Source organism: Mugil cephalus, chromosome 13 (assembly GCF_022458985.1).
Source record: "Mugil cephalus isolate CIBA_MC_2020 chromosome 13, CIBA_Mcephalus_1.1, whole genome shotgun sequence".
NCBI lineage: Eukaryota > Metazoa > Chordata > Actinopteri > Mugiliformes > Mugilidae > Mugil > Mugil cephalus.
In genome coordinates, this window is record NC_061782.1 from 17,168,073 (window position 1) to 17,238,161 (window position 70,089).

Here is a 70,089-nt window from a genome sequence, read left to right on the forward strand (position 1 = left end):
ATGTGTGTGTGCGTCTGTGTGTGTCTGTGTGTGTGTCTATCTGGGCTCCCCGTGGTCATTCTATTGGTCTTCTGAGTGGGTGGTCTGTTCCAAGAGAGGAGCACTGGAAACATTATACCAGCATGCACACGCACACACACACACACACACACACACACACAAAGGGAAACTGGGAATCACACCAACACAGCACAGCAGAGGGTGGAGCAGGCAGGAGCCTTCTTCCAGATGTGTGACATTAATTTAGTTGATCCAAAACATGAACCGGTAGCTCCCACTCACTCATCACCACTGTCTGTGTCTGTGTGCGCGCGCGTGTGTGCGTGTGTGTGGAGGATGTTCATCGTCACTTTTTTAATATTCGCAAACACCTGCACGTCTACTTTTTCATTTACTCCTACAAATTTGAAAACTTGGCAAGAGACGGAGTGGAGAGTTTTTAATAAAGAGCAGAACTGGCTGAAATAAAATGTCTCCTCGCGAGTTTTAAGAGGTAAAGACGGAGAGGAGAGGACGTAGGGGAGAAGAGGTGCGCGATTTAAAAAGGGGGAAAACGATGAGGAGTGGAACAGGTTATGAGAACAGACTCCACTCTGACCCGAGGAGCGGCGCCCCTGGACTTTCATACAATACTCTCCGCCGGGGAGGAGAGGGGGATACGGTGCATGGAAAGACAAAGAGAAAGAGAGAAAAATGAAATTAAATAAGGAGAGCGGAGGAGGAGAAGGAGATGTAGGAGGACGGAAGTGGTTGATTGGGTCTCTCCAGAGATTCTTTTGTTTAGATTGTTCTGCATTTCACTTCTTTCACTCTCTCCCCTCCGCCTCCCTCTTTTTTGACATCTGAGGTAGATTACAACAGAGACCCTGGGTCACATTTATGACTTAAACCAAGAACATATGGTGTGTGTGCATGTTTGTACGTCCACTTCGATGCAGTGGGATTCCCCACCGGTCCCCGAGTGGTGGTCAGATTTATTTTCTTGTCCATTGTCTCTTGCTGGGATATCAAAGGACTATTGTTTGTTGATCAGCAAGGGTGCTGCAGGTTACTCACAGGTCCCGTACAAGAGTGCTTCACCTCTCCTCCACATCTCCCCTCCTCTTATCTCCTTAGGCACAATCTCAAGTTTGAAGGCATGTCGGCTCTACCGCAGAAAAATCCTTAACAGAGGATCAGCGCTCGCACAGAAAACTTGCCTAGATTTTAAGAAAGATTAATTGTGGTTATTGCTCGTTTGTTTTATTTGGGCCTTGATGAGGCTTGTTCTAATGTCCCACGGGCACCACGCTCTCTATCTGCACAGCATGGTATCGCTTTCACGGATCAAACCTCACCGCTACATGTTGTCAGCAGGTAAAAGGGGGAGAAAAAAAACAACCCAGTTGCCCATTAATTTCAACCCAAGAGCACGTTTGTAAAAGTGTCAGTTGACTTTATTAGCATCGGCTTCACTCAGTTGAAGAAAAAACAACTTTTGTCTTTGGAACGTTTACCATGGAAGAAAAAAAAAATAATCTACAAAATAAGTTGTTGGAAGGACAATATATAAAACGATGGCATCAAAATAGTTTTGACAAGAAAACCAAAGGAACAACAACAACAACAAAAAAAAAGGCTCAAATATTTTTGGATGCGGGGCATTTTCCTCTTTTTGCCCTATTGTTTACAAAATCATAACAAAAGAGGAAGAAAAAAAACAACAACAAAAAAAAAACAAAATAAGTATTTACAGTGCATATATTTACATTAAGGCATTTTTGCTGGGGAAAAGACGGCTGATGTGATACAACCCCCACTTCTACACAATCAAATAAATAGTCAGATTTACCATGATACATTACAGTGCTATATTATCTTTACGCTACCTGCAGTGAATGAACAAATACAGTTATAGGTGCAGGCTAAATCACACCATCCACTGGACATTCAGGTGGATATTAAAGGATAGGTTCACACTTTGTTCAAACATACGTTCTGTACATTGGAAGAGTTAGTTGTTCATGAAATCGCTTCTCAGAGAGGTTTCGGCTTTAAATATGGGGGATAAAACATCTAACCAGAAAATTTAATGACAAAATCTTAAATGGACCTTTCAAAGACAAAAACTAATAGAAACCCGGTGCTCGAAGTGTGTGGGAAGCCTTTCATTAGACTCTTTGGTGTCTTCTTGCAAACCAGAACTTCTCACAAGCTGCCAGTCAGTACTCTTTCCACATCAGGTTCTCTGAGGGGACTTCCTGTCCAACAGAGAACATGTTCACTTCCCATTTGGGCCCTAGTTCATCAAGTTCTGGAAACCAAACCTTTGAGCTTCAACCTAAATTTAGCAGCAGGGCTTTGTTAGGACGACCAGGCAAACACACAATTCCTCCAACATACCTAAACCTAGTAAACCTAGGTATCAAATCACCCCTTTTTGTTGGTTGAAATGCCCTGTAAGTGCAAACAACTGGTTTACTGTTGGTCAAAAAGTCCAATGTGTGATTCACAATGGCCCAAAACTAACACAATATTCAAGCAGGACATGGCGCTACTTGGGAATCACCTATGTCCGTGTGCATAACATTAAATGAACCCAACACAAACGCTGGCCTAGTATACAAAATGGCACAGTGAGAACGCAGATGGAGGCAGAAGATGACACGACAGAGCTCCAAAAGTCAAACTCTAGCCAACTTCACACACACACAAAAGGTAGCGTAGGCAGTCCGAGGGACATCTGGATCACCCGCGAGGCAGCTGTATTCTTGAGAGATTCTTGAAATGACAAAAATCCACTAACAATCCGTCTTTGTCAGACTTCAAACTATGTGCTTGATCTACAGAGGTGCACACCTGCCAGCTTGGGTGTTTATGGCGTGATTAAAGCCAAAAAACTGCCTTTCATGGGCAATGAATCAGCTACGGACATAATAACCGCGCTGACCGTATTTAAATCGACATCATGAGCATGAGCATCCAGGGATTTTGCCATAACTGTAATACACCTTGGGCATTGTGGGCTTCATTGCACCAAACATTAAAACTACTGTAAACAGTCAATCATTAATACTATGACAGCTGAAATGGTAATTGCTTGGATTACATAAAATTCCTCCCATGAACATCTGAAATATTTTGTACTATAAGTCACTCATTGTAGCAGGTCAGAAGGTAGGACCTAATAACTGGATGACGCCAATTTGTGAATAAGGAGAGTACTGGTACTTTTTTCCCCCCACTTTGAGCACTGAGTGAACCCATCCTTTAACAAAACACGTGTCCACGTTCGATTGACTGATAGAGCCAAGCTGCAAGTTAGTTGTGTACATCGTCAGATAGTGAAACCCCACTGAGAAAAGGACTGACTGTCACTTTAATTAAAAAAAAAAAAAGTTCCACACAAATGTCAGGATGTCCGTGAGGTGGCCAGAGCCGAGCTGTTACGTTACAATGAAGTTGACTTTGTTTTTCCAAACTGAGTCTAGCGATTCAATAGATTAAGAAATAACAAAAAGCACCATGTGTGTTTAAAACTACACTGATCACAGCTCAGCTACCACAGAACAAAAACACGTGAACCAGAGAAGGAGGCACTTAATAAGGTGTCGAAGATGATGCTTTGGTTAAACGATTTAAACGAAGTCAAGCGCTGGATGAGATTGGCGTAGAGTCATTTGAAGAGGCTTAATTCAAGCTTGTGCATCAAATACAGTGGAATCTGTTTTAACCGAATGCAGTCGAGGTTTCGTCTATGGGTTCTGCTTACATTTCTCCGGTTTGAAATCCATCGAAAGGCAACCTGAATAATTCATCACCTAAGTGCTGCTCTTTAGCATCCATCCACCTCCCTCTGTTCCTCAGTCGTCCTCAGATCTCCTCCCTATAAAATCAAAAATCTTTCTATCTCTCCGTCTCCACCCCTCTCTCCCTCGCTCTAGTGTTTTCTCCCCGTGTTCTATCTTGCCTCTCTCCGGAGTACAAATCCCTTCAATTTTTAATATCCGAACAGCAACGATTTGTGTGTAGCGTTCACAGAGATCCAGTCCAGCAGTGATAATCGTCGTTCCAGTGGTGAATGAGATACATGTGCCAAAAAAAAAAAGGCGGAGATCACAGATTCTAGTGCAAAACCTAAGGATTTGGCTAATAATAAAAAATCAAATCTGGATTTTCCAGTTATAAGAACAAACCAATGAGTAAACAAAGTTTTGGCTTTACTAGATTTGCAAACAAAAGTTTCTTCTTTCTTTCTTTTTTTTTTTTTTTGTAAAAAAAGAAGCCAGTTCTATGTTAGAATAAGGACAAAAGATACTGTTTTAAGTGCTTTCTTTCCAGTCACACAAGAGTCCAAATGGACTGGAAACACAATCTGGAGCTACCATTTTCATTTTTCTTTTTTGTATTTGTCCTAAGAAACCTATACCAAGAAGGTATATGTGGAGGTTAATGGGCCAGGAACGTCTCCTGGCCTCTAGCTTCCTACTTTACAAGCTCCAATTTGTCCCACTTCAGGTTAAGAGCAACATGTTTGTTAGGCCATCGTACCGCTTTTAGCACACGATAGCAGCACCAGGAGGAGCTGTGATGTCAGCGGAAGCCGCTGTGCAGCAGGCGGCTTGTAACGTTGTCGTAGTCGTGTGAGGGCGAGTGTCTTTGTGGGTGTGGAGATAGTGCTTGTACATCTGTAGCATGTGTGTGTGTGTATGCGCGTGTGTGTGCACGTAAGTGTTGCTAGTTCTGGTGCCTCTTCATGTGCAGGGCGAGGTGGTCGGACCGGGAAAAGGAGCGAGAGCAGACGGCGCACTGGAAGGGTTTGGCGCCCGTGTGTTTCCGGTAATGGCGCGTCAGCTCGTCCGAACGGGCGAAGCGCCAGTCGCAGCTGTCCCACGTACACCTGTATGGCTTCTCACCTGCGGCACAGAGGAAAACGGGGGTGAATGAGTGCAGCTGCCCTCTGACGAGCTGAGCAAACAGTAGTACAGAAATCTGTTCCTTCCTTGACCACATGATCTCCAGCACACTATAGCAGAGCAAAGCCGTGTCAATAAGAATTCCCACAAAGCGCTGATGACACCGATTACCATGAAAACACGGGCTAATTCCCTGACTTAAATGATTCAGATGGGTGGAGGAACTGGGAAAACGAGCTCTACTGAAAACTGCAGTTGTCTAACAACATATACAGTCATAACGCTGTCACTCACAGGCATTCATCCAGCACTCAAACTCAAAAGCTGCACAAGTTTCTCACGCTGGCTGGTTGACTATTGTCTTGCCTTTGCTTCTGGGCTGTTCTCTTTGATGGATGTAGCTCTCTGTCACTTTGTCACTCCAATAATACCAGGCTAAAGCCCCAGGGAAACCAGCAAGACCTCTCTCCTTCAGGGCCCACCTCTGCCTTAGGGCCTGCAGCTCAGCCAGCACACATGAACCATTTCAGACCAGTCTTAAAGTCTTAAAGTGGAGGTGAATGGAGTTTAATTGGTGCGACTAAAAACAGCCACACACACACTGTATCTTGCCATTTCTGCTGGGTCTTTGGGTTTCAATTACATCGAAACGTGACTAAAGTTCTCTCTTTCTTTGGTTTGTCTCTTTTTATCTGTGCTTTCAAAGGTTTAGAGAGGTAACATCTAATATTCCCATTGTCAACTGCTATGACCGCGTGTCCTCTAGATGTTTTTTTGGGCTAACACACAGAGACAGACAACCATTCACACTCACATGCGCACCTACGGCCAGTCTAATTTTAGTGAGGACGTATCTTTTGCTTTCTCAGTGCACCCGCACCACAAATGTGAATCACTGTGCTGTAAGAACAAACTAAAACGGAATTTAACAGAGATTTTGCCGTCTAGATGAAAGTTTTTTCCTCTGCTTTTTCTGATTTGTCACAATCTGCCCCATTTTCGCTTGAATTTTAAAGGTTGTGTGAGATCCAAGTTTAGTTAAGATATTTTTTTTTTTCTGTACATGAGATGGAAAAAGTGCAGCAAAATGTGGCGGAATGCTTTTGACATTGTTCACTTATTTATTTATTTTTTAAAAAACCTTCCCCTCCATTAAATGTCAATGTACCAAAGTAAAACAAATAAAAACAATCCGATCCGTACATCAATCCGTCGAGGTGCCTAAAAAAATATTGTCTTTGGCACGTGAGCTAACTGACACTTTAGAACAAGCACAGCAAGCTCTGCGGCATTGTAAAAAAAACACCACAGCGGACCTGTTCCAAGAGGAATCGCAGCGCCACCAAACACAGAAACAAACTCGCACACGATGACCGCGGTGACGAGAGACAATGAAAAGATGCTGAGGGGAAAAAAAAAATAATAATAATAATAATAATAATGAGTGAACAGAGTGTTCAGTTCTCACAAAAACACTCTCAAATCACATCCACCCACTCACACACACACACACACATACACAGACACAGACAGACACACAAACAATCAGGGTAATGGATGTTGATGGAGATTAGAGTGGGAACTCCCACTGGGACCCAAACGCATTAGGAATCATCTCATACAGATTACTGACAGGTGTGTGTGTGTGTGTGTGTGTGTGTGTGTGTGTGTGTGTGTGTGTGTGTGTGTGTGTGTGTGTGAGAGTGTAAGTGTGCATTCAAGCAGCTGAATAAGAGACGTAGAATGAGTAACAGGCGAAGACAGAAATGAAGAAGAGGAGGTGGGAGGATGGCACGGAAACAGAGAGGATGATTAGACCAAATGAAAGGGTGCGAGCGATCGAGGAAGGTGGACCCAAGCAACGCGGATGTGCGGCTACGCAACATTTCACGTGTCGCGCTCTCATCCTGTGGGCCGTAATAACTGCAATAAACGCAATCAGCCTGCAGCGTGAGCGATGCCAGATCTAATTGTCGTGTCATGTTCCCCGTACTGTAATGCAAGGCACGCACACCCACAACGATGTTCAGAACAGGCTGCTCAGATTTACAAGTGGAACAGATTCCAGGTTAGGAGTGAGTTTTGTGCGTACCCGGAGGAGCGAGGAATGCGTAGATATCAACAGAAGCTTTTGTTTTGTTAGCTGGAGCGAGGTGGTGCGCAACACCTCAGCCCTTGTTTGTTGACTTTGCTCACCCAAACACTAAAACAGTTCAAACGCAAACGCCAAAGAAAGAAAGTGATTTAAACTGAGCCGGAGAGGAAAAGGGAAAAGGGAACCGTGACGTGTCAGTGGTTCAAGTGAACGAATATGGAACAGGATGAACCTATGTGTGTTTGAATCGGCCAAACTAGTGTCAGAGAATAGTGTACGAGGGCATTTGAACAATTCCCAAACAGGCAACGGGATGTTGGGAAAGATGGCACCGCACGTCTAGCGCTGACCACATAGTCTGAGAGTCATCCCCTGGCAGAAGTGTGTCACTTCCACCTGTTTTGATGGAATAGTATATTGGGCAGTGGATGGGAATGGGGTAGGATACATTTACACACACATGCCAAGAACACAACACTCTGCCTAGCAACACGGTGCCAGCGCAGATACTGAAATACGAGTCCAATGTGGCAGCACTTTTTTTTTTTGATGTCTCTCTTAAAAAAAAAAAAAAAAATGTCAATCAATAAGGGAAACGTCTTACCTGTGTGAGTCCTGAGGTGGGCTTTCAGATGGGACGACTTGGTGTAGACCTTCTTGCAGCCTGGCGACAGACGAGACAAGGAGATAAACACAAACAGGAGGCTTAATCCAAATAATTCGCATGCGTCAGATATGTATTTACCCAATGAACCGAGCTGCGGTATGCGAGAAATTTGAGCTAATGAACAACAGAAGCTGCCTGGAATGAAATATAGTAAATGTTTGTGTTGTGTAAACTCAAAAACTGCACTATCACGTATCCGACTTTTTGAGAAACGCAGCAGCAACAGTGTTATTTGGTGTCACTTAAACAGAACGCACTAATGACACACGCTGTTAGTCAGGTGTTAAGGCTGGGTCCAGGATCACAAAACAGGAAACATGAGGCCTTATTATGACTTTAAATGACTTTAAAATGTCATGCGTTGCTGTGATTAAACTGAGCAGCTGCAGCAGTGTGACTAATATACCGTTCATATGGGCGAAGTAAGGATCTGTGGATATGACGGATCTGCTTCATTGGAGTTTAAAGAACTTTGGACGTGTGCTAACATGCGACAGGAGGCTCTGCTTAAGCCTATTTTACATGCTGCCACAGGCTAGTTGACAGTACAAGTCCTACAAGTAGCTGCACATCACAAAGCTACAGTCTGTGTGTGTGCGCGCATCAGCCAGTTAAAAAAATAAATCCTTTATCTGAGCAAGCAATCTCAAGTGTACGTATGTGTGTGTGTGCGTGCGTGGGAAAACGGATCAAATGGCTCAAGGAGAACGTCTATCTAATTAACACGCCCACGCACAGGTTCATTCCACAATCATACCAGCGATGATTTTACAACACCGTGCGAGGGCTGAGCCACAGCCGTTTGAGGCGAGATAATGAATGCAAAGTACTTTTTTAAACCAGATAGTTAATTGAGAGGCAGTGACAGACCGTCCGCTTAACCAAAATATCCTGATTTCAGTACGACGTGTTCTTTGCTGCAGCTGAGACCCAAAGGTCCGGGAAAGTCGTTCGAAACGCAACATGTAATTTCAAAAAAATGCAGCGCAGTCTCAAAATAAAAGCTGGTTTTCTCAGAGCTGACCTTTGCGAGGGACCAGAAATTCACCTGACCACAGAGCAGTGACAGAATAGACACAGTGGCAACAATGATGCAGAGGCGGGCATGCGTTGTTCTTCTAACCTGGGTAATCACAGTGATGGATCCGCCGCTTCTCCAAGTCAGGGTTGTTCCTCCGGTTGTAGCGAACAGTCACGGTGTTCTGCGTCGGGGTTGGGACTGAGGTGGTTGCAGGGGCTTGGGGAAGGACCGCGGATGGGCCTGGGACTGATGTGGGGCCCGCAGCGAGGGGGAGGGCTAAGCTGCCGGGTCCCGAGCCAGGTCCGAGTCCCGGTGTGTTACCTGCCAGCTTGGAGGCAATAGTTGCTGCATATGAGGGAGGAGGGGACATGGTGTGGAGCAGCTCCTTCTGCCTGTCGGGGCTGCCGGGCTCTGAGTTTGGCGGAGAGGGCGGCAGGTAGGGCACCTGCTGCTGCTGCTGCTGCTGCTGCTGCTGGAGAAAATGTGGGTGCGCCTGAGAGTGAGGATGCGTGTACACAGCGGCACCCAGGCTGCGGTAAGCAGGCTTGGAGGTTTGCTCTTGTTGAGAAGTGGAGGAAGCTACTGGCAAATCGTGGAAAGGCGCGTGGATTGTGGTCGTGGAAGTGTGTTGTATCTGCTGCTGCTGCTGCTGATGGTGATGATGATGCTGATGCTGAGCCTCCATACCACTGCCATGGTGATGATCCAAGCCGGAGCTCAGGAGCTGGAACAGCGAGCCACCGTTGTCATGGTGGTGGAGAGCGTGCTGCTCGAACTGCGGTGACATTTCCTGTTTGACAAACACTTCTGGCACTGAATCGCCTCCCGACTGGTTGAAAACACTGGAGAAGTCTGGTAACCCTGCTAATGACATGTTTACCGGGGAGGTTTCCATGGCGATGCCGCCAGGGCCGTGCCCGGATGTGCCACAGCTACTCGCGGATGTAGCGTTGGGGCAGTGAGGCTGCAGGTTGGGGGAGAAACACGAGGAGGCAGATTCTGTTTTGATTTGAGTGAGACCTGCGTGGCTCTGGTGCTGAGGCGGCCTCACTTGCTGACACAAGCCCATCCTCAAGTAGGCGACGTCTGGGAGGTAAACATTCATGTTGAGGGTGTATGGAGCCCCGGTGTGATCGTCAGCGAAGTACTGATCCACGGCAGATGAACCGTTTCTGTGTGACTTCTGCTGGCTGTCTGCAGGACTTGGCTGAAGAGGAAGGGGCTGGGGGGAGAGATACCTGTCCATCTCACACTTTGCCTGTGGACAAAAAAAGACAAACATAAAAAAAGGGCTGCTTTAATAAGATTAAAAATAAACTTTGGTGAAACACAACCTGCTCCGCTCTGCTCCTCATGAGGCACCATGAAACTATTCTGAAGCTCTATTTTGAGAAGACAAAGGTTTGATAGGACAGTCACGGCTAAAGCATTTATCAAGTAGTCATCAATAGGCGGTTGCCACATTCCCTCTCCGCCTGCAAGGCTGAACTCAAAAACCTAGCAGCTGTGAGGCCAGCAGTTGATGATCAGGTTATCTTCTGGTGGAAAGAAATATAGAATCACACCTTAAAAAAAAAAAAAAAAACTAAATAAAAAAAAACGTCTCTGTACAAAACATAAAAAATCTGCTCATGTGCTGTTGGGGTAAGACTAAAGAAGAAGCCTGATTGAAGTGACACCACGTGTGAGTAACTTAACGCAGGATTCTTATTGAGCTGTGTGGTGAAACTCCAGTGGACCTTTAGGTGTAAAAGTTAGAGAAGCCCTGCAGCAGAGGATGAAACAGCAACATGAAAGGGAATGGGGAAACACCCATGCCTCCCGTCCGCTGCTGCAGCAGCAGCAGCAGCAGTCTGGGGATGGGCTGCTATTTGGGGGCTCCTGATCCGACCAGCTGTTATATGGACCTCTCTGTTCTGCTGCACAAGTTTCCTGCTAACTGGGGACAGGGTTCCCGGGACTTTTCAGTCCGGGGGGCTGGAGTCAGTTGTCGTCAGCGCGAGGGGACGCCAAGAGGAGACCAACAACTGCTCACCAACTGGCTGGCACCGAAAACATGCGGTGAATGCAGGCGGAGCGGCTCGGCTACGAGTCCAGCTGGTCGCAGCCTGCTCGCTCAACACCGAAAATAGTGCAAAAACAAAGTGACGGGTGATATCAACGCAGCGAGGCCGGCTGAAATTCGGAGGCCAGCGCGGAAAAACAAAAAAACAAAAAAAACAAAAACAAAAGCAAAACAATCTGATTTACTGTTTTAAAAAAAATAATAACCTGCCACGCCCATTCAATGAAACACATCACTTGTGTGTAAAGTCGATTTCAAAGAGGTTTACCTGTGCGTAGTCATGCTGTCCACCCTTGTCCGATTCGGCGATCTTGCAATCCAAGCCGAACAGCGCCGACTCGTCCAGGGGGAATCCAGCGGGCAGAGCCGCCTTCTGCAGCGGGTAGAAGGGATCCTCCTGCACGCCGCCGCTCATCGTGAGTGCTGCGGCCATGAAGCTCCGACGCAGCAGCGCAAAGCGATCGCTCGACCTGTTATGCAAAAACTGATGATGGTGGTGATGCTACGGCGCACCGAGAAAAAGAGCGGTGGAGCCGACGAGGTGTAGTGCGTGTGGTGGAGTAATTAAACTGTGCCTGTCGGCTACATCTCCTTCCACTTGTTTCATCCCTCCGGCCCACAGACAGTTTTCTATCTCGCGTCGTAGGGCGGAGCGGCTCGGTGTAAATACAGAGCACGCACCGCCCACCAAGCCTCCAGAAGCCGCTTTGATCATTCATTCACGGCCACCGCCCTACGCTCCATCTAAACCCATTAACAACAGTGTCGTAAAGTGTGCAGGACCGGGCGGAGCGCGCGGACGCGCTGAAGGTTAAACCCGTGTACTTAAACAACCTGTTATTTCGCAATTTTTCAGATATTTCTTGTGTGTCATGATTTTCTTTTTGGAACATACACGGGTGTGAGTATCCGTGCGCATAGCCGCAGCTGGCACGGGATGAGTTAATTGTGACTGTAAATTAATCATTTATGGTCACACGATGAAAGAAAAAGCTTCCAATATGTAAGATGGTGTTATTCAAGTAAAATTATATAAAATGTGGCTTCATTATCATAATTGCTGTGAGTATTAACCATTGACTGTATATGCTATTAACATTAAATTCTTGTCTTATTAGTTTGGTATGACGCGCTGCCATAATATTGAGGGCAAAGCCTGAGACATCCTGACTCAAGGCACAAAACAGGAATATTCCTAACATCAAATTAAGTGTTGTATACATCTTTCTAATTTCTGTATTCAATAAAATAAAAAAAGATTTGTTTTCTGCTAGAAAGTCATGGCTCAACTTTTTTTTTTATTACAACTTCAAGTCAACTGACTTCATATTCAGAATAGATGAAATGCGTACTTAAACAACATATTAAGCAGTCCTTTTATTTATTTCTAAGCTGATACAAAAATATTTTGTAAATCATTCATTATTTTAGGATGATATGAATGTGTTTGTGTGCACAGCTGCAGCTGGTAAAGGCTGAGCTAATTGCGGCTGTAAAGTAATCATTCGTAGACATATGATGTAACAAAAGCTGGCAGACAAATGCTGCTGAATAAAAAGTTGACTCAAATAAAAGATGTAAGATGACTCATGTAGAGGTGTCTCAAATCTGTACTGAATTTAAATGAGTAAAATACAAACAACATTTTATAGGGCAAGTACATGTAGATGCATCATTAAACTACTGACTTTGTACTGATGTCCTACTGTAAAACTGCAGCGAACACACGTCGAGTGGCTGAAATCTAAAACACCCTGACTTTATTGTTTGCTGTTGTGAACACTCTGATCTGGGTGGTGACTTTACATCTACACATTATCAGGTCCTGTCAAACTGAGTAAATAATTTGTGTAATCCAGACAAACACATATTTACTGCAAGGAAGTTTAAATATCTTGCACAATGAGAATGACTAAACAAAATAAATATTTGAAAGTGTACGTTACAATTAAAATGAGGGGGAAACGAACTCCTGAAAAGGGGAAAGGGGGAAAAAGTGAGCTTTATAGCAGTCCTCCGACTGAGTTTAATACGACACCGATAAGAACATGATCTGAAATGATAAAGGTATGCCTACTATGTCTATATTTAAAGCCGCAGGAGTCTCAACTCATGCAAATCCTAGGTTCCTGCAATGCTGCTTGTCTGTAGTGACCAGTTCTCGGCAAACCTCAGACAGAAGAAGAAATGATGATAGACAGACCAAATAAAATCCACCACTGCCAAGCGAGAGGAATTTTTGGGCAGTCCGTTAGGCAGGAATGTGTACCTGGTGGAACGTAATACCCCCGATTCTAAACCAGGGATTTTATCCACTGATTTAACCGAGGAGGAGAAAAACAAAACGTAGACAGTTTCAAAGAGTTTGTGGTTTTATATTTGAAAAGTTGATGACAAGTTTAACACAGAAAAGGCTTCAAAAAATCCTATCAACACCCTGAGTGACTGCTCCAGTAGCTGCAGAAATGTTCACTTGTGTTTCTGCTTCTGCTTTGAGTACCAATCAGGAACCTCTTTATTGGTCTGTCAACAAAAGAGACAGAGAAAAGGAGATCGTAAGAGAAGTCTGTTATAAAAATATTCTCGCATATCTATCTATCTATCTATCTATCTATCTATCTATCTATCTATCTATCTATCTAGTATAATACAACTTATCCCTACTGAGCCAACTGTGCTAAAAAGCTCAAATGACAAAAAAAGACATCATTAATTTTCTGTCAACACACATCCCTCTTTTGTCTGAACTTCTGTCCAAGCAGGTTAAAACAGTGTGACTCACACAAGGGTGTTACCAAGTCAGACACTTACAAACACTGTGGGCTTAGGTTTGTTTGGCGATTCCTCTTCTGTGGTCCTGCTCAAACGCCTGGACTGCTGTTTTCCTGAACCAGAGGTCCTCGTAGCAGCTTTATCTGATTCCAATGGGTTTAGAGCGTCTCCCTGTCTGGACCGCATGCTGATCAGGACCTGCTTCATCACAGCTAACTCCTGGAGAATCACACGGTTTATAAAAAAAGAGAGATGAGGAAACAAGAATGAAACAACAAATGGAGATGCTTGAGAAATTTCGTATGAGTGTGAAACGCCCAGAAACCTCTAGTGAAAATTGGCTCACTAAAATGTGGATCTTTTTTTTGTTTTTCCCCACGTGTAAAACATCTGCTTTATAATATTTGTTTTCAAGAATTTGGACCCACGTCTGGTGACATATTTGTCCAGCAACAGGACGACTTGTATAATAATTTGAACAAGCTCAAGGGTCTGCAGGGGTGTCAGCAGCGGGGAAGAGGGGAGGACTCTGAGCCATTTCACGGTTCTATTTATCACCTCTGAGGACATGAGCCCTGGCATGTCACGCACGCACACACACACACACACGAGCACACACGCACCCTACAGGCATCCCAAAAAGCCAAGCTGAGGAACAGCTGTCTGTGACAGGACACATACTTCATGCAGCAAACGGCTGGCTCGGGGGGACGCACTCCGCCGTGCGTGCACACGCACGCACACGCTCGCGCAAGCATGCACAGTCTTGAAGGAAGCGTTGCAACACAGCGCAATAAATAGTCGTGTGCAGATATCAAACGCCAATAATTCAAGTTTATGAATCGAGATAAGATAAGGCAGTCTTTTACTAGTTTTACAGCAGACGCATTTACAATGTTACAGGAGCAAAGGGGATAGCACGATAGCTAAAAACTATATATTATAAATAACAATAAATATTACAGACATTATTGGTTACAGTTCCTATTCCTGCACGTAGGAAGTACAGCGTCTATTTTCATTTTTTAAACAGAAATATCAAACGGTTCTGCATTGTCAAATCTCAAATGTAAGATTTAGTTCCCGTCTTAAACTATTACTTAAATATTCTCAGGGTTAGTCATTTAGCTGAGATTTGACGATATCAGCTTGAGCTCTGGGATATTACCATGGACATTTTTGACATTTTTCTAATGTTTTATAGAAGAGTGAGATTGAAAAAGATTCAGTTAGTACAGCATCGGCTGCTGCAAGGGTTTGTTTTGTTGGAACTTCTTGTTTCTCTCAATCTGGAACAGCACAACAGCACACAAATCACAGCTACAAAACAGCCAACATATCTAGAGCTGTAATGATTAGTGACTAATCATTGTTACTAGGGAATGGATATTAGTGCGTAACTAAGATAACTGCTGGCTGGTTTCAGAACCAAAGATTTACCTTGTCGGATCACATTTACTAGTTTTATTTAATGCCAACTGTATAACTAAGAATATATCAAGTTTTACACAGAATCTGAAGAATCTAAATCTAATCTAAAGAAGAATCCTAAGGTGCAGGGATTTCGCATTAGGGAGGTTTTAACACTGTTTGGAAACTAATAAGTAGAGTAATTGACAAGAAACAAATATCATTACATGAAGACAGCAGCCGGATAAATGCCGGCACCATCATCACGCGTACCTCTCTGTGGTTGAGAAGTCGCTCCAAATCTGCGGCCATGTTGTTTTTCACTTGCTGTAGCGCAGTCCGCTCTTTCCTCAGAGAACTGCGGTTAAATGAAAGGAGCAACACAAAAACAAATCAGACCTTTAATCGGCACGGAAGCAACACAATGGTACAAGTTATTAATTCAACATTCTAGTAAGTTACGTAAGGTTTTGTAAAACTTGTGTTATTTCCTCTGAATCACTGCTCCATGGTTTACGAGACGCTTCAAATCACAACAAAGACTTCAGATATAGTTTAATGTTCTTCGTACAGTAGATGTTAATAAGCACTATTTTATTTTCCTTGAGGGTGGAGTCAGGTTTGTGTTAATACACGGCTCAGATGATAAGGTGTGGCAAGTGGAGTTTAAATGTTATTTTGTTTGTCTCACTGTAAAAAGACAAGACAGTGGAAAATAAGCTAATCCATCTATCATCATATCTAGTGTTTTGGCTTCCTTGTGCCAGCGGCATCAAAAACACAAAAAAAAACACACAAATGGTGAATTTCATCCAGAGTTTATGAGTCTTATTTCTTTACACTGTCTAAATGTTTTTTTTTTCCTCGGAGCTGTGAAACACACAAGCAGGAACTTGTAATGGGGGCGAGCTTAAAATCAAATCATCATGCAAATCTTAACATAGCTCCACCACTGTTGGCTCTGAGGAAAGAAAAAAAAGACTGTTATAGCCTGAGATATCGAAGCCCAATTTGAGCTGAATTCTGAATGTCAGAATTCAGTGAAGATAAAAAAAAAAAAAAAAGAAACTTCAGTACATCAAGTGAGAATCTCTCGTGCTCCATGTCGCTGCTGTTAAATTGATGACGCCGCACAGCCACAGGAAAACTTCAGTATTTCCATCAGTCGGGCAGGTTTGAGAAGCTTGACAGCATTTAATTCCCCCCCCCCACCCCACCCTCCATCCCCTGCTTGCCCCAGGTGAGCGCTCAGCAGGAGCAAGGAGCAAGAGAAAACCTGCACTCTGTCAGTTTGCATATTTGTCAGGCTAAAAATTGAGAGGGATTAAGGTCAGTGCCAGGTAGCCGTAGGTGTGATGAGGTGAAAACCTCGCTTACTGGGGAAAGACATGCACACAGGCTGGTTTGCATGAAGACTTGAGGTGTGTCAGGGACGTAAGATTACATAGAGATAAGGACAAAGCAGAGATTACAGCCCGCTGCTGTGACGAGCAAATCTAACAAATGAAATTCAGAATTGTTTGGCAAGTCAGAGGGAAAGGAAATATTGACCTTCAACTAAACGTGTTTTAAAAAAAAAAAAAAATTAAGTACAGGTCATGCTTGCGTGCAGTTTTCTCTGGGTTTACCTGACATCGTCCTCGAGCGAGGTGACTCGTTCCTTCAGCGCGCTGATCTGTGCATCTCTTTGTCTCACTGTGTCAATCAGGTAGCTATAAGGCTGCTGCGTCTGCTGTAAGAGTTGGTTGGCTGCCAGCAGCTGAGGAGCAACGCACATGTGTGTGTGTGTGAGTGAGCAATTACAGCACGACTACTTCCTCAACACAATCCGGGGAGGTCGACTGGAAACTACACAGGTTCACAATTTTCACACGGGCGACTCCACACACACCTGAGCGAGTGGAACGCATCCTAACGTTCGCTAAACAGAATGTAACGCTGCAGTAAAACCAGATGTAAACGAAATTGTGCAAACCTGTGTATATTTGTGAATGACTCTTAAAACTACAACTCTTATTGCTGATGTCATCAGGGGTTCATAAATGTTTTTATGAAAGCGTATCTGCTCTGGATTCCTTTGACTAAAAGCACGTACGATAATGTTCAGCCAGTATCTGCTTAAAATCTGCCAAACAACAGATAAAGTCCGGGTGTTATACATTAAACAAGTTTTATAGCCAGTGAGTACAACTGGGTGGGAGGGTAAGGACAACAGTTAGTTAGTCAGGGCCCTTGTGTGGGTGGCTAAGTGGTTAACACCCATTCCAGTGAAAAGGAAGTGTCATTTTTCAGCTTTTTCTTTCATACATGATGAATTATGAGGTATTCCAGTGGAGTGCGAGTCAATCATGGCTGACAGTTGAATGGGCGGCTTATTTTGACTCAAACGTGCTCTCTCCGTCCCGCCTTACATAACCTCTCCACTCAATGGGATTATAAAAAGGAGCGATGAATGAGCAGAGGGCCACCTGAGCTGTCACTCACATACATTCAAGCCTCTCTCCGGAAGCTTTCGAGAGACACGTGACTCCACACACAGACAGAAAACGAAAGCCTCAGTGTTCCAAGCGCACGTGGTGTTCCAAACACAACAAAGGCTCTGATTGGCGCGGCGCGCTGTTTGGGGACTGATCCGCCTGCCCATCACGGCTTTTTGGCACGGCCGTTGACACATGTGCGACAGGTACCAACGCAAAGTTTTACTTTTCTTCTAGGCGGGTCTGCGGTGTCTGATGTCTGCTGTTAACCAGCGTGTCATTTTCCTGACACGACTGGATGTGTAGACTCGGATATTTGGCCAGGCTGTAGCTAAACTTAATACAGTGATTCTCCTAGGTTGTTCTAAGCTTTTTTGGAGAACCTAGGGTCAGGATTAAACCAAGTTACAGAGCGGTTTTTAGTCCAGAAACAGCTCTACGCACAGCCTTACGTCATTTATAACCAACTAGGGCGCTGGTGTATTTTATCATTGTGCGATTAAAACTAGCAGCCGTGTGTTGAGCTTTTCTATTTGCTTCAAACAATGGATGTTAGAAGTGAACGGTGAGCTCATAAGTGTTGAGCAGTGGTAACTTTTACTGAAATTACCGCAACGCGCACAATGTTACAGGTCTGAGTAAGATGGTGTGTAGGAGGCAGGAGGAGGGGGAATTTTCTGTCGTGGGAAATGAAATGCACCATGAGCTCTGCTGCACCACAGATCTAGATTATAGGCAAAGTGTTACTATCAGGGCTCTGTGGGAGACACACCATCGATTGGAGATCCACCGTTCTTCTACTTGCTGAAGATGTTTGGGATTATTGTAACGCTGCAACTTGTGAGGTGCCTCGAATTGTCGCTCTACACTCAACGTGGTCAGCAAACTCACAACCCCTTACCATTTTCCAAGCCAATCTACACTCACTTGCCGCTTTATTAGGTACACCTGTTCGATTGCTTGTTAACACAAATAGTTAATCAGCCAATGACATGGCTGCAATTCGGTGCATTTAGACATGTAGGGGTGTTCAAGACAACTTGCTGAAGTTCAAACTGAGCATCAGAACAGGGAAGAAAGGGGATTTAAGTGACTTTGAACGTGGTATGGTTGTTGGTACCAGACAGGCTGGTCTGAGTATTTAAGAAACTGCTGATCTACCGGAATTTTAACGCACAACCATCTCTAGGGTTTACAGAGAACGGTGCAAAATAAAGAAAATGTCCCTTGCCTTGATGTGAGAGGTCAGAGAAGAATGGATAGACTGGTTGGAGATAATAGAAAGGCAACAGTAACTCAAATAACCACTCGTTACAACCAAGGAATGCAGAATACCATCTCTGAATGCACAACACATTAATCCACACCAGGTGCCACTCCTGTCAGCTAAGAACAAGAAACTGTGACTACAGTTCACACAGGCTCAACAACACAATTGGACAATAGAAGTTTGGAAAAACGTTGCCTGGTCTGACGAGTCTCAATTTCAGCTGCAACATTCAGATGTCAGGGTCAGAATTTGGCGTAAACAACATGAAGGCATGGATCCATCCTGCCTTGTATCAACGGTTTAGATTGGTGGTGGTGGTGTAATGGCGTGAGGGATATTTTCTTGGCGCACTTAAGGCGCCTTAGGTAGGCTGTGGCATTTAAACCATGCTCAAGTTATACTGAGTATTGTTGCTGACCATGTCCATCCCTTTATGACCACAGTGGACCATCTTCTGACGGCTACTTCCAGCAGGATAATGTACCACGTCACAAAGCTCATATCATCTGAAACTGGTTTCTGGACCATGACAATGAGTTCACTGTACTCCAATGGCCTCCACAGTCACCAGATCTCAATCCAATAGACCATCACCTTTGGGATGTGGTGGAACAGGAGATTCTCATCATAGATGTGCAGCCGATCTGCAGCAAATGTGTGATGCTATCATGTCAATATGGACCAAAATCTCTGAGGAATGTTTCCAGCACCTTGTTGAAAGTATGTCACAAAGAAATAAGGCAATTCTGAAGACAAAAGGGGGCCCAACCTTTTACTAGCAAGGTGTACCTAATAAAGTGGCTGGTGAGTGTATACCGGGGTGAATGTCAGGGCCACGTTCAGAGAGCGATCTCTGGTGAGAGAGGCTAAACGGTGTATGATGAGAGAGAAGCTACCAGATTTGGCTCTGTAACAATGACTGTGCCATGTTAAGAAGGGAAGATGAAAGCCAGCTGAAATAAATCATTAGGACTCTGATTGAAGCTATTAAGTAACAATCATCCAAGTTGCTGTGGGAGATTTGTGATGGTGGGAAAACAAAGCGTGTTTGCAGGTACTGACTTGCAGTGTTTTTTTATTATTATTTTTTATCATGTATCGCGTGCGTACCTCCTCTGATACATGTCCCGTCTGTGACTTGTGTCTGTCCAGCTCCCTCCTCAGCGACGTATTCTGCCTCTCGAGCTGCAGCACCCTGCGAGCCAGGTGAACGCTGGATGACAAGCACACAAACGCGGTTATGGAAATTCCAAAATGCGAAAACAACGCCAACAAGACCACACTTGCGTCTATTTCCATGTTGTTTCTTTGACATGTTTATGTTACCATAACAGTGGCATCTATTACTGGTTTTTCTGTGGAATGATGCCCAGTTTATTAGTTCTGATTCCCAACAACTAATAAAAACCACAACAAAATCATTGTTCAGATTTCAGATGCTAATCTATAATGAGCATGATCTGAGCGCTGCTCTTGGGGAGGTCTTTTATGTGGTGACTCCACCTCTGCTTCAGTCTTCTCTTGGCCGTTGTGGGAACATTGGCTCCGTAGCCGTATGAGAACAGGACTCTTTCTGCCTCCTCTTCGTTCTCAACTGGCGACAGAGGGAAACACAAACGCAGCGTATGAATTAAACATGTGGAGACGTGGCTGATTTTCCTCATGTTGCTCGTGGCTCACACATTCGTTCGTTTACCCGATATTCTGTAGTTTCACTCAGCAGCTTTCATCATACTTTCCACACACTTTCCTTTGATCTCAGTCCAGTATAATGCCGTCTCTAATTTCTACCTAACATGTTCTCTGATGTCAGGTCAGCGCCTGTTTGTTTGTGCTTCATGTGTTTCATGTGTCCGCTGCAGAGCGGATGTCCTTACTTTCGGCAGCCTGCATGGTGACCTGGTCCAGCTCTTGCTCGAGCTTTTCGTACGTTTCCAGCCGGGACGCCTGCTCGGCATTCTGAGCTTGCAGCTCCGTCACCCGCTTCTCAGATGACGTTTGGAGCCTGTAAAACTCCTGAGTGAGGAGCTGAGGGGAAGGAGGAGAAAAAAAATGAAGCGAAGCGAATTTCATATGGCATAAACATTCCCTCTGCGGGCTGTAATTAATATAAATTAAAATTAAAATTAAATGTAAATGGGAACTTCCATCACTGTAAGAAAATGACAGTATACAGTAGGTCATAACCTAATACTCAAGCTTAGTCAAAACCCATTTACTGCACTTAGTGGACAATAGACGAGAAATAGAGAAAGAAAGACAGAAATGGGCCGGGTTCAAAAACGGCTTAAGAATTAAAACCAACCTTAAACCCTAACAATTAAATGGAAAGATGCGAAATAGGGTTGGTCCTATTAATTAATGTGACATGAAGCGAGTTTCATTTAATAAGTGCTTGAGGCGACAACCTAAAATCAGGGGTTGAGTTTCAAGGGGACCATTTATTCCGAGATAAACAGGCTTCAACTGGGTGCTCTGAAAAAAAAAAAAAAAAAAAAGAAACTGGAAAGACCGCGTAGCTGTAATCATTTATACAAATGGCCCTTGCAAATAAAACATTTGTCATGTTAAATGTGGCAAAACATGATGTAAAATAAAAGCAGCAATTGCACCTGTACAGGAGGAGCACTGTGTACTGTCACTACCCTATAATAAATTTACAGTCAGCGACGAGCCACAACACGACTGAAGGAGTGAATTTCTTGGAAGTTTTGGAACTGATTTTCTAGTTCTTTTCATGCAAATAGATGACGCCAATGAGACATGTACTTAAGAGTTTATTGTTTGACATCCATTAAACCATCCACTTGTTGGGCTTGTTGGGTTGCCAAGCAACCTCAAATTAATTCAAGGAGAGGAAAAAAAAAAATAAAAAACCTAACTTGGCTGCGATACTTTTAGTAACCAGGTAAACGCCTGTGTGTTTATTTTGAGCGTGTGCAAGTACCTCCAGTTTCTTTTGCTGTTTCTCACACTCCACCTGACACTGAGCCAGGGCCTTGCTCGTCTCATCCTTGACCAGGTGAGCGCGCTCGGCTTCGAAGGAGTGCAGCTTGGCCTGGTTGGACAGTTCTGCCACCCGGCTGTCAGTACCCAGCTGGAGCTGACGAAACCTTGAAAACAGATAGATGGACACAAAGACAATCAAACACCACGTGGACGTGTCACGCAGAGGGTAGACTTGGCTGTAAGCCCTTGGTTTTAGCTCAGGCATTCCTGGTGGTTTCAAACCAACAGCTTTATTCATATAGATTCAGTTATTTACATTTGTGTCGAAATCGGTAAGGAAGAGATTAGTTAGTGTCCCTTCCGCAGTGACCTACCTACGACTTTTTACGCTGGATGGGTTTCTAGACCTTGGCAACTGCATCAACATACAGTCGGCCACTGAGCAAGAAAGCCAAGTTTCAGTTCATTACGTTACACTTTTAGTTTCTGAGCGGCGCCTGCAGCAGCGCTTAGGCTCGTTTGATCTCCAGCGGTTCCAGTTGGCAGCGGCCGCAAAGTTTTTCTATTCAGGCTTTAACCAAGAAAAGAGAAAATAACACCGCGTCTCCAATATAAACAAATCAATTAAACTGCAAAAAAAAAAAAAGAAAAAGTACAATCAATCTGATAATGGTTAAAAATCATTCCAGTCCTTTATCAAGCTGATCTTGGCCAAACATTGGTTAATTGCTTCTCGCATATGAGAATTTTCTATTTTGCTCTTTTCAGCAACGTTTGAAATTGAGTGCCGTGGATTATCGGTTTAAAAAAATAGCATTTTCATATAGTTTGTAGATTAAAAATAAACGCATAATGAGGAGAAAATAGAAATGGTAATTTGCCATAGCGAGAACTTCTGTTACAGAGCTCCTCCTTAGGCAGCATTCGAGCGTGCGCGCAGACTGTATGAAGGCATGGAGGTTGGCTGGATAATATTAATAACTCTCGATTACAGCTGACCTGATAAGATTTCATCATTCACAGTGCGCAGGCCTGAGCTATGCGCTCACGCTGACAGACATGTACACATGGTCGACATTTTATGCCTTTTCCTTCTTTGGTTAATGATGGCTACGACCTAGAAGCAAAGAAGAAGAATTCCGCTCAAAAAATGCAACTTGCTTTTCCAGAAGGGTGCAGTCAGCCTGCTCTTAGCCTGTCCTCAAAATGTCCACATTTAATGGAGGTATTTACAGCTTCAACAGGTCCCTGACTCCGGGGCTCCCCGAGGCAAAATAGTCACAGCAAGTTCAGGTTGGCCCGAAAAGTGGAAATGGAAAAATCGTACTCGACACCTCTGGACAATCAGATCACCGTGAATGGGCTTGTTAGAGAGTATTTCGGAAGTAGCGCGCTGAGGTTGAAGCGCGCTCTCCGTGCTTCAATCATCTGACGCCATTTCAAGCTTGTCCCCCCTCATTCTTTGCCCCAAAAATAGGGGGCATGTGTGGGGTTAGGGGTTAAGGGCTTGAGGCTAGCATCTGTCGTTGCTGGCTTGCGATGCGACGCAAAGAGGGAATGTGATCGCGGGCGAGAGCGCGAGGGAGAGCAGCGCAGTGTGTGTGTGTGTGTGTGTGTATGGAAAGACCAACAGCTGGTGGTTTGGATCTAAAGAAATGAATGGCATGTAGTAGTAACTCAGGACAGGGACACTGCTGCTGCTGCTGCTGCTGCTGCTGATGTGTGGATGCCTCTGATACAGAAAAAGCTTAAAAAGTGAAAGTGAAAAATGAGCCAGATTTTTGCAGCGCCAATGTTTAAGAATGCGTCACAGGCAAAAACAAATAAATTCTAATATAAAAGTCCTGCACTGAATACTTCTTCGTGACCGTGGGAGAAAGGTGGTCATTCGGCCTTGTGATCATTTTGGAGAATGTAGTTTGCGTCGTGTAAACTGGATTGAATTAAACACTTATTATCCTAGACAACCAGCTAAAGTGAGGTCGTCAAAATAACAGAAACATATTTGGTACAAAAACATAAGAAATCGACTGCGCTACCAAACGCAGCATCCGAAATGAAAACAGTTGAATCAACTCAATAAATACTGTCCCGCTTAAATCTCCTCACCCTGCATTAGAACATTTTTTCAAAAGGGTACTTAATAAACTGGCAAGTGAGCGTTCGTAGGCGTGTAGGAAACACAGCGCAAAAATAGGACAGCGACTGCTCCTGCAACAAGGAACAAAATGCAGGCTTAAAGTATTTCTGCGCAGCTGTGTTCACAATATATCTGTTGCAATTTCCAAGCAAGATTTCCTACTAGGCCACGACCCAGAGGCACCTTCCGAGGCTCAGCTGAGACGGCCACCGTTGCCTGGAGGAGAGACAGAGAGGAGCAACTCGGACACAAACCACTAAAACTTAAGAGTGCGGAGAAAAAAAAAATAACTAAAAAAGCAACAACTGTTAAAGCTTAAAGGAGCTATTTAAAATCACTGGCGACGGTTCAAGGAGTTTCCCGACAAATAAACTGTCTCCATTACTTCACGGTAACCCGCCTCTCATTTCTCATTCACACCGCGTGGAAAGTATTTCTCTGCTGTTAGCCAGACAGACGGCCAGGCCAGTGATACATGTTGGGTCCTGGGCCGACTACGAGTGAACTCTGACTTCCACTCGACCTCCCGATTGCTCACTCGCAGCGAAGCACTCATGTGATCTTAAGTAAGGGACGGTAGACCGCAGCCACCGGAGTCCCGCCGCTCCCACCGCATTCACTAATGACAGGCTGCTGTTGGCTTGCACGTCCACGTCAGAACCAGAACAATCTCGCAGCTTCGACAGAAACGCACGAGGCATCCAAGCTAAACAGCAGCTTCTATTATAACAACGCACGCATTATGTAGTCAACCTGACAAACAACATACTAGCAATATGCAAATCGGCTGTCAGAAAAGATATGATGCGGTTAAATGTGACAACGAAGAAATGTACCACCTGGTGCCAGCTGCCCTCAGGTGAAGCTCCTTAAACTTCCATTACTTCCAGGAAGTACAACTGAGTACGTAAGTCGTAGGCCAGGCCAGCAGCTGTCACACACGACACATGACAAGAGATGAAACAATCCTCCCTGAGCATTCTTTACAACACTGAACTGTTGTAAATGTGAAATAAGAAAATATTTTCTTGTAAACCGCATTCAACACTTTACCTGTCACCTTTGAGTTTGATTTGCAGTCACGGAGGAAAGGCAGAAAAGGACGGCGGAAAAATATGTAGGCACCAGCGCGTCAAGGTTCGGCCGACGAAGCGCGTGTACGTGCACCTGTGTCACACTTTTCGTGTTCGTGATAGGGCGGTGAAACTCACTGCTCTAGGAGCTGGTCATATCTGGACTGAGCGTCCCTCTCTGCAGCCACTGCTCTGTCCTTCTCCAGCACCGCGTTGTCTCTGGCCTCGCGTAAATTCCTGGTCAAACACACACACACACACACAAACACACGTTTTATGTCTCATAAACGACTCAGTTTTTTAATTTGTGTTCATGTTTCCATTTATCTTGAGGCTGCTGTGAAGTATCGGCGGTATGGCTCTTTCTCGACTTCGACATTTGCATGAATCAATTCAGTTGCCACAGATGAGCCGATGAAAACAGCAGGTCAGCCATCGTGTCGGTGGCGTCTCTTCGCTAATGCTGGGCTCAGACTTCAGGTTCCACTAAGGAGACACCCAGTCTGGACATCGCTCTATGCTGATGTGTGACCCAAATTTTCTGGTAATGCGAGGTGTTTAAATCCTTACTCGACACAATGGTGTCAGGCAACGGTAAACCTCCTAGCCCTTTAGGCTAATTTGACGAAGTATGATACAGATAACAAATCTGACAGCTGCAATAACAGTCACCTGGTGTGGAGTCCTCATTTAAACCCGCGCTTCGGCTTTTTCTTTATGCAAAGTGTTATGACGCGGCAGAAAGTCGTTGCGCTGCACTCTCTGTTTTGTTTACATCCACTTCCCGGTGAGATCACATGAAAAGATGTTCCACCTGACTGAGTTCACACCTTGTTGTACCGATGAGAACCATTTCTCACCGTTTCTCTGCTGCTACCAGATTTAAGGATCAGAAAGTCTTTGTAAATGTGCGAATATGAATGAAGCATCAGTCTTGCGCATGTCATGGAATTAGATGCTTCTTAAAAACATCCTCCGGTTTGGACAGCCCCTCTGATACCTGTTGCAGTGTCTTATATAAAAGGTTGCTGATACCTGTTCTCCCTCTCATACATCTCCCTGGAGGTCCTCTGCAGGTTGTCGATCTCCTGACCGGTTTTCACTCTGATGTTCTCCAGCTCCTCTCTCAGCTTGGTCTCATACTCGGACTTATAGTGGTCTCTGTGGAGGAAAGGAGATGAAAAACAAATACGAACAGAGTTATGGAAACAGCATTTTCCCGGGGAGGCTTTCTTCTTTCAGGTCAGATCAGAGGAGAGGTCACGATGCAGTCAAACTCTTTGCCGGTCATCCTTTGATGTCAGACTGATATTTTTATACAGCTTCTGCCTTTATGTGTTTGATAATAAAAGCACTAGAATATTAACTAGTGATGGGTGGTGTAACAGACAGAGTCTAACCTTGATGCTACGTATTTCTCATAGGCGTCCTCCCTAGCTTTCTTCGCGTCTTCTAATTGTATCTGGAAAACAAAGGGAACACATTAGGCGACCTCTTCCCATAACTGAATGAACCTTTGTGTATCAGATGAACTGTGCGGACCTGCAGCCTCTCCAGGCGGTCTTCCTCATGTGCACAGCGCACGCTGAGCTCCATGTTCTGCCTGTGCAGGTACTCCTTGTCCTTCTGCAGGAGAGTCACCAACTGCTGCGATGTCGCCACCTGGGGGCCAAAAACAGAAAGGAACTGAACGCTTTGGCACAGCTTTAACGAGTGGAAAGACAAAATATATCAACTGTGTGTTGGTTCATAGGTATGTGCCATGCACCTCTTTGCTGAGCGTGTCCCTTTCTCTGGTCAGGGCGGCGTGAGACACGTCGACGGTCTCAAATCTCCTCTTTAACTCCTTCAGTTCAGCCTCGAAGTGGTCACGCTCACTGTGAAGCACAGCGTTACAGTCAACGTTCAATAAAAAGACAAGATATATACACAAGTAATATTTTTACTAACATTAACACTAACATTTAAACACAGGAAATGATTAATTGAGTTAAATTACAATGTAAATCAAGAGTTTCCCATGTGCTCTACTGGACCTCACATTAGTTGAAGTTTAATTTTACTTATATGCTGCTGACTTCCCGACACTCTGTCTGTCACACGCACCGTTTGATGTTTGGGTAGTTCTCTCGGCGGAAGTCTCCTTCTTGGATCAGCTGTTTGGTGTCGGCCAGTTCTAACGTTAGTCTCTGGCTCCTCAACTCCAGCTCGGTTCGTAACCGACGCTCCTCCTCGTAGCTCTGTGGACGCACACGTACACATGCACATAAACACAAGGCAACATTCGTGAAAAAATAAACCGCGGCAGCAGAGGAAAGCACCTGTTCAAAAACAGTATTTAGATGCTCCTGCAGCCTCCTGCCGAGAAAAAAAGCAAAATTGTACCCTTGCCATCAGCATGTGGCCTCGTTATCTCATTTATGTGCCATTTATGCCTAGAGAGTGACTGCTGACTACAATCTCTTGATGGCTTTTCTTTGTAATTCACACTGTTGTCATTTTGAACCCCCCACAGGTTGTGAAATTGATCATTTCAAAACACACACACTGTAACTGACACTCATGGGATAAAGAGAGCACGTTTTAGATGGATTAAACCACGTGTCGCGTTTTCACGTTTTCACGTTTTCATGGGTTAAGGAAACTCTTGACCTGCTTGCATTCTTTGTCGAACGCTTTCGAAATATGTGACTCACAGCCTGATAGTGTGTTTGTTTAAAGCGTGAGTGTTTAAAGAAAGAAAATTAAAAAGGCAACAAATGTGACTTCCATTCTAGGCATATTATGGAGTGTGTGTGCTCGTAAATATGGGGAAATGTCACAAAGTGCATTGTGTTGTGTTGATCACGTGTTCGACAGTTGAGTTTATTTGAACTTTATGAAATTTATGGAGACATGAGTAAATAATAATGCACAGGTCAGTTAAAATGCACAAACAACCTATTAGATCAAAAAGCATTAATAAGAAAATATCAGAGACAATTAGAGCAACACAGACGTGTGTTAAAAGGGTGTAAATGCGCGTTGTACCTCCATCAAAGCTTTCATTTTGCTTCTGTGTATGTCCACCTCTTCAGACAAACTGCCTTTCTTCACACTGAGATCAGCCAGCTGATTCCGCAGAGGAGTCACGGCCTCATAGAATCGCATCTAAACACACAACACAAAGAAAGAGTCATCACTTTCCCTGACAACTTCTCGCCTCTCGCCAGTGAACATCATCACACTTCACTTCCTTCGTACTCACAGCTACGTATTCCTGTATGGAGAGTTTGTCGTCGGGGAGGCCACGGAGCTCCTGGTACCTGTCCTGCGAGATGTCCAGGTCCCTGAGAGACCGCCTCAGCTCTCCAGCCTTCTCGCACAGCTGTCTGTTGGTCTCCTCCAGCTGCTGCTGCCTGAGCAGGATGCCCTCCATCTCCTGTTTACGCAGAGCCTGCTGCTTCCTGATGAGGACGGTGTTCATTAGCATGGTTTGCATTTACGCCTGGCAGCCAAGGTGGATCGTCTTTTTGAATATTGACTTATACTTCCAAATCTCTCACCTGTTCTCCTCGTGAGTGAGTTTCAGCTGGCTGTCCAGTCTCAGGGACAGCACTTGTTTCTGATGTAAAGCATCATTGAGCCTCTCCTCCAGCTCATCGATCTGAAACATGTCAGATCAACAAACATACGCTGAAATAATATCATAAGACATTTAAGCCACTTCCTACTCTTTTTACAGTTTACAGTTGTGGTAAATGCTTCTCCTGATGTTACTAAAACTTGGGGACACCCTAATATGTCCAAATAAACACCATCCACTTTTCCTCTGGCACAAACTGTGCATCACCCGTCCCCCTCCTCTACCTTTGACATGTGGTCTGCCTTCATGTTGTCGATGATGAGGTTCTTCTGAGAAAGCTCGATCTTCAGCAGCTGGAGGGTCTGCAGGAGCTCCTTCCTCTCGATCAGCTGGCGGGTCACCTTCTGGGAGCCGCCTCTTTGCTCGTCGGACGAGGACACGTCCTCGGTGGTGGGCACAGTTGTCTCCAGGCTGATGTCCTCGGACTCCAGGTCCAAGGAGCTGGAGACGTTGGCCGCTGTCGGCTTCAGCTGTTGCTTCTTTTGAGGCATCGTGTGTTGCCTTCGGTGCTGACTTTATGTCCTCTTGTTATTTCTGCCTATGATACGCGTTAGCCACCAAAGCTGATTAGAGATTAGAAAGTTAATGAAGAGTTCGCGGACATCGCGATATGTTACACTTTAACGTTAGTTCGGAGCAAAACAAATCTCGACCGAGCACCGCTGTAGCTGAATAGTTTAAAACTGACAACCGGCGTACTCAGGCGTGGATACATAAAACGCAGTTCCTTGTTTAGAAAAGTGTCATTCTGGAGCTGGGAATAGCATACACTGAATTGTTTTTATTTTCAAGTGTCCCGCTCCGAGCCGCCTGCTAACCGCCAACGCATCGACTATTGTGTGGCGTCAGTTACAGCGCCCTCTGTGGTAATTAGCGTGCAGTGCAGGCAACACCCACTAGTCCATGGTTCGATGCTGTGCTTCCATGCAGTACCACCTCCTAACACGGGGGCCGCTCTAGAGTGGGAGCTACCTTATGAAGCCGGGCAATCGTTTACTCTTCTGTCTTCTTCGGCTTTGTTTTCATCGAGAAAATTAGATGGTCAACCAAAATAAACCATCAATATTAATATTTTTTTGCGCGAACGGTCTTGTTATTTCAGAGAAGATGTGAATATTATTTCGAAACACGATTTATACGTAGAGAATAATAAGCAGTAAAAAATGCTGGATTTAACATATCTGTAATAAAGCTTCACGGGTTTCTCTTAAACTCTTGGTAAGTTTGGTCGGCCCACCGAGTTCGTTTACACATGGCCAGCTAAACTCCTGCCGTCAGGCGGTAGGATAAAAACATCAGGGTTTGTTGAAGTATTTTAGACCTTTTCGGCATTATGTTGAAATCTAAAACCTTCGTTAAAAAGACCCGGTCGGGTGGGGTAATGAAAATTGTGCGTGAGCATTATCTGAGAGATGATATTTGGTGTGGAAGTGAAGCTTGTACTGAATGCAAACAGGAGTCCACAGTACTGCAGAAAGACGCGTGTATCGAGAGCAATCTCTGCTCTTTTCCTCATTATCTGATCCCTGACACTAACGTGGTCCTGCATCAGGTAATTTTAGCGGAATAAAGTATCTATCTATTGCTAGTACTGTCTATGTTCTATCATCTGCTAGCGATTGATTCCTAACTAACTGGTTCAATATAATGATTGTAGATATCGTATAATTATTCAATATTGTTGTCATTTCTGGCTTATATTGTTTGTAAATGTGAGTTACATCTAGGAGCGACATTGATTCCGTACATATAATGCTAATATAATTATTTGCTGTTTCTTATTCATTCATGTATTTTTTTTTTTTACATTGTGGCCTTTATTCTTCAATTTGTGTTTCAATTGTTCTAGACGACTGTGGAAGATTTATTCGTACATTGTGATTATCCTAAGTACTGTTATATGGCAGGTGTCTGACTCATCAAGTGTCTACCTGATCCTGAAATCCTTTAATGGTTCATTCTCAATCGATGATGAAGAGGAGCAAAATATCCTACACTTACTAATGCACCGAAGCCACAGGTCTATAAAGGGACATCATCTAAAAAAACTTTCACATTTACAATGCATACCACCTCTGACTTCGACAGTACCATGACAAATACTGAGATTCTCCTGACACGATTTCGTTTAAAATATAATTGCGTTTCATTACTCTTATTATTATTATATTCTTATAATCTCTGTTGTTCCAGAGACACGTTCATTGAACGTGAACCAGGAGAGAGCGCCAATGACCGTAATGACCGGGCAATCCGCGTGGCAGCCAAATGGTACAGCCAGCACCTGAACACATCAGAGTCAGACACAGAAGGGCTCAAGGTGGTGCTCCTCACCAACGACGTAGGGAACAAGCAGAAAGCAGAGGAGAGCGGTCTGCTGGTGTACAAATGTAATTATTCAATTTTGCAGCAGAGAAAGCCTCTGCGTTTTCCTAACTAAGTCCTGTTGGATACAAGCAAGCTTGACTGTATGTATTGTCATACATTCTAGGTGAAGAGTACATCAAGAGTTTGATAGCGAATCCTGAGCTTGTGGATCGTCTGGCTTTGTCTAATGATGACAAGGTAAATTTGTTTGGACTAGTTAGAAATAAAAGGCTATGTCTGCTTTTGGATAAAGCGACAATGTTTGTAAAAATGTGCATCTTCTCTACTGTTTACACCACTGCCTCTTTTTTTTTCTGAAATTCCTTGCGAAACATTACTTCACTTTTCTTTTTTTCTCCTTTCAGACTGAGGTCACTAGCAGTAAAGTGTTGTTTCCGGAGCATCTTCCTTTGTCCAGGGTCCAAGTTGGAATTAAGAGTGGCTCCTTCCTCCAGGGCACTTTCAGGGCCAGCAGGGACAACTATCTGGAGGCCACTGTGTTTGTCCAGGGAGAAGAGGACAACAGCACAGAGGTGTGTGTTTAGATACGTCTGTGAATATACTGCGCAGTGCACTAGGAGTCAGTGGTTATGCGTGTTGATATTTCAGCTAGTGGAGTTATTACAAGTTAACTTACTCTCCAAAAAAGTGAATTTGTATGTTAAAAGCTCTGTACTGTCCTTTTATGTGGTTGCTAGATTCTCATCCAGGGTCTCCAGAACCTCAACAGAGCAGTACACCAGGATGTGGTTGCCGTGCAGCTGTTGCCACGGAACCAATGGGTGGCGCCTTCTGCAGTCGTGCTGCAGGATGAAGGCACAGCAAAGGATGATAACACTGAAGAAGAGGAGGAGGAGAAAGCGGTGAATTTGGGTTTTTATTTAAAGGGAGAGTAGTTACAAGCTTTTTTTTTTATAACTCTGTAATTGAATGACAACTGCATTTGTAGCTGCAGTATTTTAATGCACTCCTCCTTCCTGTCTCTGAGCAGTTGAGGATATCAGAAGCTGAGGCAGCCAGGAAGCCCACAGGAAAAGTAGTGGGAATCATCAAAAGGAACTGGAGGCCGTTCTGTGGCATGCTGAATGTTTCCCAAATCAAAGAGGTAACTGTAGACTGGTTCATATCTGTTAAAAATAAAAAGCTCTCCTCAAAACTTGTATGAATATTTTACCTAAATGAATATGAACCATACACTACACAAACTGCCCAGCATTTTGTTTTTATGGACAGCATTGACATTACCTTTTTTTTCCTTTTTTCATTCAGTCCACCCGGCACCTCTTCACCCCAGCAGACCGGCGTATCCCACGCATTCGGATTGAAACACGTCAGGCAGCCACGCTGGCAGGTCAGAGGATCATGGTGGCCATCGATGGCTGGCCCAAAGACTCCAGATATCCAAATGTGAGTTTGAATCGCTTCAGAATGGCAAATATTTGGAACTTGGAAATCCTGTTACTAAAAGTGACATCTTCACTTCAGTTCACACAGGATCAGGAACAGGAACAGGAAATTAAATTGTTCATGTTTTCTACGTTCATATTAAGGCTTCTGTAGTGTGACCAGAAAGACTGTCTATTGAGGGAAATCATTGCCTCTCTTTTGGTTCAGGGTCACTTTGTGCGCAGTCTGGGATGTGCAGGAGAGAAGGACACGGAGCAGGAGGTCCTGCTGCTGGAGCATGACGTTCCACACCAGGACTTCTCTCAGGCTGTGCTCAGTTTTCTTCCCAAGATGCCTTGGGCCATCACGCCAGAGGTATGTGTTTTTCATTCAAATATACACAATACTATTTTTGTTTCTTTTTTGAAAGCACATTTGCATGAGTTAACGTGGATGCATGTGGTGCAGGACATGGTGAAACGAGAGGACCTGAGGAATTTGACAGTGTGCAGTGTGGATCCTCCAGGATGCACAGATATAGATGATGCCCTGCACTGTAGAGAGCTGGAAAATGGAAATCTTGAGGTACACACATTGTACACGTGCACCATTATGTATCAGTAATATGGTGCCTGTGTGTATGTTACATGTGAGTCTCTTGGCATGTATTTGATGTAGGTGGGCGTCCACATTGCTGATGTCAGTCACTTCATCAGACCTGGCAACGCTCTGGACAAAGAGGCTGCCAGCCGTGGCACCACTGTGTACTTATGTGGCAAAGTAAGAAAATAAGAATCACACCTTTCCATCCTTGTGTTAATTTGAACAATTTGAACTTTCTACCAACATTAGATTTACAGTCTGACAGTGTGAAGGGACAATATGTGCCAATAAAAGAATGAAAGAAAGCAGTGTCTTTGTTCCATTAGCTCAATTTGCATTATGATTTTAGCTTTTTAACCACAATCCACTGATCTCTTTACTCTGCTTGAATCATTTTATTTAGTCATATTTAAGATGTTTGAGATTTTATTGAACTTTGGGCCCTTGATTTTGACTTTATCAAACCATTGTGTTTAATATTGTGTCCAACAGAGGATAGACATGGTCCCTGAGCTGCTCAGCTCCAACCTTTGTTCTCTGCGCTCCAACGTGGAGAGGTGAGGACCAACACTTGCACAAGAATCTGTGTTTTCACTTCCTTTGAATAACGTGATCAGACCAGTGTGCTCATATTACACTCAAATTTACCTAAGAAATTTATATCGTATAGGTTTTCTGATGGCTTTTCCTTCACACTCTTACCAGGCTGGCTTTCTCGTGTATCTGGGAAATGAACCACAAGGCAGAAATCCTTAAGACCCGTTTCACAAAAAGTGTTATTAACTCCAAGGTATGGTACCAAAATGAAATCCCCAAAAATATATTTTTTTCTTCAAATCATCTTCGATTGATTCATCCACATGCTTTGATTACAATTCTATTTTTATGTGTGTGTTGCTCTCTGCTGTTCCTTTGAATCCAGGCGTCTCTGACTTATGCTGAGGCCCAGATGAGGATCGATGACACCAACAAGAATGATGATATCACGAAAAGCTTGCGTGGGCTCAACAAATTAGCCAAAATCCTCAAGAGGCAGAGGATAGAGAAAGGGTAAGGAATAGTTAAATTGATTTAAAGAATGTGATCCGCATTTTAATGCTGTGGAGAAGCACTTAATGTACAATCTAGAAAAGTACTAAGAAGGCTAAGACATAAATTGTGGCCTGTGCTGTATTTGATATCTTTCAGGGCGCTGACACTGTCGTCCCTGGAGGTCCGCTTCCACATAGACAGTGAAACCCATGACCCCATTGACCTCCAGACAAAAGAACTCATGTGAGTATCTTCAAAAAGGAGCTTCTTTTCTCCTTAAAATCTCCGTTTTCCGTGTATTTTAATTTGCGTTTTTTGGCTGAAGCTGTGTTTTGGACGAACGTATCTGAACTCTTCAATCTGTTATCAGGGAGACAAACTCCATGGTGGAGGAGTTCATGTTGCTGGCCAATATTTCAGTTGCCCAGAAGATTTATGATGAATTTCCAGAGTGCGCTTTGTTGAGGAAACATCCAGCCCCTCCTCCGTCCAACTATGACATCCTGCTCAAGGCTGCAAAGTCAAAGGTGAAAACGCTAAATTAAATGAATTGCTTTGTTATGACGGCCGTTGCCGATTCATTCGTCCAACTATTTTTGTCAAATGTTGCTCAAGTACTCAGTTAATATGTTTTTAAATATTTTAGGTTTACAGTTTTGCAACTATTTGAACAAAACCTGCCCTTCGTTCTAAATAGTGCCAATGGGATCAAGTTTTCCCATTTCATAAAAATATTTGTTTCTCATCAGGAGGTTGAGATCCACACAGATTCGGCCAAGGCGCTGGCCGACTCCCTCGACGTGGCCAAAGTGGACGGCTTCCCGTACTTTAACACGCTACTGCGCATCTTGGCCACTCGGTGCATGATGCAAGCTGTCTACTTTTGCTCTGGCATGGACAGCGATTTCCACCACTACGGCCTCGCCTCACCCATTTACACACACTTCACGTCACCTATTAGGAGGTATGAGCATAGATATTGTTCACATCTTGTCTAAATATGTTGTAATGAAGAAATAAGCATCACCTAATGCTACTTCTCAACCTGTGTCTAAATTTCAACCTCCTCTGCACAGATACGCAGATATCATAGTGCACCGCCTGCTGGCTGTGGCCATAGGAGCAGACAACACCTACCCAGATTTGATGGACAAACATAAGCAGTCGGCCCTGTGCAACAACCTCAACTACAGACACAAAATGTCTCAGTATGCACAGAGAGCATCCGTGGCCTTCCACACACAGGTAAACACAACATGAATCATATGAACTGATTGAGTAATCTGCATAGAAACAACCGAATATTCTAAACCATCGTGTCCAATGGCATCTTTGCAGTTGTTCTTCAAGAGCAGAGGCATCCTGAACGAAGAAGGGTATGTTCTGTTTGTGAGGAAGAACGCCATCATCGTACTCATACCAAAGTTTGGCCTGGAGGGAACGGTCTTCTTTGACAGCAAAGACAAAGTTGCCACAAGTGTTGTTTTTGATGAGGAGGTATTAGAACTTAATTTATTTAATTTTGGGTCTTTTTTTTTTAAAGATTGAAGTTGATTCTTTTATATATATATGTTTGTATGTTTGTTTAACACATCTCTTCTCCATATGTTCAGGGTCCCACTCTGACAGTGCAGCAACACACGTTCCACATATTTGACAAAGTGAAGGTCACCATCAGCTTAGACGACTCCAATATTCAGCACCAGAAGATCCGCATGGCTCTGACCTACCCTGTGGTAAGCACGGAGTAGACTACACAGCTTAAATTCTTGCCACCAAGATGATACTGATTTGTCGCTTAAACTAAAAGTTGGCAAATTGTCAGCCTCTTCCTGAAGTAAATGTTTTTCTTTTATTTTTAGATCCCTGGTGTGAGTGTTCCTGCCCCGGATACAGAACCACAGGCCAAGAAGCCAAAACTGGACCGCTGACACAGGAAGGAACACTGTAATTCATCTGAACCACAGGATGATTGTCTTGATTATTTGATGGAGGAACACAGTTAACTGTTTTTGCTTTGAGCAGTTATGCTCATTTTAATAAATCTAACACAGTAAAGACACATAGCTCCAATCCGCTTCTTATATTTGTCATTTTATATGGTTGGAAACATTTGTTAGTACATATAACTAGTTGTGCAACATGTCATAGGTGATATTTTCATTAAAATAAATTTTTATCAATATGGTTTTGCATGCTTTTCTGTAAAAAAAGAAAAATATATACCGGTGTATATATATATATATATATATATATATATAAAAAAAAAAAAACATTAGTCCTGAATGTAGACCAAACCACTGAGTCAAAATACTTGTCACATCACAAAACATTGTACAAAAACTCAATTCAAAAATAAAAGTCACGCCATAGAAAATTTAAGTTAATTTAATGCGACAATGATCCAACCCATGTTTAGAAGTGTAGGAAAATCTTAGGGAAATGGCTCAATCAGCTTTAATTCACTAGTGGCATTATTCAGTGTGCCTTACTCTGGAATAAATATTCTAAGAAAACAAACAAGATCCACAAGTAAGCCCTTGCCATATAAAAACATGATAAACACTTTTATAAAAACATAAATACAGTACAGATCTGATGACGTCTGAAAGTCAGCGTCCATAGGGTCGATTACGAGGGCACCACATAAAATTGAAACGATGGCATAAACACCAATACAGCACTCAAGGAAATTATTGTCGTGCAAGTTTAAAACAGAACTGGTCATTTCTTTTTTTTACCCTTTATCACACCAGTATCCCAAAATGCCTGAGAAAAATAGCTTTCAGTCTTAATGGGGCTTAGGTGGTCTATGAGTTACACTTCCCTTTAATAACCAGTGATCAAACAGAAAGTGTGGTAGAGCATTTGCTTTCAACAAGGTGACTTGAACCATACATTTTGAACTAATAACCACCTGTGACACACGCTGGTTTCTACTCATACCTCATTGAACAGTTAAGAAAACTCAGTTTAGCCACATAAATGCTTCAAACTTAGTGTAAACGTTGTTGTAATTGATTGCAAAATAATCATAAGCTTCCAGTGGAAGAGGCATCCTTTTAAATTCATAAATCAGGCTCAGTGATGAGGATAAAACACCTGGAAAATAAGAAACATACTTTTAGGGAAAGAAAACGATTCAAAATCAAGACAGCATGCAGAATTCTGATGGTAAAGTACGCAGGATGTTCTCAGTAATGAATCCACAATATTAGCCTTTATTCCTATTGCATATAAAATGCCAATTGTACCTTTACTTTAGTGTGTCGAGTGATCTGGAAGCCTTCTTCTGCCAGGTTTGAACTGAAGGACTCTTTGCTGTGACAGTCAGAGCTGAGGCCATCAATAAGGCTGGCGGTGCCTGCTGAGGTTGTGTTGTAGCCGCTGTCCACCTGACATTAAAAAAGTAGTCAAGCACAAATATCAGTCATATGAGTCAATATACAATGAAATACAAAAACAACAAAGAAGCGTTTCCTAAGTAAAGTTGTTCTCACAAACCTGCATGCTAGAATCATAGCGTATGCTGCTTCCCTCTGTCAGAAGAGAGAAAAACATCTGAGAGCTTTCTGTTGCTGACACATTGCCCATACGAGAGCTGGTCAGTAGCTCCAAAGGTCTTCCACCGTTGTTGTTGTTGTCGTCGTCGTCGTCGTCCACCTCGTCCTCCAGCCTCCCTTCCATTCCGCTGTCTTTACCCTCGTCCATTTTCACAAGTTCCATAGTATCCAGACCTACTCTCTCAGTGTCAGCAGAGTGAGCATCCCGGGGCAGTGGCGACGATGGATCTAGTTCCATAGCGGGGAGAAAAGAGCAGGAGGGAAGCGGTTCTTCAGCCTCGTGATTGTCCTCAAGCTTAGGGTTGAGGATCGGGGAAATGAGAGGAGGGGAGGTCCAGTAGCGGACTTTGGGCCTGGACTTGTGTCGTGAGGTGTGATGGGACTCCTTGTGGAAATGGAGATGATGCGGGGAGCAGCTACGAATGGGGGAGCAACCTTCGACGAATGGACTCGCATTGCAGGAAGTGACAAGACCTGGGGGAACGCTGTGTGGGGTCAAGCTGTTTGGCTGCTTTGTCTCTGCTAAAGAAAGCACAGATTCAGATCGAAGATTAAAACGGTTGATTCCATAGTGTTTTAGATGAGTTTAAAAAAAAAAAAAAAACTCTACCTGAGCCAATCGGTGTGTGTGCTGCATGTGCAAAGATGGGAGAAATTTTAGGGGAGACGATGCCAGCAGGAGACGACCCACCAGGAAACAGAGGACTACTGATGCTCCCGAGGCTGCAGTCTTGATAGTGGCCATGCTGGATGGGACTGGATGAAAATTGACCCTAAAATTAAGACAATGTAAATACATTTTTGTTCAGCGGTGTGTTGAGTAGTGAAAAGGAGATTCTCTGGCCGATATTCAGCGCCATATGTGCAAAATTATCATTTGCATCCCTACAATTTTCCACTCACCGTAGAAGGAGTAGGAGCCGATGTGCCACGGGGCAAAGGGGAGGAAAAGATAGATGATATAGCTTCTCCTTCAGATCCTTCAACTCCTCCTATGGCTCCCTCTGTTCTGCTGTAAGATGACCTTTCCTGTCTGGCGTGTTCTCTCTCTGGGCTTGGCGGATTAGAGCCGTCAGAGCCACTATAACTGCCCTGGCCATCGAGGAAGAGTTTTCGTCTCAGTGAGGAGGAACTAAGACTTTCCTGAACAGCATCACACGCTTCCTCACAACGGTAATAATCTCCTGGAAAAGCAAGGGGCCGACAAATGTGACCTGAAGGTAGAAAACTGCCATAACAGATGAATCTGATTTACTGGTAATCTGAATTCTGTGGACAATTAGTAAAGACTTACCTAGAACTTTCTCCAAATCAAAAGCCAAAGGCAAAGAAAGGGTTGTCTGACAGGCAACTGTTCATCAAACAAAACAACAACGAGTTAAAAAACAAGAGATGGTGTTTAGATTGTAGAATGTCTTGGTACACCCTGTCAAGCATTATACCAACCTGAGATTTTTTCAGGCTCCTCTGCAATCATTAAACCTGCAAGTCAAGTGACACAATACAATGACTCCCAAAATCTGAGAACAACAAAATCTAAAATGGCAAATGCACAGAAAATGCGATAATCATTAAAAAAGTAACATGAGCTCACTTTTTTTACTGATCTGAGGGGCTTTACGGATGTCTGGTGCTGCCCACGGGGAGGGCACGATGGTTCCTTTGGTAAAAAACTTTATAGGGAGAAAGGGAAATACCATGATTACAAAGATGATCTATACATCTTCAGCAAACAAAACATTCTGCCATTGTGCAAGATAAGATTTGATTGGATTTTCATACCTGCTCAATAGCATGCTGACGCTTTTCCTCAATGTCAGAGTCCGTCCTGAAAGAAAGCAGAAAGACATGTTATCACCCTGACAAATTATAATTTGCTCCACACATCTGTGAAGATTCTCAGTCATCTAAACTTGTCTGGGTTTTCGTGAAGAAGTTTCACCACATTTCACCACTCATCCAACATCTTTTGAACGTCCTGATCAAAGTTTAAACTCCCTAACAGTCATGCAGACCTGAAGAAGCTTGGATGAGCGGTGAAACAAAGCTACAACAAAGGCAGTCCAGTTACCTTTGTTGTAGCTTTGTTTTTAGATCCCTCTCCAGATTTAATATAAGGAGATAATCTTAGTTGAGTAAAGGAACCTTGTCCTCTGAATTTTGTTTTTTGTCACAATGTCATCCACATATCTAATGCAACGTTTTACTTCTTCCATACCTTGTCTGGCTGAGGTAAAACGACTGTCGCTGGATTTCCTCCGGGTCTATGTCAACTGGCAGAAGACTAGCCATTTCTTCAATAGACCAGTGAAACTTGGGAGGAGTCTAGGAAAGAGATAGATGAGGAAGTGAGTATATAAAAAAAAAAAACAACACATAGAAAAAGAAAAGTAAAGTGTGTGGACATAATGCACCAGAATATAATACAGCATTATTTTTATTATATTTGCAGTAAGAGGTGTGTATTATATGTATGAGGTAACTTACAGCTTTACAGGACTTGGATTTGAAGATAGATGGACTTGGCACCAGGGGTTCACGGAGATGGTGGTAGTCATTGGGACTTTCAAAGGGGTTTCTAATGGAAGGTCTACCTGGAGTCTCTGGGGTGATCTGAATCTCCACATGGTCTCCCATTATATCTGCAATAAATCTGATAACGAACATCCCAGTGAGGAGGAAGCAAAGGACATTTAAACGCATATATCTGCCGGGGAATAATCCACTGAACCTCCAATATCCATGTCACTGTAGGGAAATGGTCATTTAATTTGTAGCAACATTACATTTCTATAGCTTTCTTTACCTACCTGCCTTCGAATGCTGGTATGGAGCTATGAACGAAGGAACTTTTTTACAGCCTTAAGTTATACGCGTTTCCACATAAAACATGATTAGTACACTCATTTTTAAACTACATTTGTTTTTCTGTTGGTACTTACAGCTGTTAGTTGGCCTGGACTTTGAGCACACAGCTAAAAACAGTCTTCATTGAGGCGTCAGCAGCAAACAATCAGCAGCGAGATGGTTCAAACGTTTATTTCAATTTTTGTCCCCAGGAGCCGTCAGCCAATAGAAACGCAGCAGGAAGTCCTCAGGGACCAATGAAGAAGACACTTGTGTCGTCACTTCCTCCTACAGCTTCGTTGACGAGTTTAGCGGGCTAGGTGGCTAACTAGCAGCTAATATCGCCCCTTAAAGATAATGCGTTACTAATTTCTGTACATATAAAATGAAAACTAAACATTTAACGCCCGCCTGAGTTTCTGTGACCGTTTAATAATCCAGTAGAGCATCAAAAACGCATTACAAGTCTACATTTGTCCACCTGCTAGCAAGCGTTGGCTACCTACAATCTTTCATCACTATGGCAAGTGCAGCAAATACCAACTTAAACGCAGTCCGGGAAACCATGGAGGGTAAATATGCATTAAATATACATATACAACAATGTATGTATTTGTAGAATGACTTTAAATTAATTTAATTATTTCAAAATATTCATTTTAGTAGCCAACTCCTAACTTGTTTGTCATTGTGTTTCTGACCATTTGTACAGGACGAGTAAATTTTGAGCAGTTCTGTCTTGTCTTTAGAAAATGAATGATGTTACAATCTTCCCAACAGTGCTACTGGAGATTTCAAGGTTGCTGAACACCGGTTTGGACATGGAGTCTTTATCGATATGCGTGAGACTGTGTGAGCAGGGCATTAACCCAGAAGCTCTGTCTTCAGTCATCAAGGAACTGCGTAAAGCGTCGGAGTCGCTCAAGGTACAGAATCTGATTTTAAAAAACATCTCTCCACTTTATATTATTGAAGGTATTTTTTTAAGAGGTGGTCATTGAGTTTTAATTCATTGCGTACGTCCCAGTTTTGTTTACCAACTAATGGGACTTGCGACCAATTGGTGATTATTAGTAACAACAATTTTAAACCCTAGCCCCTGATTAGCGATATTGTAACAGGGTGATGGAGAACAGAAACCCTTTATATTTAACAGCCACTGTGCTATTCTTCACTATAATTATTTGAATTAATTTCTTGCTATAAAGATATTTGAAAATGATCTGCATTTTCCAGCAAATCAGACAAGCAATTGTTTGAGTTCTTCTCCAGTACAGTACATGAACCCACATCAACACTGTAATCTAGTTGTGTCAAGCTGTAAATTGAGATGCTTGCAGCCGCTTTAGTTACAAGATTGAAGCCTAGATGACGGCTGAAATTGAAAACCACTTTCAACGCTGTGGTGTGACGATATACACCGATCAGCTGCAACATTAAAACCACCGATGGGGAGGTGAATAACATTAACGATCTTGTGACAGTGTAATATTCTTCTGAGGAATTTTTTAGAAGTGTGTGTGGATGTTACTTTGACTTGTAGCACCCCCACCCCATAGCTATGACACTCGTTTCTGTCAGCAGCCATCCTCAGCAGGATGCAGCCTGACACAAACACACATAAAAACGGTTTAAGAACAACTCAAGAAATATGAAAAAACAGTTGTTGATCTGACCTCCAAATATTTTAGTTATTTTAGTGTTAGTTGTTGAACTAAAGTTGTGGAGTAGTGGTTAGAGGTGCGCCTTGGGGTCCGAAGGTTCACAGGTTCGTCCCCCCGCCGTGTCCATGAATGTGGTGCCCTGAATAAGCACCAATTTTGCTCCCTGGGCACAGCTCACCTGAGGCTGCAGCCCACTGCTCCAACTGTACACACTACTGTGTGAATAACTGGATGGGTCAAAATGCAGAGAATTTCCCCACGAGGGGTCAATAAGAGAATAATTTATTTATTTAAGTTTCTGTCACAGTTTTTCTGTGAATATTTACTGTACAACAATACAGTATGTGTGGGAGAAGCAAAGTATCTTAAGACCTGTCTTTTCAGAGACTACACAAGACAGATTAAAATACTGACTAATCATTTCTTCCAGCTTTTTCCACATCTGTCATTTCCAGTCACTCAGCTTTGTAGATATGTAGTGATCAAACAATGATTCATGGGGGTGAATCACTGTTTTTAATGTTTGTCTGTGAAGATTCTTAGTCATCTAGTTATGGTATATCTGAAAACCAGGCTGAAAGAAGCCAGCTGGAGTTGTTTTCCTGAAGATGTGACTCCACTCATCCTATGTCTTTTTTTTTTTTTTTTTTTTTTTTTTTTTTTTTTTTTTTCTTCTTTAGGCTTCTGAAAACTGCACAAACTGAAGATGAGAACGGATCACTTCAACCTGAGACCGTTAAGCATCATGTGCTGTTCCTGGATCTGTACCTACCGTTGGACTCTCCAGCCAGTCAGATTTATCTGTGATTTGGCTCTTTTCTGAAAGCCTTCTTGGTGACACATAAAATTCTCCTGCGCTTTGACTTGTGCCTAGGTGTTTGTGTAGAGGTGAACGCCTCAGTCAACAAGTCTTCTCCTGAAATGAGGGCATGCTCAGGCATCAAATCTAGATGTGCTCCAGGTGCAAGTGTCTAACCCCAATTTGTAAAATGTAAGTTCAGGTAAGCACTGACATCCGGCCTTAATTTAAGATCATCTAAGTTCTGGTCGTCAACTTCTGTTATAGTGTTGCACTTTTCATGGGAATTTTTTTTTATGTTGTTATGAATTGTTTTTAATTATGTGCTGGTAAATTTGAACCTTTTGCTTCTTCCATTGTTATTGTTTCTTATGAAAAGAATGGGATGGTTTAAATAAAAATGTTACCGTCAGCAGCCACCAGGTGGTGTTGTGTCTTTCTTATTCTAAAATACAAGGTCTTTGCACTGTTACAACTTAGTGGTTTCCTGGTGATTCACTAATGCTGTTGTTTTGTCATCTTTCCAAAATCACATTTCCACTCTTCATTTATTTTTTATGATCTCATTTCTAATCTCGAAAAAATATATATATGTTTTTTTTTCTCCAAATGATTTAATGCGTCTCTTTATTAGGAGCCAATGTTTCTGAAGAATTTTACAAAGGAAATGATCTTTCCGGTCAGACTAGGTGAAAGGCGTAGAGATATTGGTAGAACATAGCACAATACAATACAAGAACAGACCATACAGGAGTGATCACATTCACAGGCAACAACATAGTTCACAAAAACATGAACAAGGGTCATTCTTTAGTGCAGGATGTCCTGTTGCTCTGCAAGCGTTTTTACAGTTTGTCTGTGTTCAATCAACAAAAAAGAGTATTTGAGATATATTGCAAACTTGCAAAAAAAGTCTTTGATCAACCAGAAACGAAGCCTCTTCATCATGTATCTAACCACACTCCGTTGTTTTGTTTCCCCGCTGTCTGTAAAATAGATCTATTCATCTTCTAGACGAGGGAAAGTGCTGAGAGCACAGAACATTCCTCCACAGGCCAATACACAGGCTCGAGGAGACCTCTTAAACACACCGACTTGTATGTGTGTCCCTCTACGTGCGAGGGTTTAGGTGTAGATGTCTACAAATGAGTAGCCCCTAAGCCGCCTGACAGTAACGCCTCACCCCTCGCAGGCACACCACAGAGAAAGCCGACGAGCGAGCGGGAGAGCGTGTGTGTGTGTAAGCATTTCTGTCTTCTTTTGCTTTGTCTCGCCATCTTGACTGACAGGCTGAAAGTCTGAATCTCTGTACTGCTGCTTTGATCTCTTAACACAGTATCTCTCTGTTCCTCAATACCAGCATCGTGTTAGCCAAGCATGAGAGACATACAGATTCAGTGCAACCTCCCCGTGATAGTCCATAAGCCTAAACAACCCCTGTTCTCGGTAGGGGGTGAGCTGTGTGAGATATTGACAGAGGAAGACCCACACGGAGAATCCTTTTCTTTTTTTTTTTATACAAAGGAAAAGAGTTATGCATGGCTTGATTGGCTACTATGGGCGTGGGATTCAGGACGCATTGCTCCCCGTTTGATGTGTTTGAAGGGTTTCTCCTTATCCAAGCCCGCTACTTTGATCTCGGTTAAACAAAATATTCCCAAATCCCACAGTCCTGACAGAGATTAGCGTCCATATATGCATAAACATCTAAGAGGTGTTCAACTAGGGCACTGGTCAGGTCACATGACTGTATGAGCTCAAGAGGCAGGCAGGTCCTCGCATCAGAACTTCTAAAGGTGTTTTTATTTGTACGTCTGATAATTATCCAGGCCGAGGAGTATTTTTTCTGATAAATGAGGGCAGTCTCATTTAAAAGTGAAAGATCTATGTTTAGCAATTACAGTTCAGGTGTGTGCAATGAATATTAGGGAAATAATTAGACTGGACTGATTAAAAGTTCTCCGTGTATAGGATAGTGGGATGATGTTTTTCCAAACCTAAATTACAGCTGCAGCATATTGTCTCAAATATTTGAAGTTTGACCAAAAGTCAAAGATCTCTGTTTGCAGAGTTATGTTTAGTTCACTAATTACCGTTAGCAATAAACAAGAAGGTTTAATGGTCTCCCTACAGATACAAGGCTTTGTTTGTCCATATTATGTATTATTGATCATTATATGATAATTACAGGTCAAAGGATTTGCTTTCATTAGTCCTTTTAGTAGATTTTCGTTTTTATTTGTGTCAAGAGGAAGGAAACCTTTTGGAGTTTGTGGACAAAAGACAGTCCTTTGTAATTTTAATATTCTGCCCACATCTGGAAAACTTTTTTTTATTTTTATTTTTTATCAGTGCAAAAGTATTAGTATAGTTCACTCGCAAGTGCACACGCTGATCAAGAATATTTACTCCTGTACTAAATACATGCAATAAGTTGCTCAGCCGACAGCACATAAAATAATTGGTAGTAGCTCTGCAGCAGCCAGCTATGACCGTAAAAACGCTGTTTGCATTTTAATGCATCAGCAAAAATAATCCGCTTTCATGAAACGACCGTGGCGTCGTCATGAGACCAACTGACTGAGAACGGGTTAAGTGTCTCAAAGCAGGAAACCACATCACTGACTCCTGTTTATGTTTACTTCTCATTTTAAAATGTTTATTTGTTGCGCAAAAAGCCACAGCAACCCGTTCCTGTAGCTTAAAGTTCATATTACTTTACATCAGCTGCCATAGCACAGTCGTCATAACAGACAAATTAAAGGGCCGGTGCGTTTTGAAATTCACATCTGGCAGTAACTTTGCGGGCTTGAAACAAACTCACATTTTCTTAAGTGTTTAGGACAATGGGAGATGTCGCCAAGTGTAAAAGGACCTTCTTTGGTTTGTCCTTCCTAGGCTACTGTAAAAAATTGTTGAGCAATGTGCCAGGCTCTGTAGAGGAGTACCTACTTCCTGTGTGGACATATCAGACACACAGTTTGGCAGTTTGAAAACGCAATTATGAAGACTTTGTTCCATTTCTGCTAATAAGCAACTGAATCGTAGACGCTGCTCCTTTAAGACTGCAGCAGCTGAAGCAATAAGTCAGCTTTGACTGCGGCTTTAATTTATTAAAGTTATTTCTCGTTTCAAAGGTTAATACGGCTTGAAGTAAGGTTTAAAAGGTTAAAAGTTTACACGTGAAGGGCTATTTTCTACAAAAAAAAAATTTAAAAAATGAAGAGAAAAAACGTACATGTTCTTAAAGACTTGAAATCCAGTTGTTGAACACCTGCAGCACCGTATGTCCTGAAGTAATCGTACTAATTCTGTAGGTATTCTGGCACTGGGCTGATTGGTTTATTAGCGTTTCAGTTTCTGATCGAGCCTGTCTGGCCCTCATTCGCCCGACGACGTGAAGCTTCACAAACTGCATTTGCCCTGAGAGCAGTTCTGTGACCTTGTCAGATCTTCTTCCAGTACACCACCGTTGATTAAATACAGGGCACACATTTACACCGTAAGATTATACTATTTAGGTCCCAATTAAATTCATATGAAGGAAATTGGATCATAAACTCTTTTAAGGATCGTTAACAATCATTAGACGGGATAATAGCATGGCAATCAAAATATGTTTAAAAAAAAAAAAAGAAAAGAAACTTCCAGTGTCTTTTAGTGACTTTGTTGTTTTTGGAAAATTTCCAAATTGATTAATGTGGAATTGATTGATTTACAGTTGTAATTAGCCGTACTCTGCATAGATGCATAATAATCATATATCTCCTTGCTTGTTTTAAAGTATTAATTGGATTCATTAACAAAAGCAGTTAATTGAATAACAATTAACAAAGTTGATGATGGTATCGATGCAGCTCATGCAAACTCCCTTGTGTTTTCCCTGTGATGATAATGAAACCACCTTTTTATCAGATTGGAATTTTGTGTGTTGGACTATGTAATGACTAATATGATATTGGGCTTATTAGTTTATTTGAGTGGCTCACTGAGGCGTTAAGCTGGCATTGAACACATTGTGTTTAACAGGTAGGCACCATATGCTGCCTTAATCAGACATTGGAATCGCATTTGGTTGTTAAATTGTCTCCTAATAAAAGCAGGTAGTAAAACAACTTGAGCTAATTCAATTCCAGGCGAGTTTGGGCGAAGTGAACAGCTGTTCATATTTTTTGAATTGTTTTAACAATCCCCCTCTCCTCTTTCTTTTTTTTTTTTTGTTTCCTTACAGGTTTAACTCAAGCAGCCTGTTTGTTCTTCAACTTTCCTTGTTGAAAATAGAGACGGAGGGTGGACGAGCTGTCCACTCTCCTTAAAAGAAGACAATACCAGGCATATTGTAGTGACAGCTTGTATTGTATGTGTGCGCGCGAGCGCGTGTGTGTGTGTAAGAGAAAGAGAGGGAGAAAGAGGAAGGAGAGAGAAGGAGCATGTGTGTGTATGCTAGAAAAACAGAAAAATATGGGGAATGTGTGTGTGTGCGCGTGTGTGTATGCGTGAGCATGTGTGTTACAGTGACAGCTTGTATTCTCCGTGATTAATGATGTGCTGTGTGACTTGATAAGTGCTTCGGAGGACCAACGCTTGTTTCAATTAGACCTTGTGAAGGTCGCGACGCCGCGCCGGCCTCTCATTATCATATCCATAATCAATCCACATTATCATAGGGGAATGTGGAATGGATGTGTGATATCTTGGTCATGCACACACACACACACGCAGAGAAGGATGAGCACACACACAGACACCTAATCACATACCAAAACACAATGACATACTCTCTCACTCAAAAGAGCACACACACACACACACACACACACTCTTCACTCCAAGTTGATTTGAATCATAACAGTGGCTGTCGGAACGGATTGTCTGTTCAGATTAAGAGTGTGTTTCTGAGAATTAAGCAGCATTGATGGTGGTGGCATTTCAGATCCCCTCTGCAGACACAAATGCCAAAACATCATTCTGTCACCCCCCCTCTGTCTCTTTCGCCCAACCACACATAGGCCGCGGCCACACACACACACACACCCAGACACGCACTTAACTAGGGACCCTGGGGCATTTTTAATAGAGGCGAAGTGATTCGTATGTTTTTACTCCTCTAATGAGAACAGATTGAGTGGTATTTACACTTCATCGGCTGATCTAACCACCTACACATTTCCCTCATGCTTCTGCTGCTCGGTGGCCAAAACAGACATGTGGAAAGGACCAGAGCTTGGCTTTCAAGCAGCAACACAACATGAGCACTATCTTTGTCTCTCTGGCTCACGATGGCACCGCGGCAAGATAAACTATGAATTGCTCAAACAGGGAAACTGGAGCCAGATTTAGTTTGTTGAAGGAGGATTCAAATCTCTCTTTGAAGAACACCGGATGAATGGGGTAAGGGGGGAAACCTAGTTAAGATCCATCTATAGATTCCCAGTAAATCTTTAATTCATGATATATTCACGATATATCAATACATGATGTATGTACAAATTTCAGTTTGGTTGGTTACAACTTTACTGCAATAGCAACAGAACAATTAGAGGATTTGAAGATGACACTGAAAATTATTTAACTCCTCAATATTCAGTGAAGGAATGCAGCTTGACCACTGGTAGTTCAGACAGAGACTGGGGTGAGTTATGAGATGAAGAACATTTTCAAGGGGCTGCTACTCCCCTGTAAAAATTCTTAGATTAAACTACGTTTGTTTCCCTCCATACGGCACACTGCCTTTTTTACTCTTAAGTCACTAGAGAGATTTTACATTAAGTATCAGTTCACAGTTTCCTTTCATGCGAGTTTAAGCACAATGGCTGCTGTATGAATTAAACCTGTGACCTTCCTGTTGTGAGACAAAGTCACTTCCCACCAGGGCGTCCTGCAATCTACTGTACCGTTAACAGTGTACTCTGAAACACTCTGGTTCCTTACAAGACCGTGGATGGATGAGCTAAGATGAAACATTTAATTAAATTGAAACCTCGCTTCCGAGGTCGTAATCATTTCTTCAGGCTGGCATATTACTCATCAGGTCCTTGTTTATGCACCCTGTCGCAAGTTAACCGAGTTCACTGCGTATCGGGGAATCTATTATCAGATGGTGCCACAAGCCTAAAAAGTTGCAAAGCGCTGGCCTGGGAGGTTAAAGACGAACATTTTGCTTCTTATTAAACACTTAAAGGTGGGAACTTACAACATGAATCAGCTCTGCTTAACACTGATGGCTTTATCTGTGTGTTTTCTACAGATGGAGAAAGAGAGTCGTGACATTTCTTTTTGGCAAGGAAAAGGCCATACTCAGCAGGAGTTATCAAAGGCAAAAAGTAAAAAGTTCGAGTTAGCTATCTCTCTCTCCCCCCTCTCTCTCCCTTCCCCTGGAGATACTCATGTTAAGCATAATTAAGCAGATTTGATTAGCATCAAGCCTGGCTTCCTCTCTTGACTTTTAATGAATGTAAATCTACCATCTACATCCTAAAGATTAATTTCTGCCAATTAAAAAACACAAGAGGGCTTATTCGAGAGAGAGAGGGGGGCTGGGAGGGAAAGAGTGTTAAAAGTCCTTTGAGTTGGAGTACAGTCGGAGTTTTATCCTCTTCCCCCTTGTCTTATGGTGAGATGGTCTCTGGAGATCTGTGTCTCTCTCTCCCTCACGACCAAGATCATTATCAACACAATGTTCCGTGAAAGCCACTTTGAAAGGACTGCAAGCTCCATATGTAAATGATGGGTGTGTGTGTTAAAGTGTGTGTGTGTGTGTGTGTGTGTGTGTGTGTGTGTGTGTGTGTGTGTGTGAAAGTGTGTGTGGAGCGGATGAAGAAGCTTTACGGGGAACAGGTAAAGGGGTCAATTTGTCAAAGCAAGGTTATTGGCCCCTGTATGAGATCTTGTAATGTGTCTCATAACTCATTTTCAGATAAGAGATATCACAAAAAAAGACATCTTGCTTTCCTATTTTTGGATTATGCACCTGTAGTGACAATAACCCATAATCAAACTGGGTATGGGTACACTACAAATGATCTACTATATTTGATTTTGCAAGAATTTTTGCTTCCAAAGAAAATAAAATGTACCGTTTTTTTTTTTCTTGTGCCAGCCCCAAATTGCACATATGGTTCAATCACTAACTGTTTTAATTCAATATCTACGAGACAGAAAACATTTAAAGATCCAGGTCAAGACTTTCTGCTTAAGACTCTTTTTTTTTTTTTTAATTATTCTAAAGCACCTTGTTTGTAATAATAAGATTGTCCTAATCAATGTTAAAATAATTACTTTGCACTATTTAGACATTTAAAAAGTCTGTCCTCGGGAAAAATGCGCTAATCACGTCATATTTTATTTTCAGGGATACTGTAGGCTAATCATTAGTCCCAAACTATGTTTTAGAGAGATTACAGTAATATGGGGGATTTAGAAATGTCATGAAGACTCCAGATTGCCACAGACACACCAAGTCCCATCAGAGGCTTTAATATTAAGGTGTCTTAGGCGTCCATAAATAGGCTTATCCAAAGTTTATGTAGGCTAATCTTTGCTCTCTCTCTCTCTCCATCGCCTCTCCCTCACTCTCTAAGAATATGCCCAGGCTCCTCCTCTTTATGATAATGTGACAGTAGCATCTCCAGCTCTGAGACAAGCCTCCGCTCATTCTGATTCCACTATGTGATCTGGTTTTCCACACAGGGACCCTGTCTCCTCTCTTCTTCCTCTTCTTTGATCCCCCCTCTCTCGATGCGCGCTTCGCACTCTCAGACCATCTGATGTGTGCTCGGCGAAGTTACTTTCTTAAATAGTTGAAGTTTACTTGTTCTCCCGATCCTCGGACATGACCACTATGGCAACTCCCGCCGCTCCGGCTCTGCTCCCCGCAGCCCCGCTCGGACACCACCCGGCGCCGAGCTCCGTCTCTCCGGCCACCAACTCTCCGCCACCTGCGGCCACCTCAGCCGCGTCGTCCCCGGCTCCTCCGGTGGCGCACCCGGCGCTGCTCCACCAGTTCAGAGCGGACCTCTTACTACAGAACGGGACCCCGTTGAAGACCGGAGGGGCACCGGTGTCCAGCAGCGCTAAGCCCGTGTACGCCACCGCTTCGCCCGTGGAGAGCACGCCGCAGAACAATGAGTGCAAACTGGTGGAGGTGAAAGGTGCCAAGCTGGCCTCGTTCACGGTGAAAGACACGGAGCTCATCTGCCTGCCCCAGGCTTTCGACGTGTTTCTCAAGCACCTGGTCGGAGGGCTCCACACCGTGTACACCAAGCTGAAACGGCTGGACATTACCCCGGTGGTGTGCAACGTGGAGCAGGTCCGGGTGCTGCGGGGTCTCGGGGCCATCCAGCCCGGGGTGAACCGGTGCAAACTTATCTCCAGGCAGGACTTCGAGACGCTCTACAACGACTGTACCAACGCAAGGTGAGACGGGTTCGGGGCACATGGGGAGGGAAGGCGGGGGCGATGAGACCCAGTCCTGACGCAGCTAATGGAGGGTCACCCAGATAATGTTTGAGGGTGTGGGAGAGGCGGGTGCAGCAGGTGGGGTTGGAGATCCAGAACCAAAACACGGAAACATTTGAACCGTAATACTTTCTAATTGAATGATATTGAAAACTGTAATATTACTATGACTTAATGTTGGGTTTTATATATGGATATGTGTATTTTAAATGGGAAAATAAAAAAGTATAACCCTAGGTATGAAGAAATATTCCATAAAAAAAAGAAAAACATTTGTTAATATAATTAGTTTTTATTTGTTGAAGTTGTACCCATTGATGATGACTGACTGGAGGTCCAGCTAACCCCCTTCCCTCTGCCACACTGCTGCTGCTAGGCCTGTTTCTAATTACCATTTTAATAGATGATAAACATTGTGATGGAGATGATGATGTTGACGATAATGAATTTGAGTAATCCTAATAAGAAAAACACTCTTAAAAGTTTGTTATGTTATCATGGGCTATAATCTCTGCCTCTCTTTGACGTGCACGCACACACACGCGCACACACACACACACACACACACACTCTTTCTCTCTGACACACTTGCACATGCACACATTGAATCTGACACTGTCATTCTGAGAAATTGATTCTTCACAGAAATTAATTAATTTTCATTTGGCCCCAAGCGGCAGCTTAAATCAGGACAAGCTCACTCACTCACTGGCTGATCCCTTTGCTCTCTCCCTCTCTCTCCTTCCCTCTGCCTCCCTCTCTCTCTCTCTCCCTCCTTAATAACTTGCTGTCTTATCATATCAACACTCTTTAGCCCTGAGCATCAGAACAGAGGAGATGATTAAATGAATTCTCGGTATTTATGATGCGATTATGTAAATTAGCTGTTTTGCAGAACTCCGGTGGTGACCAACTACATGGGTCATCAATCCGGTGCGCCGCAGAGATGTTTGGATAAAGGGGCTAAATTGGCTGGGATTTGTGGTTTCCTGGTGCCTCAGTCTGCTGTTGTACAGGCCACATGCTCGTAACAGCATGAGTTTTGTATCCAGAGGAGTGTGGATTAGCCCGAGTTTGGGGAATTTATATTGTTTGATGGTTAATCCGTGCTCCTTGGAGCATGAATGATCCAATTTACACCTGCCATTAAATGCAGATAGAGGATGCACCGAGATGTGCTCAGATAAACGTGCAAAAAAATATATTCGCAGTGTTCGAAACTGCATTGTTCTTTATGTTTCCTATAAAAGTGCTTTGATCTGCCTCTGTTTTTTTTTTTTTTTTATCTCTGAGCTGCATTTGGGTTTTAATAGCAGGTGTGAGGGTTTTAAGGCGAGCTCTGACTTGTTGAGCGAACCCAGAAATGCTCCAAAAAGAAACAAACTATTGTGAGAGTCAGCTTCCAGCTCCATGTGCGTGGATTAACACCTGCGCTTAAGCATTTGCGGCCCTCCAACCAAGACAAAATCCAGATGCATCTCCCGGCTGCTTTGGGATTTCTTCTGTGTCTGGTGTTAATGGGAACGTTGTTATACAACCCCCTGAAAATACACAGCCTCTGCCGTCTCTAATTATCCGCACAACACTCAAACAGCCTTTAGTTAATGAGATCTGAAAACATCACTCGCCTGAAATCTTCAAACAACTTCCGTGATTCTTTGTCTGAAGGCTTCAAATGTGCTGCGGTAGCCATTAGTATCAACCCCCCACCACCCCCCACCCCACACACCCCCCCTCTGCATTAGAAGTTTCTAAGTAATCCCTTGTGTGGATGGAGCAGCGCACAGTAGCAGGTAAAAGAGCAGGACTCAAGATGGTTGTCGTTAAGGAAGGGAAGGCCGGCTGACTCCATCTAAGTTTCAATAACATCTCCAAGAATATGATGTTACTGCTTTCCGGCAGTGTCAGGGCTCAGTGAGGTTTTTGTTACTGATTAAGTCAGCCATCACTTATTATTTTCCACTTCAGTACAGTCATTCTGGCTGGAGGAGAAACAACAGGCTGGTCGGATAGTTTAACATGACTAACGCGGCACTGTACGCGGTTTCCTGCTGTTTGTTTGTTCATTGGTCCTTTTTTAAAGATTAAAATGTTTTGAAGCGGTAGTTACAAAAATGTCCTGTGTTTATCATTGTCTTTCCGTCTCCTCTTTGTCTCGCCCGTCGACTCCTGCTGTGCACACAAACACACACACACACACACACACACTGACCACTGACTCATCAAACCATGAAGAAGGGCCGACTTCACCCTCACTCACAGCCTAGTTATAATTCATGCATAGGTGGCACACAAACACACACTCTCTGTCATCTGCAAACACACACACACTCACACACACACACCAGCTTCGCATGGTCACGCCTGTGTGTTTGCTGGCTTTGCTGCTAAATGACATTAGTTCCACAGAGAGAACATGGTGTGTAGGAGGCAACCTGATCCTCCGTCCTTTTCTTTCTCCCTCACAAAGGAACAGTTTCATTCTCTGTTAGTAACACACATCAAACAGCTCGCCCGGGTCAAACTGTGTGTGCGCATGTGCGTATGCTTTACACGTATATTGTGTGGAGTCCTAAAATGCCACCGTGCGGGGAAGGTTACATAAATGTACTTTCATGTGGCGAGGAACGGGCTTCTTAACGAAGCACGTGTTAATACCAAAGTGATTTCTGCGTGTAAAGCCTTGAAAGTGCCACAGATACTACTTTAAATGATCAGTTCGTTTACATATGTATGTAAAATATATTCTCATTTGCCACCAGAGGTGTGGTGCGCAAATATCAGTTTTCAGAAGACCTACTTTCTCCCACAGAAAGTTTTTACGAACCTGACTACCAGGGCCTCGTGTATTCAAACCTTGGAAGCAGAGAATTCAAAACCTGTAAGAACTGGCAACACCTCGTTTTTTTGTTAATTAACATGTTTCTTGGCAGCTCTTACGACCAGGGATATTTGCGAAAGCGTCAAAGAGAGTCAAATAAGAAGCAGGTGTCAGCACTATCAAATGATAAATGAGACGACGTGGCCTGCCGAGTACAACAAAAACCTTCTCTTTGTGTTTCTCCGTGGCAACTTTCGGCCTTGCAATTTGGCAACGCCGACCCGGTGCTGTGTGTCCATGGGAAGGTGGACTCCTCAAAGCTGAGCCCCACCGCCATGTCATAACTCACTGTCAGAGTCAGCGGCGGCAGGATCCCAGGGAGGAGGGCTGCGCGTGTGTGTGTGTGTGTGTGCGTTCGGGTGGAGCGGTGAGCTCAACTTTAACCTCCGCGCTCTTTTGATGTTTTATAGAGACGGCCACGGTGAGATAGGGAGAGGGCCTCCACGTCTTCCACTGTGACAGGTTTTAATGGAGCAGCACACATACTCCTACAGACGCACACACGGTCTTGACATCGTCTTGACCCTGGAATGTGGGAGAGGAATGCGAGGCGGTATCAGTTCGGGAGATCGGATTCTTGCCATGATCAAACGTCCTCTCCTCGCGCTTGTTCGTGTGTGCGTGCATGTGTGCGTGTTGTCCTCCCCGCTTCTTTCCTGACATCATCACCCAAGCTTTCCTCATAACAATGGTGCATAAAGCTTTTTCAGCCCTCTATTTGAGAGGAAGATCACAACATCAATCTTTCCCTGCCTTCTCTAACCAGCAACATAAGTCTTCCCGTGCACGGCCACGACGGTATGATTTATCAGACCGGACCGTGACGGCGAATACAAACCCATGTGATAAACGCAGATTGAAAGGATGGGAGCATGGGAGCTGTAAACCGCCGCTAATATATTCCAAACAAAATCTTGTTTGAGCAAGTTCTCTCCTTCACCCCCTCCCCACCCCCCACCCCACCCCCCCCCCACACACACACACACACACACACTCATATAAACACACACACAGCTGCTACCTATCAGCACCTCAGTCCCTCCAAGCCAGTAGCTGTTCCACTGTTTTGACTGTAACACTTCCTCTTCTTTCATTACTTTTCTGTTTCCCTTCAGTGTGTGTGTGTGTGTGTGTGCGAGCGAGCGAGGCAGAGAGATAGATCTGTCATCTTTGTTGTGTTTTGTTTCTCTTCCACCTGTGCTAAGCTCCAGCTGCCATGTTTGCCGTTTCATGTTTCAGGTAACACACACATTCGCCCGAGCTCGGAGGACTCGGTGTACGGCGTGCACGTTTTTTTTTTTTTTTTTTTTGGTCTTTCCTTTTTTTAAGAAAAGCGTGTGTTTGTGTGTGTGAGTGTGTGTGTGTGTGCGCGCATCAGTCGCCATGTGCGTGTGTGTGGCCAGAGTGTTGGCATGAGGGAGGACGTCTGGGTGAGATTTTAATTAAAGTTTGAGACAAAGAGGTCATAAGCCATACACCCCCTCCTCTACACACACACACAATGAACTGTTTTCTCTCTTCCCCCTCCTCTCTCTCATTCCATCCCCTCAGCTTGATGACTTTTCCATGAAAGGCTTTTTCATTAATCCTACCTCAGGGAACCGGTGCTCTCCAACCTCTCCCTCACACACATGCACAAAAAAACACGCTCGCATGCGCAACACACACATAGACCTCCCTCCACGGGTCACTTTGATGTATCAACGCACTTGCAGACTAAACACAAAATTAGGTTCCAGTTTCTTTATGCCCCCTAAAATGCAACATATACAAAGGCGCACAACGCACCCACCCACCAACACGCAGAGGCCATTAATTAGTGTGTGCAAATAAACAGTAGTAAGGGAAAGGGAAGCGGCTGCAGTAAAAACCAACCACAGTCTTTGGTCGCTGTGCATTTTATTTCCCCCCACTGACGTTCACTCATGTGAGGTGCTTCGACGCAACCTGCTGAGGAACTTAACTGCTTTACCTTCAAACTTAACGCCTAAAAATACATTTCCTGCTTTTGTTAGGGCTCAGTGTGCTGCTCTGTAAGTATTGCAAAAAAAAAAAAAAGAATCTGAATGTAACCCCAGCCCTGCAAAAAAATAAAATGAAATAAATAAATAAAAATAAATAAAATATGCGCACATTTTCACAACTTTATCACTGTTGCACATTCCTGGCATCTGTCTCTCACATCGCACATGCGTATGTGTGTGTGTGTATCTACCTGAGTGTGTTTTCTCCCACTGTCTATATGCTCGTGTGAGTGTCTCTCACTGTCGGCGTGTGTGTGTGTGTGTGCGTGTGTGTGATATCTGATGTCAGCTGTCACATCCCAGTCGGTCTGGGCCCATAATAAGAGACAATAATAACAACTCATTAAAACCGAGGGCAGGAACTGTGGAGCTCATCGGCTCATCAAATTAACCTTTGAACACTTCATACGCACACACATATACACGCAAGCCAGGCGCGACCCCACTCGTGCGCACACACACATACATATGCCGGTGTGCGCTCTTACACACACACACACGACATACCTGTTTTTCTCCCACAGTTAGTGACTACACAATCTTTCTTTCTGTCTTTTTGTCTCCCTCCATCTTCCCCCCCCTCTCAGCCAGTGGGTGTGTCAACAGGGGATTGGTCCTTTCTGCTGGGTAATTGATGAATTATATGCAATATGCAAATGAGGCGCCATTAATCTCCTGACTGACAGCTTCGTTTATGGGGCCTTAATGACGGCTGGATTAGATTCTAATTAAAATCTGCTCAAAGACACCCCACGCTAGGAAGCTGCTGCTGCTAGTCTATCTCCCCCTCTTTTTTTTTTTTTTTTTACTCTTTCCCACCTTTTCTCGCCGACTCGGACTCATACACACGTGTTTTCCTTTCGCCTCCCCGTCTTTCTTTGCATCTCCCTTTTCAACTTTATTGTTCCGTCTTTTTTCCCCCCTTCTCCCGTCTTTCACTCCGCTCTGTCTTTTAATATCACTTGCACACTTGCCCACAGACTCATGTTATGTCAGCCGGCTATGAAAGGAGATGAGGTACGCTGCTTGTCATTAAGCCTGATGTGGCCCGTGTCATTTCCCCTGTCAGGACATTCACACCGTTTAGTCAGAGCCAAAGTGATGTCTGACAGCTTTTCACATACTTCCTCCAGGATTGATTGAGCATGCCCGGCTCAATCAAACCGCACGCGCAAGAATCCATGTGAATCTGCTTGTAGTCACAGCCTTTATTGAGCAAATTTGTGACATGGCAGGAAAGGAGGAATGAATGGCCAAATGAGGAAAGGATTGAAAGAGGCGAGCAAACACATTTAATAAGCAAACAAATGAATGAGTAAGCTGAACAGTAATGAGGTGCTTTATTGATGCCATAGGGAAACTCCTTTTTTGCTTGCTCGTATCCACAGGGAGGTCAGATTTGCTGTACAGCAGCCTTCCTGGAAGCGGTCAGGTTTCACTGTTTTTGCTTGTTGACACTTCAGCAGGTTCAGAGGTTTGCAGACTGAAGGACACTCGCTCTAACCAGGCCACCCATCTCCGTCTCAGCATGGAGAGCTGACTGACTGGGGTGGGTAAAGTATTAAACTGCCTAATGACTAACACTGTGTTTTCTGCTCCGCAGTTCGAGGCCTGGACGACCGCCCAAGAGGCTGCAGAGTGTGACAGAAGGCGGGACTCACCACATGCTGTCTCACAGTGGTCTGTTGCACGCTGGGATCATGCCTCCTGCAGGTGACCACCCAGGCCTCATAACACACCTACAGTACATATGCAGCGTAGAGACGGCGCCGCAGAAATGCACGAACAGTGTTCACAGTGTGCGTCTTTGATCGATTAGTCCTCATGCACAGGAGCCAGTGGTAGCGCTTTCCAAGAAGAGGATGAGTGATTTATTTTCTCATTTTCCGCAAATTTTACTAACATTTTAATACAGTTTTAAACTTTAGTTTTGACATCCTCTCGTTAATTTTGCTTCACAATCACAGAAAAGTATTTCCGATCAGTATCCCTCGCCAGGCAGTTCAGTGAGTCCTGCCCACACGCTGCATACAATTGGAAATAGTTACAGCTGGCTGTTGAAAAAGGAGCATGTCTAAGCAGGCCAATCAAAGAGTCAGCTCACGAACCCTCAGCAGCGACGGTAAATCAGTCAGTGACACATCAGAGCTTTTGGTCCGACCACACGGCATTTCAAGAACATGAAGCTGTAATTAGGAGAACAAGGAAATGGTAACGGAATACAGAGATATTAATAAAAAAAAAAAAAAAACACAAATTTAAAAAAAATGTTCCGTGTTTGGAAAGACAAATAGAGAGTGTATATGCCCCTGTACATATCAGAATCAGAATCAGAATTACTTTATTGATCCCAGGGGGAAATTACTTTTTGTTACAGCAGCTTTACTCACAGAGATAAAATATAAGAAAAAGTAAGTAGACAATTATAGTAAGAATACCTGCATCAATGTAAAAAATATAAGAAATATATAGAACAATACGTAGAAGCATAAGTGAACCTGTGTTCCGAGTTTTATAATAACACTGAATATGGGGTTTTGAACAGAAATTGTTGCACATGGTGAGTCCAGAGTCCAATAAAATTTAAGGAAATATGTACAAGTATAAGAAAATAAGCTGAACATGAACTATTGCACAATATCAGTATAAATTTGGTTATAAATATGGGTTATGCACATGACATTAAATCCTCACTTGTCAAAAGTTGTTCTTGGTCATTTGTTAGCGCTGAACAGTAATCATTGTAGAGCAGTCTCTTTTAGCTCCGTGACCAAATAGTGACACGCTGTCGCTTCATGGGGCAGACGAGTCATTTAAATTCTGCAAAGTTATTCCATCAGGTTGTTTATGCAGAACTGATACACGATGACTTTTATTTTTTGTCACTTTTCTCCCAGAATGACACATTATACTCACCATCAATAGTATGAGGAGGCGGAGCTCTGGTCGGTATCCGGTGTGTTGATTAATAAAATTAGCATACGCGCTGCTGACACACAAGAAACAACTCATAACTTGCAAGCAAAGGGCTTTTTTCTTCTTCTTGAATATATATCCTTAGACCTCAAATCAAGTGAAACAAGACTCTAACCATTTAATGTTCTCTTTGAGGTTTTGGATAATTAAAGTATTTTCAAATGTAGTGGCGGCAGGTGGCGAGGAAAATCTGTTATTTGCAATGTTCGAACCTGTATATCGATGTGTTTTAGACTCTTTAAGAATATTGAACTGGCTTCTAAAGGGCACGGAGAAGCTTGTTTTTGCCACAAACAGTTTTATGTTTGAGTCCCTATTGTAGTGTGTCTGTGTGTGTATCTGTGCGTGTGTGTGTGTGTAACACAGAGAAAAGGAGAAAAGTAATTGTTGGCACCTCACCACACTCAAAGTTGCCCTTGGCTTTGTGCTCTTCACTGCAACCTGATCTTTTCATTCCCCGCCTCAAAAGAAGCCATTTTCTATTAGCCTCCGCTTCCTCTCACTGTTCAAAGGTGCTTGAGTGCGTGCGTGTGTGTGTTGTGTCTGTGTGAGCGTTCAAGAGCATCTTTCTCAGTGGGAAAAGAGTCTTTTTCCACCAAAGGAGAGGGCACGGCGGCAATGTCAGCGCTACTGATTAGAACTGGCCACATGAGAGGGGAGAAGGAGACAGGGAGAGGGAGGACATTTGAACGTAAAAGGCAGGGAGAATCTTTGATGTGATCCTCCTTAGTCTCTTTTTCTGGCCCTCGCGCGCTCGCACGTACACACGCGCGGCACAGTGGCTTATGTCCCGCTGTGATGCTGACATTTGAAAAGGTAAAGTAAGGAGAGGGGATGGGTGGAGGGAACGGCGAGAGGGCGGGAAAGAAAGCGGGAGAAGATGAGAAGAAAAGAAACAATTTGTTGTGGTTGTCGACGTCTTGGGCAGACAAACTATTCACCTCAGACACCCATTGTCTGACGGAAGGGGGGGGGGGGGACCCTCAGCGGATTCAGTTTGCTGCAAACGTTTAGATGTGTCCAAGATCAGGAAATTAAGACTTACCGTTTGTTTGTATTTCCTCGCCGGTGTTTGCACAGTTGTGTGGTTTGTCCCAACTTTAATAATTCACCGTGTTTGTCTGTATTAGAGGGAGATGTATTTCATTTTCTATTTTAAAGGTTGCCGTGTGGGTCAGGCTACCTTCTGAGGTTCAAGGCACAAATTAAAATGTGCCTCAGCCCTCTTGCCACATTTTGTCACTCTCTATTACTTATTATCTAAAAGTGCACAACCCCTATTAAAAAGTATCTTTACTTTCTGTCTAGTGCTTCTAATTCATGCTGATAAAGAAGTTCTTTCTGGGTGGAAGGTGTAGCTGCTGCTGTCGAGTGTCGTCCTCTGTGCCGTGCTGTGGGACGTGATATCCCTGTGTGGGAGAGATGAATGTCTTGGCTTGTTCCTATCACTGCTGATTCCCTGGCAGACTAAATGGCCAGTGCAGCGGTGCAGTCAGAATGAATGGCTGGCCTCTGTCTTCCCATGACAACCTCCTGCCTACCCACCGCTCTAATCCTCCACCGGGGGCCATTGATCTGGCTCTATTGATTCCTTTTCTTTCTTTCCGTCCCTCTTTTTTTTTTATATCTGTCTCTCTCTCTCTCTCTTCCTCTCTCAGATCTCTCTGCCCTGGCCAAAAAGATCAAGCTGGAGGCGATGGCCAGTTACCACAGCAACCAGCAACATGGCGGGCCAAACGGAGAGAACGGCGACCACAACCACGGCCTGGGTGAGTCTCACCCGTTCCACCCGTCCGCGCCTTCGCGTGCGAAATCTTTAATTATGGCCGCGGCCACACGTCGCACGCTTGTTGTCTGTACACATCTGGGATGCCAAGAGTCGATACGACTTGAGCAGCTGTGTTTATGCGCCGCTGCTAAACCGAGCTGATTAAAACCAGGATGTGACATCACCTCAGCTGCCTGTACGTTTCCTCTGAGAGACGGTGGCTGAAAAACAAACTGCAGCGGCAGCGGTTTTCGGCTCTTCGGATGAAATTAGAAATAAACATCTGGGTTAGGTAATCCATACAATCAAAACCTGAGGAGTGTTTTTTTTTTTTTTTTTCCCTCTTGTCTCAGATTTCTCTTCATCCCCATGTCGTGACAGATGACCGTAAGGGTGAATGTTTCCTTCGCCTTGGATTTGTTTGCATATTTGTGGGACTCAATGAGAATCAGGAAACGTTTCCTGAACAACACAGTTGGTCATCCCCTCCGTGGCCTCAAAACATTGCCGGCAAATCATTAGTACTTATTAGTCATCACATCTAGAGAGCGTATAAACCCGGACCAGATGGCCTAAATTTGACTGTGATATTTGTCTGTCACAAGGGGTAAAAATAAATCAGGATTTACAGGAAATACTGTCTCTGACTAAGCATGTAGAGTTTAATAAAATGTTCCTGTAAAGCGCAGAACCTCATTTCGGGCCTGAATCCCTTCGACTGCTCACTGCATGTGCGGGTTTACTTTTTAGTCATACGTTATTAAAAACTGCACCCGTCGCTGGCTTTGCAGTGCAAGCAGGAGCCGCCGTTACAACTGGAGCATTGGTGGACGAGAGCAAGCACACCGGGATGATAGAGAGATGAATAAGATGAGAGGCTGAAGCCAAATCAATAGTCTTCTCTCTAATTCACTATCCTGAATGCAAACGACAAACGCTGGACAATCGATGGCGGGACGGGCACACGCACGAACGCACGCACACACACACACACACGCACACACATGCGCCAAGGAAAATCGGACTCACCGCCCCCACCGTTATCGACAGGTTAAAGCGACATCAGTGTGTTTAGACAGATGACAGGGCTTATGGGGGTCTGTGCGGAATACACTATCAACCTGGGACACGCGCGCACTTAACATGAGGCGCACACAACGGAGCTCCAGGACAGAAATGAAAATGTGTCCTTGTGTTTTTCCAAAAGAGAAGCAGTTTAGATGTGTGTGTTTTTTCCCCCCACTCTGTTTGTTGTAGTTTCTTCCCCGTGCTCGTGTCTGTGAACGCTGCCAGCATTAAGCATTGTTTACCATTGTATACACTCAGTTACAACCTCCAGCATCTGTGCGCAGTTTGGTGGCATGGTTACCACCAGCCATTATAAACCTGTAAAGCTTAATCACTGTTAATGATAGAGTCAAGTGGAAACACACACACACACACACACACAAACACAGCAAAGACATACATACACACATAAGCACGGCGTGTTTTTTTCCATACCGCCACCCACGGCCTTATGGGAAGGATGGGCCCCTACCAGAGCTTTAACCACTACAAAGGCAATCTCAGATTACACACACGCACACACTCACAAATGCTGAGTGTGACACCTTATGGGCCGGGGAAGAGCGGGGCAGCAGCCATTTCTGCATTTAACAAGATCTTCTGGGAAATTTACAGTAACTGTTTGTTTACAGTAATGGTTTGTTTGGATAAACATAAGAGAGGCACTTTGACTTTTGATGTTTTTTAATGAAACATAAGAGAAAGTGATGGGAGGGCAGAGACAGTGAGGACTGGGGGGAGGGGGGGAGTGCGGGGTGGGTGGGAGGGGTTAAGGAGAGGGAGAGAATGAGAAAATGAAATTATAGCGAGGAGAGAGGAGGGGTGAGAAAAGTGGAGTGCTGGTTCAGAACCAAGGCTTAATATTTGGCTGCTAGTTGATTGTCGGAGCATCTGGTTATTCAGCTCCATTCAGACACATCTTTTGTTTGGATTGGTTTCTGCTCTGGGCAAGTGAGAGACTAATCTGCCAAATGCACAAAGCACTGCACATATGTCCGGCGAGCCCGACTCATAAAGTCACCGCCTCACCCTTTATTTCTCAGCTTGCCTTTTCTTTTTGTTTCTTTCCCCCTCTTTTCCTCTCTTTCCTTTTCCCCCCTCTTTATTTGTTCTGTTTCATCTCTTTGGATAGCCCTTTTTTTTCTCTTTTTGTTTCCGTGCACTCGTTCTATTATTTGTGACAATTGTGCGGAATAGAGTCCAAGATTTTTTCCTTTGTGTTTATAATTACCCAGCGTGCATTGCTGGCCCAGCACCAGGACTGCCATCAGCTTCTTTTGTTCCACTTCCTCCCTGTGTTTCTTTTGTTTTTGTTTTTCCTTTTATTAAATGATAAATATTTATGTCATTTTCTCCTCCCCCCCCCCAAAGGATTGTTTGTTTCGTGAATAGAAGGACTGCAACAACCCACTGGGGTGCTGTTGAGAGGAAGGATTTTCTTTAAAGATAGTGGATGCTTGCCTTAAAGAGAGGAGTGTTAACAACAGATTTTCCAAGATAATAAGAGTTTAGTTTGATTAAAACATGTTGAGGCTTTGGATCACCGGGGCATTGAAAGAAAAGTTACTTTTTCTGAATTCCAATGGGGCTGATTTGCGTTTTTGCCCGTGACACGGAGGAAACATCTTGAGGCCATCGCGTCTTTGAGAAAACACTCAACCCCGCTCATTGCAACACAGTCGTGTCTCCTTCCGCCGCCTTTCCTTTCCCGCTCCTCTCCTCCCGCGCTCATCTTTTTCCACGGCGCACGCATGTCTTCAAGCTTAGACGCGGAGCACTCATCCAGGTAATGCTCACGGCACAGAGGGATGACGTCCGTGTCCAGATTCACTACGGAGATGCTCTCAGCTCAGTAAACACCACCGGGCTGAGCCGTGGAAGGCCTTTAAGATGCGACGGATGAATACAGCCGAAGTAAAAGGGGGAAGAAAAGCGAGACTCATTTCAATTTGGACGTGCTCGTTGTGTGGTGCCGCTTTGATGACCTTTAGACAAGGCTGACCTTTGCCATAGGACCGCACTTGTGAACATTTAAACAGATATCGTCTCATTGGCGCGTCTGAACATAGCGGCGACAATGTGACGTTTCTTTTGCACAAAAAAAAATATATTTGCACGTTGCGAATGTTCTACCACCGCTGCACACATTGCACAACTAACTGCACCATATACTCTGACTACACCCCTTTTTGTACAATGTACTTGCTAATTTATTAAATGTTTTTGCTCTTATATAGTTTGCTATTTTTTTATGCTTAGACTAAGGTTTATTTTTTTTCATTTATTTAGTTTAGTTTAATGACGGGAACTTGTAAAGTAAGAACTCCAGTGGTCAGTGTAACCTTTGATGTGTATATGACAATAAATGAAACTTACTCTATAGTTCTCTTTTTCCACCTATTCTATTCTATTCTATTCTATTCTATTCTATTCTATTCTATTCTATTCTATTCTACCCCAGTTCTGGATCAGTTGCCCTTCATGATGATGTCACATCCCCTGATCCCTGCCAGCCTGGCTCCAGCCTCCGTTTCCATGGCGATGGGCCAGATGAACCGACTGAGCACGCTGGCCAGCATGGCCAACGTGGCGCAGCTCCACGCCAACCCCCCTGCCAGGGCTCCCACCTCCGTCATTAAGGTGAACTCAGAGGCCCATCAGCCCGGTGGAGCTGAACATCAGCCAGCAATCGTCTGTGTCCACGTGACACGTAGGAATTGTTTGCATAGAAAAGCAGAGTATTTTTAAAGGCAAAATACACTGGTCAATTAAAGAACAATGCAATTCACTTTAAATAATTCGGAGAGTTTGTTCTTGTCCCTTAAAAAAAAATCAAGATGAATTAATCTTCCAGTCCTTTACATTTAATTAGGAATATACTTATGGCTAAAAACCAGTGTCTGTCTACTAGTAGCTACTCAAGTTCTGGATCACTACCAGAATGTAATCAGTTCCTTGGCTTCAGTTCAACCTCGTATCTATTTATACATTTTTTTGCTATCTTATCCTGCATATATTCAGAAATTCTAACCATGTTAGCCAAGTTGTTTTTTTTTTAAGTTAGTGGTTGCAGCTTTAATATTAATTAAAGGAGGTCTGAATGGCTCATACATAATAATTTGACAATGTAGACGTCACCAAGTATTATATCACATTAAGTCATCATCAATAGAAGGAAGCTGCATCTCCGGTCATAATTTTTTAACAATTCCGACCATTGTTTTTTTCGGACACCGGACTGGATCCTAAAGGTGGTTTATGGCTAAATTTTTCCGTGTGACCACCAAAGAATACCATAGTATTTTTTTCCCACTCTTTCCATCTCCCATAGGATCTTTGTTTTTTTCTTAATCCGATTTGTAGATGACTCTTTTGTGCCAAAGCCAAACATCAAATGTTAGTCCCGGATGTTCAGCTTAAACTGAGTTAATTAAAAATATGGTTCTGAGAATTGTAAAATGATTAATAATACATAAAAATATGCTTTAAAATCTTGTGTCGCACTCTGAGACAGACACCTAGACAGCTTCAGCAAAAGAAGATAACCTAAAATTATTAGTTGCCATTAGCCACAGTTAGCTCTAGCTGACTTTACTTGTTTTTGCTCTAACATCCTATTATAATTTAAGAAGATATTTTTCAATGATTTTATATTTTGTATTGGATTGTGGTAATACAATGTAGTATCCACTATTAAAAAATGTTGCAGTGGTAGTAATATTTAGTTGTGATGAAGACTAGCTAAAAAGGTAGCTAACATGAGCTCCTAAATTAGAACTTTGGTGTATTTAAGTGAGCCAATTGTAAATGAGTTTTAATAAATGGAATAAAATATAATGCAGAAAACACATATATTTCCTGTTAAACTTAATTATTTTCTTAAACCAACACAGGTGCATTGAAATCCCAATCTGAAGTTTGGTGTTTTATGTTTGTACCTCGTCAGCCGTAACTCAATTTTTTCCGACTGTTTGACCTTTTCTTATTTTGTTAGGAGCGAGTGCGTGACAGCCCCTCCCCGTCCCCCTCACTGGAGGAAGCTCAGATGTCATCCAATCACAGCAGCAGTGTGTCGAGTTCACCGTCTCACACAGAACGCACTGCCGAAGCCACACGTATGTACTTACCTGCGTGAGCAACTTAGCGCGGATGCACTCTCTCTGATCTGAAAGGGAAGCCTCTAAGTTGTGTGTATTTGCATTTCCACGCCAGACCTGCTCCACGAAGGCCTGTCATCGAGCCACAGTGTGTTGGGACATTCTCCTGGTTTAGTGCAAGGGGTCAGAGAGACAGATATCACGTCAGTGGAGTACAACAAGGAGAACAAGAGGAGCCATGCTGACAGAGGTATACATATACTCATTCATCTTTCTCAGTTTGCAGAAGTTCAAGGATGGCCAAACTCCCGTCTACGCGCATTTAAATCTTTCATCTTCTGCCGAAATGTCTCTATCGAATCGAGTCACTTCAGAGGTCAGCTCCGTGCTGTTTTCTGAGATTTTTTGTTACAGTCATTAATCATTTAATAATTATTAATGAGTAATGATTGTTTTTCAGACAAATCAATTGCCTTTGAACAAAGTCTGTCAATACAGAACAACGTGCATTCCATCCAAGCCATCCATCTCTGTCATCATTTATACGCCGAGGACTAAAACACCTGTGGCAGCCGCGTGAGACTGCGTGTGACATTATTTGTTTTCAAAGACAAAGGGTTTCTTACATTTCAACACGGGGGAAAGATCAGTAACAGGTCGATAAGGATTCACTGTCCTTCCTCCACACTTCTTCCTCTCCTCCTCCTCCTCCTCTTCTCCTCGCTGTCAGTGGCCTCCCGGACTCCCCGCTGAGAGCAAAGACAAATAATTCTGCAAAACAGGACTCCATTAGACCAGGAAGCAGTGTTACATTAGCGAGCCATTTGCCGGGCCGCGGCCTAACGAGCCAGGCGGCCTCCCGCGCTCTCAGCTGGACCTCATCTGCATAACGACCGCCTCCCTGTCGTTAGGGCCTGCGTTGCCACGGCACTGCAACGTCAGTTGTTTGGTTCTCTCTGTCAGGGAGGTTTGCATTAGCTTAATGAGGACTGCTCAAGGACAAACAGTCAGCAGAAATCTACAGCGAGAAAAAAAAAAGAGGGCGAGCTGAGAGAGATTGTTTGTATGTGAGTTTGTATGTGTGTGTGTGTGTGTGCGCGCGTGCACGGGCCAGTGTAAATGTATTCTAATACTGAATCGCATTATTTAGTAATCGAATTTAAAAATCACAAAGGCCTCCCAGGTAGGGCTTCAGATGCTGTCAGGTATCTGTGAACATATTGACAAAGCAGTGATGGCACCTACAACGTGAATGCCATGCATCGCGCATCACATTTATGCAATTGATTTTCAATTGATTTTCCGGCATGCAAATGAAATGCATGTACATTTGCTGGATTGCAAGCTTTTGTATTTGACCTAGAACATCACAGGATAGGTTTATCGTAGATTGAACGGAGTTTCAAAGAGCACTTTGGCGCTGTCATTCTGTCAATCCATTGTATGATAATCTGTGTGTGTGTGGGAGACGCTTTTTGGCTGTGTGTGCTGTTTCAGTGGTCTTTGAACAACGTATCCATGCAGCAAAGATCAGAGGCCATCCCTGACACCTCACTCCCATTAACCAAACATCAGCAGAATTTTATTCTCTCTCTGTCTCTCTCTCTTTCTCTCTCTCTTTCTCTGCACCCCCCCTCCCTCCCGTTCTCTTCCGCTGACTGGCAGTCTTCACGTGGTGAAGTTCATTAGCCCTGGGGACGGGTGGGAGAGGAATAAGAGAGGGGAAAAAGAGAGATGAAGTTGGGAGAAAAGCGAAAAACAGACAGTGACCTTGGTTAGGGAGATGGGTAAATGATCAAACAAGCTGGCAGCTGTGTGTGTGCGTGTGTGTGTGTGTGTGTGTGCGCGTGTGTGTATTTATGCCAAACGTGTGTGTGAGTGTGAGGTAAAGTAGGCGTAAAACAGTAACTCAATAAAGGATCAGTCACATCCAAGGAGCCTGGGGAGCCCACGCTGCTGACTGCGCACTTCAGCGGCTACAAATGTGTGTGTGTGTGTGTGTGTGTGTGCGTCTGTATGTGAGCCACAGGAGTGTAGTTGGATGCCCTCCGCTGAGCTCGCCAGCACCTGCTAATTACCTTTCTCTACAGAGCAATGCTTTTAGCAAGAAAGAGGGAGAAAGGAGAGGAGGAGGAGGAGGAGGGGGAGGAGGAGGAGGAGGGGAGGGGTATTGCTTCTCATCTGTGAAACACCTTGAATGTGACAGTTGCCAAGACGTGAGGCCGAGGCAGAGAAGGGAAGGTGGGTGGATTTGGAGCAGAAGATGCTGTGGTCAGCTAAGTGGAGAAAACACTGTCATTTGTCACAGACACAGAAAAGTGCCAGATATCACATCGCACGTTCGCACTCCTCTCTGCTCCAATAACCGCCGGACTCCCAGGACGTCTGTGTCCTCAGTGGCTCAGATGACAGTCAACGCATAAAGTGAGCAACTGCCTGATGCGGGTGGGGGAAAAAAAAAAAAAAAAAATGCAGAATATGGCTAATATTCGCCTCCCTCACTGTCGCGGGTAGGGAACACGCAGTTCTCAGGTTTACAAACAGATGGTCATCCATAATGCAGGTTCTTCTTTGCTGCTTTTATGGGAGATGTCAAGCTGTGATGCATTATCAATAGGCAGGCTGCCATCTAATAAAGGGTAACCACATTTTTAAAATCCCAAACCAGGACTTTTGTGTATGCGTGCATGCACGAGCATGCAGTAATTACAGGAAAAACCTATTTGACGCCGGGCTTGATATCTTGACGGGGAATTAAGACGTTGTATTTCAAAGCTGGAAATTTTTTTGCATGTTGTTGCAGGTGTGATGATCCATTTACAGATTAAATAAATAAACAAATAAATAAATGTAAGAGCCTTAGAGACGGAGCGGGACGGTTTATAGAGCATCGGACAAATTCAGTTGCAGCTCTCAAAATGAATAGAAGTGGAAGGTCAAGATCAAACACCTTTTTTTTTTTTAAGTATGCACTGACTTTCTTTAAGTCTCTGCAGAATGCTGTTGCAACAAACTGGAAACAAAAGCCAACCGGGGCAGTTAGTGTTAGTCTTTCACTTTCACAGTGAGTGTATAATACAAATATCAGCTTACACTGAAAACTACTTAATAGCTTTTTCCAAAGCTTTCAAGCACATCTCAGCAAAAAAGAGAGCGCAACGGCAAATAATTACCTGTTATTCGGTTCCTTCGCTGAGCTCGTGAGACGGCAGCACACAGCGTTTTTCCAATATGAATAAACTTTTATTTTTTATTTTGAATCCAAGCTCATATGGGTGTATGCACATGTGGAAATGTAAGGTCTTTACACAGGAGTGAAGTCACCCATTGTGTATTATTCCTTAAAATGTCTGCATGAATAAAGAAGATCAGAATCTGACTGCGTTTAACTGATTTAGTCACAAGCGTAGACATCAAACTGTCTCTCTGCCCTCCAGACAACAGCTCCTTGGCACCTCAGACAACCAGGGAGAGCTGTGATAGACAAGTCTACCAGAAACCCCCGTCAGGCAGGGAGGGCTGTGAGAGGGTATCTTACCCTGCAGGACACAAGCTCCCAGCAGGTCTTCACCACCCTCCCTTCATCTTCCCGGAAGGCTTGTCCTCCATAGAGACCCTGCTCACGAACATCCAGGTGAGGCTCTGCCGGGGCTTTATTATTATTATACCCTAAGATGAATAGGAAGGGAGATGAGCCACTCTTTGGGATTTCCTGAAATGCTAAATGGCAGACGAGGCAGACATTTAGGATATGCGATAATTGGGATGGGCGTGTGCTGACCTGCTTCTCAGATTTTACACGTCTTTGTTATGGCTCAGTCACAAAGGGAAGGGTTTTCAAAGAAAGAAAAAAAAGTTTAACCTTATCTGACCGTGATGGGGTGGCAGTTTCGTTCATTTATTTATTCAGTTTCTCTGTCTTTTTACTTTTACAGCAAGATCATTTACGTGCTTATTTTTTATTTTATTTTTATAACATTTACTGCGGCTCATGAATTATTTTAATCTTCAAACACGGCGCCCTTTTCGGAAATAGACAAACATTTCCTTTTGGTTTCGGTGATTTCTGCGCGCGGGTTCCCTTCGGTGCATTTTTTA

The 70,089-nt window shown here is 43.6% G+C and overlaps 5 protein-coding genes across 8 annotated transcripts in view; 2 read left to right on the top strand and 3 right to left on the bottom strand.

The window, feature by feature from the left end:
* Positions 1–1,410: 1,410 nt before the first annotated feature.
* Positions 1,411–11,868, bottom strand: klf5a (Kruppel-like factor 5a). Its single transcript, XM_047602406.1, has 4 exons — positions 11,012–11,868; positions 8,781–9,936; positions 7,595–7,654; positions 1,411–4,895 (listed from the first exon to the last, which is right to left on the bottom strand). The coding sequence occupies exons 1-4, from the start codon at positions 11,174–11,176 to the stop codon at positions 4,717–4,719; spliced, it is 1,560 nt and encodes a 519-aa protein (XP_047458362.1). The 5' UTR covers positions 11,177–11,868; the 3' UTR covers positions 1,411–4,716.
* A 237-nt stretch (positions 11,869–12,105) lies between these two features.
* pibf1 (progesterone immunomodulatory binding factor 1) lies at positions 12,106–29,548 on the bottom strand. 2 transcript variants are annotated; one of them, XM_047602402.1, is made up of 18 exons: positions 28,684–29,548; positions 28,380–28,480; positions 28,082–28,280; positions 27,865–27,984; positions 26,941–27,074; positions 26,603–26,711; positions 26,377–26,496; positions 26,235–26,296; positions 25,870–25,995; positions 24,973–25,071; positions 21,620–21,785; positions 20,550–20,700; positions 20,176–20,266; positions 19,783–19,885; positions 16,554–16,684; positions 15,199–15,283; positions 13,555–13,734; positions 12,106–13,266 (listed from the first exon to the last, which is right to left on the bottom strand). In XM_047602402.1, exons 1-18 carry the CDS (start codon positions 28,948–28,950, stop codon positions 13,213–13,215), a joined length of 2,298 nt encoding a protein of 765 aa, XP_047458358.1. In that variant the 5' UTR covers positions 28,951–29,548; the 3' UTR covers positions 12,106–13,212. The 2 variants fall into 2 exon arrangements, 1 of the variants encoding a protein (XP_047458358.1); XR_007113953.1 differs by lacking the exon at positions 16,554–16,684.
* A 139-nt stretch (positions 29,549–29,687) lies between these two features.
* dis3 (DIS3 exosome endoribonuclease and 3'-5' exoribonuclease) lies at positions 29,688–36,030 on the top strand. The gene is given in 20 exon segments (XM_047602407.1): positions 29,688–30,058; positions 30,653–30,849; positions 30,951–31,024; positions 31,192–31,359; positions 31,525–31,689; positions 31,818–31,931; positions 32,096–32,233; positions 32,441–32,587; positions 32,681–32,797; positions 32,891–32,992; positions 33,308–33,372; positions 33,521–33,605; positions 33,738–33,865; positions 34,004–34,090; positions 34,218–34,374; positions 34,597–34,811; positions 34,924–35,092; positions 35,186–35,344; positions 35,461–35,583; positions 35,710–36,030. Coding segments are annotated over 20 exon segments (2,745 nt in total). The 5' UTR covers positions 29,688–29,792; the 3' UTR covers positions 35,779–36,030.
* Positions 36,031–36,219: 189 nt separating this feature from the next.
* On the bottom strand, positions 36,220–40,778 carry bora (bora aurora kinase A activator). 2 transcript variants are annotated; one of them, XM_047602404.1, is made up of 12 exons: positions 40,353–40,778; positions 39,898–40,063; positions 39,629–39,735; positions 39,193–39,238; positions 39,005–39,083; positions 38,857–38,892; positions 38,705–38,761; positions 38,314–38,594; positions 38,021–38,183; positions 37,352–37,929; positions 37,102–37,242; positions 36,220–36,949 (listed from the first exon to the last, which is right to left on the bottom strand). In XM_047602404.1, the coding sequence occupies exons 2-12, from the start codon at positions 40,045–40,047 to the stop codon at positions 36,929–36,931; spliced, it is 1,659 nt and encodes a 552-aa protein (XP_047458360.1). In that variant the 5' UTR covers positions 40,048–40,063; positions 40,353–40,778; the 3' UTR covers positions 36,220–36,928. The 2 variants fall into 2 exon arrangements, with proteins under 2 accessions (XP_047458360.1, XP_047458359.1); XM_047602403.1 differs by having other exon boundaries at positions 37,352–37,932.
* A 9,275-nt stretch (positions 40,779–50,053) lies between these two features.
* Positions 50,054–70,089, top strand: part of LOC125019311 (dachshund homolog 1-like) — a 23,943-nt gene continuing 3,907 nt past the window's right edge. For both annotated transcript variants that reach the window (XM_047604037.1, XM_047604038.1), the window contains exons 1-7: positions 50,054–51,135; positions 57,686–57,795; positions 60,717–60,827; positions 64,356–64,534; positions 65,889–66,009; positions 66,107–66,241; positions 69,429–69,625. In XM_047604037.1, the coding sequence (XP_047459993.1) occupies positions 50,552–51,135; positions 57,686–57,795; positions 60,717–60,827; positions 64,356–64,534; positions 65,889–66,009; positions 66,107–66,241; positions 69,429–69,625 (1,437 nt within the window). In that variant the 5' untranslated portion in view covers positions 50,054–50,551. The remainder of the gene's footprint in view (positions 51,136–57,685; positions 57,796–60,716; positions 60,828–64,355; positions 64,535–65,888; positions 66,010–66,106; positions 66,242–69,428; positions 69,626–70,089) is intronic.

Bases quoted from the DNA above. Each gene is read 5' to 3' on its own strand.
- klf5a (XM_047602406.1), bottom strand. From the start codon at position 11,176: ATGGCCGCAGCACTCACGATGAGCGGCGGCGTGCAGGAGGATCCCTTC. The intron at 9,937-11,011 runs GTAAACCTCTTT...TTTTGTCCACAG, and splicing joins GACAGCATGACTACGCACAG to GCAAAGTGTGAGATGGACAG. The intron at 4,896-7,594 runs GTAAGACGTTTC...TCTGTGCCGCAG, and splicing joins CCACCTCAGGACTCACACAG to GTGAGAAGCCATACAGGTGT.
- pibf1 (XM_047602402.1), bottom strand. From the start codon at position 28,950: ATGCCTCAAAAGAAGCAACAGCTGAAGCCGACAGCGGCCAACGTCTCC. The intron at 26,497-26,602 runs GTGCATGGCACA...TTTGGCCCCCAG, and splicing joins GGGACACGCTCAGCAAAGAG to GTGGCGACATCGCAGCAGTT. The intron at 20,701-21,619 runs GTACTTGCACAC...CCTTCCCCTCAG, and splicing joins AACAGCAAAAGAAACTGGAG to CTCCTCACTCAGGAGTTTTA.
- bora (XM_047602403.1), bottom strand. From the start codon at position 40,047: ATGGGAGACCATGTGGAGATTCAGATCACCCCAGAGACTCCAGGTAGA. The intron at 38,893-39,004 runs GTGAGCTCATGT...CTTGACTTGCAG, and splicing joins CCCTCAGATCAGTAAAAAAA to GTTTAATGATTGCAGAGGAG. The intron at 37,243-37,351 runs GTTTGTGAGAAC...TTTTAATGTCAG, and splicing joins GCTATGATTCTAGCATGCAG to GTGGACAGCGGCTACAACAC.